The sequence below is a fragment of the Nyctibius grandis genome, chromosome 1, assembly GCF_013368605.1.
Source record: "Nyctibius grandis isolate bNycGra1 chromosome 1, bNycGra1.pri, whole genome shotgun sequence".
In the NCBI taxonomy this organism is placed as follows: Eukaryota; Metazoa; Chordata; class Aves; order Nyctibiiformes; family Nyctibiidae; genus Nyctibius; species Nyctibius grandis.
The window spans coordinates 40,596,630-40,668,718 of NC_090658.1; the positions used below are offsets into that span (position 1 = coordinate 40,596,630).

Genomic DNA, 72,089 nt, shown 5'->3' on the forward strand with positions numbered 1-72,089 from the left:
TAGCTTCACTGATGGCCTACGTAGGATAAAATTTTACAGATCACAAAACTTGTGACAAATACCTTTGCTACTCATAACTCCTGGAATGTTCACATCACTACTATTTACCTGTTTGTTCTATTTTCTCATGAGCTCACAATCAAATAAAAACAAATAAAAATTTTTCTCACTGCTGACCTGTTGTGCTTTCATGGCACACTGCAAAATATGGTGAATACTACATACTCTTAGAAACAAAAAGAAGTAATTGCCCTAAAATGCATTAAGCAGTGATAAAAGTAGAGCAATTGACAGTGTAAGAGGCCTTATAAGAGTCTTTATATTAGTTCCAATATTTATTGGTCCAAAATACTAGAAATAACAGTGCAGAAGAGTTTCATCAGGGGCTCCAGCACAGAAAAAATAGGAATTGAAGGGGATGGCACTGCCTCAGGAAGCTCTTCAAATGTCAGGTTTGTCTCGGTACATTAATTGCCTTTTTGTGACTGTCCAGACTAACCAGAATCTTACCATGATTCCTTTATTTATTTCTAAGAAAACTGACAATAGTTGCTTGTGAAAAGAAACAAACTCATTCATCCTTTGGAATCCTATGATGTTCCTAAGAAAAACGCTCCTACAAATGTCACCTGATGGTGGATGCTGTAACATGAGGAGGCTCCAGGATCCCTTTTGCTTTTCCCTCACCTTCCAACCACTTCCTTGCTACCCTATTTCCTATACAGAACATGCAAACCCCCAGTCAAAGCATGACTGTAATATAAGCAAGCATTAAAAGAACTAATACTTTGGGTATTATTTTATCACATATGTTTAGAACCATATTACTACTGCCACTGCCGTACTACTGCTCATCAAGGGTATAGTTAACTGTTGATTCACAGAAAATGCTGAATTCTGCCAATGTCTAAAAAGTGGTGCTTTGCACAAATACCTAAACTTTATCCTAAACAAGCTAGCAGAGACACTGGAAGCAGTTGAACCTGAATGATATTCTGCCTGAGCTACCTTACTTCTTTTTTTGAAATTGTGCCTGAAATATCAACACATAAAGTAAAAATGTGCAACCCCCACTTAGAAGTCTAAAGAAGGGTGAAGAAGAGTGTCTGTCCAAGATTTTTTCCTAAATGAGAATGAGGTGTTTGACACACCACCTCACACAGGTCCTGAACTTCCAGGAAAGGCATATCTGAATTAGGGAGTATGTTGAACTTCAAGCTGATACCTACACCTTGACAATTAACACTCAAAGACCATTCATTACAGTAAAACTTCTAGGTGGTTTTTGATCTTGCTTTCTACTCCATTAGCTTCTATACCTATGAAGTAGAACAATTACATGCAGTGAGTTTTTTAGGACTGATAGGCCTACGTAAGTTTAAGTACATGAATGAATGAATGAAACAAAGGTGAATGAAACAAAGGGCAGCTAAACATGTAGATGACAAGCTGTCTTCAAACAAAAGGAAAAATGGCAAAATTATTACCAAAGCACAAATTTATCTCAAAGTAGAAAAAAGAGGCCCAGGCATGTGCCTCTCATCAACAGCTCTCAACAACAGCTCTCATCATGGCCCTACTCATCAATGGCCCTACTCATCAACAGCTGTTTGTAGAGTCCCAAGTGTAACGATTTTAAATAGCACTCCACAAAAAAACCCCACAAACCCCAACCAACCCGCCCCACAACCATACCTTAACTTTGGATGCTCCTGAGAATAGTACTTTCTTTTTTCAGATAGGTATGAACAACAGGTTCCTGTCCCAAATTCCAAAACAGCCTGCTGAGTATCTGAGAACTCTGTTTAAGTAAAATAAAGTTTATTATTAATTATATTTTTGTCCAGCTAGTGTAAGGCTGTTTATTACAACATTTTTCTTTTGAAATTCTGAAGTTGGAATAAGCTTTGATATTATAAAATACATTTTCAAACAATGACATACCATTAAAATCATATTTACTCAATCTATTAATTTCAGAATACACAACACCCAGAGCCAAGTTCAGTTTTCTCTGCATTTTTTCCATAGCAGCAGGCAGAAAACAAAAACACTTTCCCAACATCTAGTTATCTAACAACAAAAATGCCTTCACAATAAAGTTAATATTGCTATCTTTTGCTTCTGATTCATTTCAGTCTTGAAGATAATAACAAATGTTAAAATAATTAAAAGATACAATTATGGCAACTTAAAATAATAATTTAAAAAATTAAAATAAATTGTGGTGCCATGCATGCATACCTCGTGTCAGATACTACACCAAAGGGTAATTACTTTCTGCCATTTGTTTAGGTCAGAAATCCATTCCTAACAAAATTCATTGTACATATTAATCCCTACAACTAATCCATGTGGGATAATCTCTTAAATGAATCTCCATTCAGTCTGGAGATCTATCTGTATAGATCAGCTTGTACAATAGGTTGTCACATTCTAGGTCTAAATTAAACCAGTAAATTGACATCCCTCTTTATCACATATCATGACTTCCACAATGCTTTAGCTTAAACCTTTTTCCAACAGTTTGCTATGCAGGTGCACAAGGAAATCTGAAAAGAGACTTCTGCTTAACTGTCACACGTTACTGCTAGTTACAATTTCTGAATATAATTTTCACAAAGACTAAAATTTGACTGAATCACTAAAACTTGCTAATTATTCTGTCTCTATGAAATAGACAATAGATTTCACCTCACTCATTATACCTGTGTTACTGCTGCGGTATTAACAGGAGAGAGAGAAAACCTTGCTAAATTATTTTTCATAGCACAGTAAAAGGAAATAAGTAAAGATGTATTCAGGCAGTATATTTCAATAAGACATTTCCACTTTCAACTGGTAAATTTTCACAAGACATGCATTTTAACTTTTTTTCTTAAGTGGCATCATTTCAACGTACTTGTGATGGAATAATTTCAGTGTGGTTCAGTTCAGAAGCGTCTGCACTTTCAGGGTCATATATACACAAAATTAACTTCTAACAAGTAAAAAAGAGACACAAGCTGATAGTTTTTTAACAAACACTAATATTCTGTCACTGCGATAGCTTTTCTTCTTGTGACAACACATAAGGTAACGTATCAATATTAATTTAGGCAACGCATATGCTGCAAGCTAGTCTTATACTCTCTGTTTCTTTTTGATGTGAACAGGCAACAATAATGGAGGGAAGCAGCACCTCCTTTCTTAGAAATAAAGGGGGAAAGAGTAAGAATTTATGCAGAAGAATTTTTTGTCCTCTGATGTGGTCATACTTCCCTCAGAAGCCCTTCCTCAGACTCTCTCCATTCTTGTGGGCTATGCAGCTATATACAGCCTGTTCTGCTGCAGCAAAGGAAGAGGGGTTACTCACTGCTGAAACAAAACAGAACTTGTTTTGTGTCAAGGAAATGTTACAAAGCTGTTATTTAAATGTGCATCATGTATGCTTCCACAACTGGCACATTGCTGACATACTGCTCTTTCAGTCAGGAAGAAGGCAAACACCTGGTATTTCCATCTCATGGTACATGCAAGGGGAATAATCATTCAGTGAGGCAGACACACCACCTTTACCCCAAAGTATAGCGGTGTAAGGATGTGCAAAGAGGCAGTTACCATGAAACAGCTGACGTGCTGCAAGTTTACATCCTACAGTTCACATCCTGCAGTTTCCTATTCATCTACTCAAACTGAAATGCCAAGTCTTGCAATCCATCCTTAGAATAGGGTAAGCTGAGTAATCACACAGCTGCTTGCTCAGAGGTGGCTGAGTAGAAGAACTTGCACAGGGAGAATATAAGCTTGGTTCCACAGCTGTGAAGTTCAGTCATTTTTAGCAGACTGCAAACTACTTATGAATTCCGTTTTTTAGCAAGGACACTTTCTTTATTATTTAAAGTTTTCATATTTCCCCACATGATCACAATCTCTTTCACAGTCAAAGAGGGGGTGAGGTAGGAAATAATTTATGTTATCATCTCTTTATATTAAATTTGGCAGATGCTATGAAATAAGGAATTTTATAAACAAGATGATACTAGTTTACTGTACCAATGGAATGAATGTTTAATCAGATTCATTGTATGCCACACACATTTTTAAAATCTCAAACAAGTACACAAATTCAAAGAAATGAATAATAGGTTGGCCTGACAAAGTCTGCCATTAATCAGCCTGAATTTGTGTCAAAATTTTTTCCACAGAAATGAGAAAAAAAAATGGAGAAGAGCTAAATTAAGCTATAAGGCCAAAGAACACATTCAAACTTAAATTTACCTGGCTTTCACTTATGGAGAGTGAAACTGTTCTACAAAACCAATAAAATACATATTACTTTAAATTATCATTTAAAGGCTTGCTATTGAATAAAATTATTTTACATGATTTAAATCAATCTGCTTATATGAGATGTGTATACAGTGTCTAAAATAAATGTTTTTAACACACTGGCTTTGGTTGTTCCCCTGTATAAATATTTCAGTATTTAAAGATATATCCATATTTGCTGATGTTTGCTCATTTAAAAACATATTCTAAGCATCTTTCATAGGCTTTTTTTATAACGTAGCTTCTCTCTTACCAAAAACATGTACTATTTTAAGAAAACACGTCTTCTGAAAATTTCACCTTATTTGAAGTTACCAGATTAAAAAGATCTGTTCGCAAGGAAGTACACCTGCTGCATCAGAGTGCACAATGGAGACCCTGTGTTGTGCCCTATATGAGGAGAAGATTCTCCTCTCCAATAAGGGAGACATGCCCCTCTCTGTAACGACATGACAGGGAGCCAAGTGCTGCTTGTGTTCGAATTAGACCCTCTGAGTCGTCTGCGCTCTTGCTGCAACTGGAATGGGTAAGGTCCAAGGGCAAGGGAAAGGCAGGGAAACTGCTGTATCTTGGATGTCAGAAATACAATAGAATTAGGATTGCATGGAATCAAACCCCATTAAACATCCTGGATGAAATGTTAATTCTGATTAAGTCAATGCTAAAACATCCACTGCCTTCAAATGAGGTCAAGAATTCATCTATCAGTTTAAACAGAAAAACGAAGCTGTAGACAAGGATCAGAGTTTATAATCCAGAAGCATGTTTTAATCGCCACTCAAGTAAAATGTTAAAAATCAAATGATTACCTTCAAATTTGCTGAAAAAATTCCGTATGACTACAAAACTAAATTTGCAGTTTTCAAGCAAAGACACAAGTAATTCTAACTAGTGTGACTGAAGTAGAAGAAAAAAGTCTGAGCTATGGTTCTTCTAGGAAGAGAGAGATTGCTGCTATTCTACTTTGGCTTCTCGTTGATCATGTTTTCTTTAAGTTTGGTAACTGTACTTGATGCATTCCTTCCAGCAAAACAAAACGAAAAAAAGCAATGAAGTTCTCCTTTCTGCAGTAATATGTGGGAAATGAGGGAAGATATTCTTAGGCAATATTAACACTAATCAAAACAGAAAACATGCAAGAAAGTTTACCCTGGGGTTAATGGAAAAAAATCCGAGTAAGGCACTTACTAGCCTACTATACAAATAAACAGACAGAACGGTTGCATGGCTTTGAGGACAGGCACATGATGCTTTGCATTACATAGGAGTTCTCAGAGGGGTTCAAAAACCGTGAAAAAGAAAGCTACTGCTATTTATCTCTACTATGTTTAGAGAAACAGGACTTTGTATACATATTTCGTAAGTAAAAGTATGCCATTAAAAATATTCCTGACTAGCATTATAGATGTTTTCCTCCTAAATAAATAAAGCAAGCCAAATACTGGCAAACTCTGTGGGTGATAGGAGCAGAATACAAGTTACTGTTTTCACCTAAAAATTACTGGTTTTATTCAGGAAATCTACAGAACTTTTTCAGTAGTCTCACGACCATCAGACTTTTTCTTTCCTTTTTCCTAGTGCTTCCAGGTATAAGCTGATCATAACTCTGGTAGGACTTCACAGACTGACAACCACCAGGGTTCCTGTCTGGTCTTTCTGTGTCAAAATACGTACACAAGTGGCACCCTCTGTTCAATTATTTTTAATTCCTGTTTGTTTGAGCAGATGTTTTTTAGCTGTAGCTTCACTCTGATATAGCCTTCTTCAGAGATGTTAGAGTGTGCAGGAAGACACGCTTACGTTCTAAGTTTAAAAATCATTACTTTAGTGAGCAGGATAAATACACATACACAGACAAAAGAATAAAGTCTCTGCCTCATTTTTCTCCCTTCTTATGAGCATTCTTTGGAATCCTGCAACAGCATTCAAGATATTTTTATTCCTACAGTTGACTCCTTTCAAGAAACACATACTTTTTTCTGTCACCTGTAATCAAAATCTCCCTGGGTTCTACAGTAGATAGGAGGTTCTTCAATAACCTTCAGACCTCTTAGACATACATTCTCCCAAGTTTGTCTCTTTTCTTTGTAATCTATTGCTCATGAGCTGCTTTCTGTAATTCTGTCTTTGTTGTAGAAATTTTCACATAAATTGTTATAGAAGTTGTCATGAATTAAGAATAGAAATAAAGTTCTAAATAGACTTTGGCTATTTTAGGTTAATACTTAGGAGATGCTGGCAGTGGAAACCAGACTCTGGTCAACCTGGATCAAGACGGGACACTGATTACAGCAAGAACATTAAGGATGGGGTGTCGACCAGGCCGGAGTGGAACCAGAACAAAGATCAGCTAACCAATGGAAAAGAATGGACTTTTGTGGACTCCTGACAGTGGACTTCTGTGGACTCCTGATGAAGGAAGAAAGAGGAATTGAAATAGGGGATTTTTAACAGAAGCTCGTGAGAAGTTTGTGATGTAACTACTTATTAGTTTCTATATAAAGTGATAGTGAATTTGAGTCAGGTACCATTCACTGCGATGGTGGTCCACCTCTGAGTTGCTTCAATAAAGAACCAGCAAACCTAGAGACCCAGACTCTGCCAATGTTCTTTAACAGCCTTGAAACACTGATTTACCTTGGGCAATGGCTGTCTGCGTTTTTGTTCAGTGCTACATCTGAATCCACATGTCAATACCCTTCATTTTTAGACCTGTACTAAGTACAAAAACTTGTCTTTTCACCTTCTATGGATTTTAATTCAATATGCAAACAAAGGAGTTGTTAGTTTGACCCAGACATATATATAGACACACAATATCCAACATTATCCAAAAAACATAAATTCCAAACTGTTAGGTTTTTAATTTACTCAAATAGATCATTACAAATATTGTCCCTGTTAGAAAATGTTACTATTATATATTTCCAAAAATATTTACATAGAAAAAACCCCTTACCTGTCTGTTTGTGAAAGCTGCTGTCCCATACCACATGAAACAATTAGAATGATCAGAAACAGGCAAATACCTCTTTTTATCCTCAAATGTCTAGAAATGTTTTGCTTTGATACACTGTTCCTCCTAGTGCTATTGGTTTATGTTTTACTTGTATCAATATATACATCTATATAATGCTTTATTACTTACAGAAAATCTTTGATTTGTGAATAGTCCAATTGAATTCAGTGAGACTATGAACACACAAGCATGCTTGGAAACTCAAGGTCCTAAAGCCTTGGTCAATAATGATGTATGTAGGTTAGGACTCATCACAGCACTTGCTACCTCTTGTTCAACCAGTAGTTGAAAACTTGAACAGCAGAAGCTATTCTGGAATGGCTCAAGAGATAGTGGTAAGAAATGGAAGTACTAAAGGTGACAAGACAGCTTGAACACGTGGGTAGGATTTAGGATTATTTAGATAGAAAGGGTGAGGTGAAATATAAAAGGGAGAGAACTAAGGTTTTGCACTGGGAAAGGGTCATAGGAGAAGAAGAGAGAAAACACAAACAAATGGGCGACAACTAGTTTTGACGTTCATGAATAAATTGCAGCAATCCCATCTGGTAAGAGAAAATATGAAATTAAGAGAGGTTTCTTACATGATTTTTTTTTAAATGTCTGTATATTAGATCCTTTCTGAATAGAATGCACTGCATTTATGCAGTTTACATATGTTTCTGTGCCACCTTAAATGGAGGTGTAAATGGGGACACAGGCCAAATACTATTCACTTCTTTATAACAGTCTTATCTAATGAACAGGGATTCAGCATGGTATTGCAAACTTCCTTAATCCCTTTAAAAGATACTATAGTTACTTCTGGTCAGTGATCACAATAAGGATTCAGCATGAGCTTCTTCAGATCCAAACCAAATTAAAATTCAGATACCAAAACACCAATTACATTATTAACAAAATACTGAAAAAATCCTAATTAGTCAAATCCCAAGTTTTTTGTGGTAAACATGGTGGAAATCTGACACAATATGCATGTAATCTGTGCTGTTCCAGTGTAACAGGCAGGAAATACTATTATTACAAATCCATTTAAGAAGCAAGAGTTCTGATGAATGTAAGAAAATTAATAACATCTGCACAATGGTTTCTTATCTCTCATTTAATGTAAGATTAAAATCCATTAACATTATCCCATACTTTTTTAGGCTTTAATCATACTACAGAATTTGGTATAAACACACTTAATGGTCATTACAAAAACTACTGAGAGCTTGTTTGCAGCCATATATGATAAGCAGCTGCCTTTTGTTCCCAGGGAGGATATGGGATGCAGATAGGTCTGTAGAGCAAGCAGAGTATCTGGATGTTAAAGGGATAAGTGTAAAATATTTAGTATTTCAATAAAATAAAAGAGGCTATCAGAAATCTCAGATTTCATTGATTCATCTTGCAAGCAAATGAACCATCTCTACACTAGTTAAACTGTTCTTGGATGTTTTCCTTCACCACCTTTAGAGATAAAGATGGGTTATTTTGTAAATAGCATATTCAATTCTGGAGCTCCATTGCACAACAGACTGTGGATGCTATGAGAGACATCTGCATCCAGACCATCACCGAGTACACAATGATCAAACCACAATTAATCTTCCCACAATTTATTTTCACAGCTTACCTCAGCCTTTACTTTTGGTTTTACTCTGTAAGTCCCAGCAAATGGGCAGTTCAGTATTGGTTTTGGTGAACTGAATTTATTTAAAATATAAACACCACACATAACACAAATGTTTAACACTAGTTACCATGAGATGTGTGCATCTGAGAATCTATTTAGATTAAATCTTGAAAATCTGGGATTTCAGGGTCCTCTTCATAAGTTTGTGCAAGAGAAAAACCCCACATTTCTATTAAACAGAGAATACAATCTAGCAGTTCAGCACTCCAATGACAGACAATCTACATCTCTAAGACTGAATGATTACAGTTTTAGGGCTTTATTTATAAGCACATTGGATCAAATTAAAAAACAAAAGAAGAATGTGAGAGAAACTTGAGCCTAAAAGCATGTAAAATATTAATTAAGCTTTTGGCTCAAGTTTTTCCTACATGTATGTGAGACAACCTAGCTACTGTACAGTATCAGTGACACTGGGGAACTACAAGATGACTGTTTCTCAACAGCTATATAAACAAGCCCCTTAATGACAGACAACTGGCAGGGCACATTTCCCAGCCCCTGAGCTCTCTAAGAATGTGGTACGGGTCATTCTAGAGGCCTGCACATCCTGATCACCTGTCTTTAAGGTCACACTTCACCCCATTCACCAGTTTATTCTCATCCTATCTTGTCCTAAAACATCAGATAGGATTAGTAGCAGAAGAAATTAAGGATTTATCAGGACTCAGGTATTATGGGTTACAGGTTAACACAGACAAAAATCTTTATTCTAAGGTATATTTAACAACCAAATACAATCTTGTTTGATGCAGCAGCTCTCACCCACAGCCCTTGTGGCAATTCCAAGAGATGGTGAACTCATGGTGCTGTTTTCAAACAGATAAAGCTGATGTAAACTGGGGCTACTGTGCTCCCCTCCCTTGAGCTGATGCTTTTGCAATGACCCAGATAAGGGAACTATTCTAACCGAAACCGAGACCTAGGAAAAAGGAAAAGCTTTCAGCCAGTTCAAGGTCTTTCTTAGTCAAATATTCTGCTATATTTGGCATCCTGTTTTAATGAATAAAAACAACAAAAAGGATTCATGCATTCATTAGGGGTTTTTTTTGGTTCTGTTTCCCTTACATAGTGCTTCATTCTTCCTGACTTGGACATATTCTGAGAAACTTATAAATCTATAAAGTCCCGCAAAAATTAACCACCCAATATCTATCCCACATGCATTCTATTAAACTCTTAATGGCTGATGCTGTCAAAGGCTAAGACAGAGACAGAACACACTTCATACACACTTAACATATGGTAACACTAAGGAACAGGAACTTATTTACACCTGCCTAGGAGGATAATCTCATTTCCAGTCAAGGATTTAGCTTTACAACTTTTCAACGACAGTATATTATTTTCCTGTATATCTCCAGTCTTGTCAGCTGCTACCTCATTTACAGTTGCATGTAAAAAACACACTTCTGTAAACTGCCAATAAAATTTCAGAAGTATCCCATATTATCTTAACTATTCTCCCACTGAATTAAAAATATTGCTATTGTGGTGATGTTTATGATTTTTTAAGTTCTTACCTTTTATCTTCTGCAGTACATACATCAGGAAATTCCCACTCAATAAATGAAGTTCCTTGATATTCTAGATATATCCAATCAAAGAGTTGAAAACACTTGCTACTGTGTGCAAATACATCAATCGTGACAACATATACAAATATTACTTTATAATGTTCTTAATCTCATTTTTATCATGATAAAAAGATTAATGAATGTAACAAAAGTAATTAAGGGAAATTTTAACTGGAAAAACTAATTTAAAAACAGTAATAACAAGCAACAAGCAGGCATCAATTACATTAGCACACTGTTCAAATAAAATGATGTAAGTCCTAATTGTATAATGATTTCTCTTCCTCCTTAGCTAAGCTGACAGCATTCTGGAGAGTCTGAAGTGCTACAGATGCCAACTGTGTCTGGCACAGTGATCCTTAGACTTTTTTTGACTATGGCACTATCAACACCCAAACCTTTTTGTGAGACACTGGACATCTTAACATCAAATTAAAATGGGAAAATGCTCTAAAGAAGCTGTAAATCATCAGGAAGTAAAATTAACTTACCTTTTATTGAATGTTTTAATAACATTAATGTGACAAATTTCAACATTTTATTGTTTAACACAGTTCTCTAGGACTCCTGCATATTAGCTAACCATGGCCCACAGACCACTTTTCTGCAACCACTGTTCTAGTGTAGATAAGACCTCACTGTAAAATATCTGAGTATTACATTTTGTCACAGACAGAACGAATTTTAACAGAAAATTCGTACCACAGACCACATGCCCTGACATTTTCATTGCCAAGGGCTATTTCTTCAATCTATACTTTTCCTGAAACTCAGAAATTGCTTACAGTAGGGAAAACAGTATCAGAAAAATATTAACGTCATTCAGTGGTCCTTCAACACAATTAAGAAGTATTAATAAGGAGAAAGAAATAGCACTCTATGACCCATGGGCCATGCTGAGCATTAGCTATAGTCCAGTTGGCGTACTTGCTTGTTACAGCATTTTCCTTTCATTCATGCTCACCCTTGATTTTCTGACTACTGAAGTTCTTACCTAAATTCTTCTCTAAAGTACTTTGTGTGTCAATTTTTTAAAAATACGTAATCAGAATATGTGCGATACTTCATCAGAATAATTGAAAACATACAGGTTTAACAATTCCACATATCTCTTCAACACATCAGAATGAAATGTAGATCTCACACTGCTTACATTCAGTGTTTATCTATTAAAAATTCCTGAGTCTCTTACAATTTATTGGGAGGTAGGAAATGCAGTCACATGAAAACCCTGAATGTACCCGAATTAGAGTGACATTTGTGATAAATGTAACTGCCTCAGTTCGTCATACGTAGTCAATAACATTGAACAATTCAGAAGACAATACAACCTAAACTTTGTCAGTGTACACTTCTACTATGGGTTCAGTTTTACAAACTCAATCCCATATACCAGCTTGCTAATACCAGAAAAGGCAGTCACATTCCTTCATTTCATGAACATAAACTCTTGGCACTTTGTGCCACCTCTAAATGCCCACCTGACCTCTCACAGAGGAGATTCAGCTTGCTCAAATAGCAAAAAAAGTTAATATAGTCCATACATGTTAGAGGGAAAAAACAGCACTGTAATATTGCATGCCCTTGCTGGTTTTCTTGCTTATAGTAATTGAACCAAAATAAGTGCAACTGGGAGTTTCTGCACAGTTTTATTCTAAACTCATACTACAGCAAATGCCTGGTTTTGACAAGTGGCATTAGATAACAGTCGTGTTTGTACTTTGGTCAAGAGTTACTATGTTTTAGAACTATACTATAAATACAGTTAGTGAATCATGTCAATAAAGAGTATTTATTATCTTTTACGGTATTAGAATGAAAGCCTCCATTTTGTTTGCAAAGAAAATGGGTTGGAGGAATGATGGACCCATAATACCATATATTAAATAAAAATTCTAAACCTTGCAGTACCAATCAGTATTGATTAGCTTGATCTTCATTAAATACTTACAGGTTTTCTGGAAGTGAAGAGTTCACAGTTTTCTTCACTGTTTCTATACCTACCAAGAAAACACACCGAAACATATATCTCAAAACTCTTCTACACCAAATAAAAATAGCAGAATAATGGATTTGTGTGCTTGAGACCTCTTTGGAAAGTGGCATTACACTAATATCACATTTCTAGGACACTAGCACAAGAGGCTCAAATTTAATTTGACATTTGAGGGAATATTTGTGTTGGCAATGGTGAGGTGTTAATATGATTCAGTTATACTGGAAAATCATATCCTGAAACATTAATCTAGACCATTGCTTGGGGAGTCATGAGATGATCTACAGCCTCAGAAGTGACTGCACTAAAACAAAGTTTGCCATTATGTCAGCAAGACTGGAGAAACTGACTTCAGCAGCTCCTTGTGGCTTTTACTGAGTTCCCACAAGCTCTGTACAGCAATACAGAAATCATGACTATGTTTTCTTTAGCACATGCAGGAAAAATTATTAATACTATGGACTATACTGAATGTTTAAGGAACTATTTGCTCTTTGAAGTATATACACACAATTGCCTCATATCATTTGCAATTGCTCAACATCTTTGTACTGAACTGACTACTTTGTTATAGCATCTCTTTGCACGGACCTTCAGGATTTAGATATTTTCAGTTGTTTTTTTAAAAAATGTTCTCTGTCAACTTTGTATTTAATTTTCTGTTATGTATCTTCCTAGCTTTACAAGGCACAGTTAAACTTTTCCTCAGTGACTTTTATAGATCCTCAAATTCTTGGTTAGAGTAAATCTGAAGGAGCGAAGCGGCAACTAAAATCAAACTCTACAACAGGCCAGACAGCTGCAGATTGTGACTGCTCAGTGACTCAGAGGTTTTTGAATAGCTGTCTTAGCAATAATTACATCATTCAGGTTTATGTCTTTTTAATAGCTACTTTACAAAAAAAAAAAAATCTTCCCCCAGGGTTGTTGATTCTGTGAACCAGGAAAGAATGAAGACAGCCACTGAGACACCAGTTCCACTTCTAAACCCTCAAGTATGCATGATGAAGGCATTTCTCTGCTATGGGTTTTTTCCATTATTTTTTTTTTCCTCATGAATAATCTCGGGCCATGTTCGGGTGTCTGTGGAGAAAATGGCCTCTTACATTTAGCCCCTGCTTCTACAAACACTAATTTACATTCTTATCATTAAGTCAGCAAAACTAACCATATAGGCAGAGCTGTGATATACTGCAAACACGTTTGCAGGTTTGACATCCGTGACAGATGTAACGTGAGGGGAAACGGGCAGCCACAGCAGTACCCACACCCCCCATGCTGGCAAGGGCCCAGAGGCACCCGCTCTGCTTCAGGAGGGCTGCGGGGACACCTGTAGCACGTCAGCCCGCGGGCTGCAGCGTCCCAGAGAGCCAGCTGTGGGGAACGGACACAGGAGAGGTGGCCACCAAACCCAAGGCCGCAGCCTGAGCATACACTGAGCCGAGGCCGGACCCGGCGCACGAAGGCCTCACCCCACGGCTCCCCGTGGCGCCCCTCGCTCCCTCCTTCCACCTCCACAAGGCGCAGCCGCCATCCCGCCACCGCAGGGTCCGCAGTGCCCGGTGAGGCGCCGGGGCCGCTCCTCCGCAGCCTCCCCGTGCCCGCTCCCCGACCACCAGGGCCTCCCGCCGCCGCGGGGGCGCACGGGGCAAGCGGCAGGGACCCATTGTGCCACAGGTGTGGCCCCCGAGGACTACCCGCCCCAGCATGCACCGCGCCCGGCTCCGCGTAGCGCGCTGCGCGGGGGAGGCCGCGCAGCGCGCTGGGTAATGTAGTCCGGGCTGCGAAGCGTGGGGGAGCGGCGCAAGGGCGAGGGAGGAAAAAAGCCGCCGGGAGCGGCGGCTCCGGTTTTCGGCGGGGGAGCGAGGCGGGGCTCCGCCTGGCGGGGACCGGCGGGGGAGGCCGTGCTGGCGGGGCCGGTAGGCGGCGGCACCTGGACGCGGCAGCGGCACTACCGCCCGCCAGCCCGCCCGGCAGGAGGAGGCGGGGGGAGCGGAGCCGCCGCGCGCTGCCGCATGTGCCTGGAGCGGAGCCGGAGCGGGCAGCGCGAGCCATGGCGGAGCATGGCGCCCCGGCGCCCGCCATCCCCAACGGCGAGTGCGCCGCCCGCCTCCCCGGCAACAAGGTGACCGTCGTGCTGGGGGCCCAGTGGGGCGACGAGGGCAAAGGCAAGGTGGTGGATCTGCTGGCGCAGGACGCCGACATCGTCTGCAGGTGCCAGGTGAGGAGGCAGCCGGGGCGCGGGGGAGGCCGCGGGTGTCACCTTGAGGCGGCCGTCCCCGCCAGCGGCCCCACCGGCCGCCAGCCCCGCCGCCCGGCTCCGCCGCCCGGCTCCGCGTGGGCACTTGTTCTCGCCCCTGTTCTCCCCTGAGCGTCCGCCTCAGCGCAGGGCCGGGCGGCCGGTGCCCGGTGAGGCGGCGGGGTTCCCGCCGCGCAGGGCGGGCTCTGGCGGCTGCGGGGCAGCGAAGCCATCCCCGGCGGGGCAGGAGCCCCCAGGGAGAGCCCCGCCGCCGGGCTCTACAGCCCTCCCGCTCCTCCTTTGTCCCCGTCCCGGCGCCGGAGGGAGGAGGAAGAGGAGGCAGAGGAGGAAGGCGCCCTCCGAGAGCTGGCCTCCGGCAGCAGGAATCGTGCGGGGTCGCGTCCTCCCCTCAGGCCCGCCGCCGCCGCCGCGTTCTTTGTCTGGGGGGCGCCGGGAAGGGGTCGCGCTCGGCGGTTCCCGCAGCATCGCTGCTGCGAGCGGGCGCTGCGGGGCCCGGAGCCTTCCCCGCCGGCGGCGTGGCCTAAGCCGCACCGCCGGGGAGCGTGCTCGCCGTCCCCTCCCGGAGGGGTAGTGCTGGCCCCGGCGCGAAACCGACAGTCGGTTACCGGATGCACGTGAGGGTGTACATGAGGTCCCCAACAATTTCAGATAAAACCAGCTTTTAAAAGACTCGCCTGCCCTTGCTTCAAGTTCGCTGTTGTGTCAATGAAATCCCGTCTTTCTCTGTTGATTTTTTAAAAATTTTTCTTCTCTCTATGGAGGCCTTATTCCAGGAAAAGAGAAAAAAAGTGAGTCTAGCCTGCAAGCACAGTACTCTTAAATGCCTACGTTAAAACAACACAGATCTGAGGAGAAGTTTTTCTTAACGTTTCTAGTGTAGTAATTCTGTAGAGCACAACACAATGAACTAAAGCTATGTAGGTTTTTTTTTTCCTTGAAGTTGAGATACAGCAGCATAAAATGCCTACAGCATGCGCAGACTTCATAAAAGTGCCATTATCTGTATGCTCGTTGAATGCACAAATTAAATTTGCTGTTAAATAAATATATTTTGGAAATGCGTACCATTTCCCGAAGAGTGCGAACGCTGAAGCATTGTATTATCTAATGAGAACTGCACGTAAAACTGGTGTTTTCAAAACTGAGTCAGTACCAAAGATGACAAATCAAAAACTTGGAACTTCAGAGACTTTAATTTTGAAGTAAATAAACATATTCTTAAATAGCTATTTTTGCAAATGAATTACTTGTTCCCATGTATCTTGTTTTTTTTTTAAAAAAATAATAAAATCTGATGTGGTGCTGTGGCGTGGTTGCCTGGCTTTGTGGGTTATAGAACACAGTGACTCAGTCCTTTACAACTTTGTTCTTGAAACTTGAAGGGCATCTAGGTGAGCGTGTATGTTTAATGTTAAGTTTTGGTGGAGAGAGAGGCAGACAGTGAATTTTTGTGTGCACGTATTTTAATGTATTTGTTACGTCTTTTGAATCAGTTGGGTAAAGGATCAAGAAAAGGGAAAAATTACTACGTTACCTCAGGCTTGAATTTCATGGCCAGTTCTACCGTTTCTAACAGCTTGTTGCTCCTGCTGAAGGAAGGAGTTTTTCTTCCTCCTTTCTTCCCTTTCCTGTTGATGACTGTGTTGTCTGGGTCTCCTCCCATGCACTTGCTGGCACTTGAACACTTCTGTAGGTTGATTTAACTCACCAAAATGGCAGGAAGCTATTTTTCGTTGGGTTTACTTTCTACTGTTTTAGTAAATAAAACTGAATTTAATTGGCTCAGAGGACCTTGATGAAAAGAGGAGCCCAGGACAGGGTTAGCACAAAGAACAATTTCTCTGAACAAGAGGGGGAAAATAAGAATATTCTCTTCCGGTGGCACTGAACTATTAAATCATATTGCTACATATGCAAGCATATTCTTGATGGTTTTGTTACTGCTGGTAAATTAGAGCGTGGCCCTTGTGCTTTTCCTAGTGGTACAACTCCAGAAAGAAAGATTGTAACACAGTTAATCTGCCCCTCGCTAGTATCAGCTTTCTGTAATTGTAGCTTCTCATTCTTATTTCACCGTTATACTCTTGTTCATTCTAGGATGCTTCTTTCTGTTCATGATGCCAGAGAATTGCTAGAATGCCTGTGGATGAGATCAAATATTTCTAGAGTGTTCTTGTGAAAAATTTATTAGTACAACTGTTTTCTTGGAGGACTTGGGAAGTTGTTGTACCGGGTCTAAGATGTCTTGGAAACTTGCACTATATTTGCAGTGAAACACTCTAATGTGGCTTTTGTATCACTGTCCCTGGTTCTGTGCAGATTCAGAGCATAAAAATGGTCCTGTCCCAGAAGCGAGGACCATCACCTACTTTTACAATGCCTGTAAAGGCACTGCAAGAAGTTGCACTCTGAAATTTATGGCCATACCTTCTTGTCTCCTAGGTAGCAGCTGTGCTACTGACTTCAGTCACTTGTTTGGCTAGCTGTGACATCTGGAACGAGGTGCTTGCTTAGGTACAGATTAGCTGAACGAGTGTGGCAGGAAATAAGTGGTATTATGGTTCTACTTCTTCTAAATACCACCCTCCAAAGTATTTTATCTTAGATTTAGAGGTTGTTGAAAGGAGTCTTGTGTTCAGAGCAAGAGAAAGTTCCTTTTTTTTCAGGAGACAGATTCACATTTATCAGTAGTAGTATTATGGTTTCAAAAACAACTGTTTGAAGAGACTAAACTAAAATTAAAATACATCCAGGGGCTGCATGTATGTGGTTGCTAATGCAACTGCACTGGTAACTATGATAGTTTTGTGAGGACACTGCTAGTACAGAGGGTTCAGAGGTAGTTAGTACAAATATATCTACATGACAAGCAAAGTATGTACTTGTTCTTCCACTGTTAAATTTGAATTGGCCTTCATTTACCTCTAGGAGGTATCTGGTAAAATGTTACTATTGATAAAACAAATGCATTGGTGAGACTTTTGCATGTAAACCTACATCTGGTCTTCAGTGGCTTACAGAGCAAAGTCTGTTTACCTGCTATCACATAAATCATATTCCAAACAGTAAAATAGAGCAAGAACTGGTTTGAAATTCAGGAGCAACTGCCAGAAAAAATGTGCTTTTGTGTTTGTTGATTGACAGTTTCCTCTTAGTAAGCAGCTAGCCTTGCTGCCATCACACTTGGCAATTTTAAAAAGTATACATTGTATTTTTGTCAATTCCACAGGTAATGGAAAGTTAAAGGAAAACGTTTCTTGTTCTGATTAAGGGACTTCCTACCATTGCAGAATGCAACCAAATTGGGGAATTTAATTATCAGTTTCATTTGCTAGTGGATATGGGAATGGCAAATTAATGCAAGCAAATCATTTTAGGTAATCATTTTATCAAAACAAATACAGTACCAAAATACGCTGTGTCTCTTAAATGAACACCACCCCCTCCACCCAATCTACCGGTGTATGCAGTACAGCAAAAAACTGTAATGTCTGCACTGCGTGCTTCTGTTCTCATTTACTCAATTAATCACCAGATTTTTGGTCACTTCCTGTTCTTACTATTGGTAGCCAGTTTATTCAGAGTATATAATTCACACAGATGAGTAAGATTTCTAAGTCCTAAAATTATTCTTAAGCCATGCTCCCTATGCTAAAGAATCCTATTTTCCTGCTTCTTCAGTTCTGTTGTACATCTTGTTACTACTTCAAAACAGAATTACAGCTTCTTACCAAATCTTCTCAACTGATTTCAATATGGTTTGCCTGTGACTTACCGCGACTGCTCTGCCTGCTGCGGGGTCACACGATTCCTACTCCTGAACTGCTTAATGCATGGTAATTGCAATGTGTGGATTCTTCACGCTCCCTTCTCCTCTTCCTCCCCCCAAACAACAGTGCGTATAGTGACGCAACCGCTAATCACTGAATATGTGGCAATTACAGTGCAACAATTAGTAGAGAAGTTTTCAGTGTGCAGATTCTTGGGGTTAAGCAGTTACCATTGATCAGCTGGTAACTGCCAATTGAAGTCCTCAGGCCAATGCTGCCTAATACCTCCATATCACTAGTCTGTATGTACATAGCCACTTTTTTAAAAAAATCGGGAATTTTCTTATCTTCCATTCACCAAGCCCACTTTTTTTCTTTTTCTAAATATTCTCGTTTGAAAAGGTGTTTTAGTATAGAGCCTTTGCAGGCCATGCAGAATTAGGAATAGCAGAATCGGTAGCTATAGCTATTGCCACTTTTTTAGCTGCTCAGGCATTCGATACGTGACGTCATTTATTTTTTTTTTTTTTTTTTTAAGAGCTGGGTGCACTTTTGGACCTTGTAGTGGTTGGCATCATGCCAATATCGTGCTCTGGTGAGGAAAGAGAGGTCAGTAAAATGAGTTATTTGGCCTGGCCCATCAGTGAGTCATGTGTTTTACAGACCTGCTTTAGAGCATCACTGACAGGTGATCTCTTGTTATTCTAAACAATCACACAATGTCTAAATTATTTCAAACAGAAGGACAGTTGAAATCTGATTTTCCAGTTCATAAAGTTTGTACCATTAACAAAGGAGATCTTAATAGCACTAAAGAGCAAATTACACATTGATCTACTGGTTCCTTATTGTTCTTTCAATCTTACTATTGTTTCCAAAAGCTTACTGTGTGTATTTGGTTGGTTAAAATACAGTAGTCTATAGCAGCTTATCAAGATTTCAAATACATTTTTTATTTCTACTGTACCACCTCACACATTTGGAAGATGTTCTCTGTAAATATTCCCAAAGTCACTTTTTGGTTAGCTACATTTCACAAGAATGTTTAAGAAAGGATATGAAAACACCAATGGGATTTTGTGCACTGAAGCAACATAGTGCTGGACCAATCTGTGCTTTCAACCTTTTTCTTGTTCCTTATCTGCCTGCCTCACTTGATCTCATTTATCTCTTAGGGATAGATTGGTCTTTATTCTGGACTTGGATAATGAATCTGGTTCCCTACCTAACATATGTAGGCATTGCAACAGTATAAGGTTTTGCAGATCAGGCGAAACTAAGTCAAAACCAGCTCTAAAGAGTCGTTCTGAATATTGTCCTTCAATGGCAATTCCTCAGAGCAAGTTCTGTCAGTATAGAGAAATGTATAGAGTTTTTTGAGATTAATAGACTTAAGTTAATGTTTTCTTTTATTTGTTAGGAGAAAACAGGTGACTCTGTAAAACAACAATGTGCTTATTCTGTCATTCTGTCTCAAACCATGCTCTTCATTTTGTTCTGATGCAACAATTCTTGTGCTACACATTCAAAAATTTCTGAAGTCTAGCCAAAGTTTTAGAAACTTAATAATAAGTGTGTAACATGATGGCTTCTTGAACTAGGTTTAGATCTTACAAACATGACTGGATTGACAAGGAAGGAAATTGCCAGCTGCTGCATGTTGTTTATACTGAAATCCAGGAGTAGGTTATACAGTAGAGTTTGTTAGCTGCTAATTCATTGGGGGCGAAGGCAAGAAGTGAGTCACAAAATCTGGGATGTGAGAGAATGAGTTAGTTATCAAAACCTTGATTTTAAATTTTTTTTTAAAGGCATCTAGATTGCAATCTGAAGTTCAAAATAGATTTTTGGCAATATATATTGAAATGAGAAGCAAATAGCCTAGTAATTGCAAAGCTCTAGTTATGGTGCATCATAGGGGTTTAGATATGACTCTTCGCTAGACTGATTGACTTTTTAAAGGTATGTTCAGCATTCCCAAAATGTGATTGTGGCAAGAAGGAGCCTTTCTTACGTTTCTTGCAAGTAATGGTAGATCCATCTTTTTTGATGTATTTTTGACTTTTCATCTAAGAGTTAAATGAAAATGTTTACAATCATATGATGCCAAAGCAACACTGACTTGCTTCTTGCCGAACTTGGCAGTCACTTGTATAGCTAGCTTGGAAACAACAGTGGTTGCCCTGAGCTAAAAAATGAATGCTGGAATGTGGTAGCAATAAAAGTAAACTGTAGAAAAAATTATGCACACACACATCTGATGGGGAGAGTTGAAGGGAGAGTATGGCTTCTTCCTTAACGTAGCATGAGATAACATCTCTTTAAACTAGACAACTAATTTCTATTCTAGAGGAGATAACTTGAAAGACTTCTTTGCTCTACCCTGAGGCATCATGTTTTTGAGATAGACAACTTGGCATGATCACGTCATAAGAAAAGGCAGTGATTGTCATCATAGACTTTTTGGGTAGATGGTTCTCTTAAATGCATATGTCAGTATTTCAGAGCTGCTTTAAATACTTCTGTATTTAGTATCAGTATAGAGAGCCATTCACAATATGCTTTTAATAGCCATTTCAGTCTGCTTTTCTAATAAATCTTTATTTCCCTATGCACTTCCAGTGTTAGGTAAAGTTGCAGTAATGTAGACCAGTCTTAGCAGTTATGAGAGTACTGCTGTAAATGAGGCTTCAGGGTTTGAACTGCTCTCTTGTCTTGATGTGTTCAAAACAGATTTAACAGTTCTGGTTATTAGACTAATGTCTAGTCTGCCCTTGACTAATGAAGATATGCTCTGAAAATAAAATGCATACTTTCAACTTATGTAGATCTAAAATGGAGAAAGATATGTTGTTGGTCCCCCATCTTAGTTTCAAATGCGTTATATTTTTTATGTGTTCCTGCAGTGATTTCTCTTGCATGTTTTACTTATGTATGTACACATGCCGCATACTTAAGCATATGTTTCCTTGGCTACACACAGGACACACATTTACTCTTGCTTTTTGTGCTCTACACAAAGCTTTTAAAAAGCAGAGGATGTCTTATTGTTGTCATTTTTTTTTAAGAGGAGTAGTATTTTTGCTTTCAGTTTATGAACTAGTAACTCTGCTTTCCTTTTTGGTTTTGCTGATTATCCAAGTTGGTACATTAAGGTTTCCTATTAGACTGTTCGCACGTTTTTCAAAAAAAGGAAGCGAAAAACCCAAAGTTTGAAGCTAGAATGAATTTAAGATTAAGAGTGAGGGTCTTTCAGTGAGTGATGGATGTATTAAGTGTGTACATTTTTCCTGGAAGAGTCCCATATGCCAGAAAAATGGAAGAACTGCAAATCCTTCTCCCTTAAACTGGAAGGACAAGCAGTCAAGTCCTTTGCGTACTTTTCAGGTAAATCAGTGAGACTGGCTGCAAACCCAGGAGCATGGAATTTTTCTGAGCAAACTCACCAGAGGAAAAAGTTCTGGTTCAAGATTTCTCTACAAGCACTTGAGTGTGGCTTTGTATTATTTTCAGTCTTTTTGGAAAATGAGATTCCATGCTTCCTCAATCATTGCCTTCGCTTAGCTTCAGATGAGCTCTTAAGTTAGCAGCCATTGCACATTAATATTGTTGCAATGTATTTATGGAAAGCCAAATACATTATTGTTGAATAAATGATTTCTTATGAAACATTCTGGTTGTAACTTCATATTTAGCAAAACCCAAAACAAAACCCCAGGCAGTGGTTATTTGAACTTTAGTGTTCTGTTAGCTGAGTTTTAGTAGTGGCTGGTTAAGCACTGTAAACTTGGAGTCTTACCTGATAAACTTTCTTGCACTATTTTAATTCAGCAAGAAAATAATCTTTTTGTCCAAAAAGAGCATCTCTCTGTAATCCTGACAATAAAGGTCATGATGCAGAAAGGCTGGTGAAGTAGTCATCCGTTAGACTTTCTGAAGACAGGCGTAAGTCATTACTATTTTGTCAAATTAACTTCATTAAATTATCAAGACTCTGCCATAGTTCCAAAAAAGATTGGTTCTTATTTGTCTGGTGAATCAGCTCAATAGAAGAATGTTCCATGGGGGCTTTTGACTAGTACAGCAATGCAATTCCAGAAAAAAAAAATGCTGTTAAATATTATTATGAATGCTCCTTCTCCATGCTTTATACATGATTTGGAAGCTGTTCTGCATGGCCAGAGTGTAACAAGCTAAAGAGCTCTTGTGCTATGGGAAGTTCAAAGTGAGAAGACTTGTCTTGCTTCAAGGTCGTTCAGACGTTCTTTTGAGTTTACCAGTTTGGCTCCAGAATACACCTTTCTAAGAGTTACACTTCTAAAAATTGTTTCAGTCTTCAGAGCTATAATGAAAAAAAATCATAAAACTGTAGTCAGATACTTGCATTAATATTGTTGCTATGTCTGTTCAGTTCTTTACCCAAAATACTTTACCTGACAGTTAAGATATTTAAAAGCTATAGAATGCAAGAGAAAATCAGCCATTTCGCATAGACAGGGGAAGGGCTGAAATGATTTACCTTAAAATTGCTGTGGATGTCCCATTAGAAATACTGGTCGGTCAATATGTTTGAAATGTAGTCCTCTTTGATACTATTGATTAGTCTTCGATATGTTTTCCAGTGATACTGTCTGGGCCATGGTACGGTATTGCGGTAAGTGGTGTGTTTGTGTCGTGTGCATGAGTGTATTGTTTGTGGTAAGTATTGCCTTCCAGTGCTTTGCTAGTGGCTTTTGGCTAGCAGGAGTCACTTGTTTGATTTGTTGAAATTTCAAGCTTGTTTCCAGTAAAATGTCAACTAACAGATAATTACTTCTTTCCTTCCAAATTAGTATTTTCAGGCACTCAAAACTATTGCAAAAAGGGTGTTTTCTAAGAGTTTATCAAACGGCCCCCAGATGTGCAATACTTGCAGCTGCCTTTGCTATCTTGTGCCCCCTCTGTGCATGTGTAACTGATTCTGTTCACATTTGCCAGGATAGGTATGTTTTAGAATAGTATCTTGTTTGTGTGTGGTACTGACCAACTTATCTAAATTGAATATATGGATGCAGATTCTTGGGTGTGGTACTTAACACTGAGAAGGATTTTCAGGCTACTTAATCTTCTTTAGCAAGCTGAAGAAAAAACCCTTTTTTGTTTACTTAAAAAAAAATATTATCTCTGAGCAGTTTACCACTGTAAAAGAAATATTTCAAAATATTTCCCTATTTCATAGGGAATGTTTTTTTGGAATGAGGCTTTTAGTAAGTGGGTAAATACGGAGCTGTGTTACCAGGATTGCTAACAGTACTTGTGTGATAATTTGTCTATTAGTATGCACCTTTCTGTCAGACTCCTGTATACTTAGCTGTTCTGTATGTTGAATAGCTTGGATATTTTAAGATTACCAGCTAGTGGTCAGGGATCATACGCTTTTTCAAGGAAGTAATTTAAGCATACTGCACCAGTAAAATTGGAATAATGCCTTTTTAAAAAGCTTATGCATTTAGTTATCTTACAACAACAGGTTTTGCTTAAAATATTGTAGATTGGGTAATGATCTTGTGCCTGGTCTTACTTTTGCTATTCCACTTAATGACTTCAAATACTCTAAAATAATAGTATAATTTAATAGTGTCAGGATCATGGAAGGAGAAAAAAGGCTGCTGTGTCTCAATAGGATTTTAAATTGTTCATCCATCAGAGCATCAAACTAAAAAGTCCCTAAACTAAATCCATATACTGAAATGCATAGGTTCACACTTGTTGTTCATTATGACTTTCACACTGCATCTTCAAATAAATGGAAAGAAATCTTTTCATTCCAATCCAGCTGGCACCCTTTTGAGCTGGGTATGTTTATCAGTTTAAAAAAAAAAAACAAAACAAAAACCAAAACCACAACAAAACAATAACCAAACACACCCCCCAAAACCAAACCAACAACTCTGTAAATAAAGAGCACTAGGAAACTTTAATGGCTGAGGTAGTTGTTTGGTTTGGTTTATTTCTTTTTGCATCAAGGCTATGATTAAAACAGCTATTTCTAAGATGCCCAACTTCCTAATTCCATGAATCGTTTGAACTGATATTGTTGGAGAAAAAAATTAGGTGTTTGGTTCGCCCTTCACGTGGAGCAAGCTCATGTTTTCCCCTGTTATCAGCACAAATGTTCAGTGTCACCTGGTGGCAGTTACTCCTTCAGCAGTGCTGGCAGCAGTGTAGGCGGCAACTGGTAATCTGAAAACTGGAGACTGGGTCCAACCATGAAACCAAGCACCCTAACTTTGGTGTGTTGTTTCAAAGTCTTGAGCAACACCACTGGGCCTAGGTATTGACTGCAAGGCAAAGTCAAAAATTAAGGAAGGACAACATTGTATTTATATTACTTTGTATTACAAAGTTCATGCTCCAGGCAGTTGAAAAGTTGGGGAAATTCAATTAGCAACATGATGTAACATTGTAATTTGGTTAAGCTGTGGCATGCTGAAAGAGCTCATCCCTTGGTCACCAAAGAATCCTTAGGGAGAGGAGAGAGAACTGTTCCAAATACTGTGTTGAAAGATACAAGGAGAAAAAATAGTCCAAGGAAAGGAGAAAGGACAAACAAACTGAATACTTTTAACTTTTTTAAATCTACCTCAAAATACTGTGCTAAGAAGATTGCTGACTTCTGAAAATCCAATTTTGGAAACCTCAGAGTATGCTAAAACTGCAATGCTGTGCCTTGATAGATGTGCACAGATAAATGGTGCTGTATCTAAGCAAAGCATGCTTGGGACTTCAGGAGCAGTAAGCCTGTGTTAGCCTCTTCATAGGAGTATGGTGTGTTGTTACTGGTTCTTATTGCTCTTTGTTTTGGGTAGCTGCTTTGTTGCTAGATGGAGAATCTGTTTTATGCTCTGTTCTTTAGCAAGGCATGTGCCTACTTTTCCTATATACTCAGTTTTCTGTGCTGAAATGAGCCCAAGTCCAGAGGCTGTTTGCTAGTGTAAAGAAAACCTAAAGAGAAAAGGTTTGGCTCTTTTTTTCTTAAAGAGTGTGCTCTCTTCTGCGTGAGCTTTATTAGAACTTGAGGGAGAAGATAGTTTATATTCTTACCTAAATAGCCTAGTAATAACATAACCTAGAGAGAGATTTCAGGGTTAAATAAGCCAAAGTTACGCATTACATGTTAAAATTATGAAGTGTTTATTCCCTGGTGTAATATTAACAAGAACTGATTTTTTCTAGTAACTTCCAACAATATACTTCCAGTTCACAGTATTTGAATGGTAGGTGATGTAGCGTTTTGGGCAATAAATACCTGATTTTCTGTTGTGTTTGTTGTCTGACTTTGTGTCCTTGGTATGCTTCAGGGATGATGCTGTACTAGAAAATTTTCAGGTAACTAGCAGATACCTTTTGGCATGACTTCCAGAATGAAAAGACTTAAAATAAAAAACGTTGGGATATTCTAGATTGCGACTATTGAAATGAGAAGCTCACAGCCTGTAAGGATTCTGCTGTATGTATCCAAACACGAAGGCTGTGAGCAGCGGTGTACTTAAGTTCGCAAAAAGCAATTTGTCTTCTTTGTGGTAATTGTATGTTTAAGAAAATAAATACACACAGTTGTTCGTAGGATAAAAATCAGAATTAATTTTCAGTGAATAATTATTATAGTATTATGAATTATTTTTTAAAAAAAATATAATTTTTATCTAATAGTTGTTTAAACCGACAGACATGAGGTTTGGGGAGGAGAGAGGAAAAAGATTCCTAAATGACTTTTGAGAGAGACAGTCTTATTTAGGTTCAAAATTTTGATTCTGCTGTTCTGGAAGGTGATCTGAGGGTTTACAATACTGTATCTGATATTGTAACATCCTGTGAGATGCAGCAGTGAAAAAAGACATTTTCACAAAAAGGTTTTTAGGAAGCACTTAAAGAAACAAGTGGGGGGTTTTGTGTGTGTGGTTGGTTTGGGTTTTTCTTCCTTCTTAATTAAGGTGTTAGATGAGTGGGGTTAGACAACTCTTATAACAGCTGTATCAGAGCATGGAAACCCTGGAAGCAGAGGGAGAGAACACAAAACTTTATGAAGAAGATTCAGTGGGTTTGTGTTTAGCAGATACTTGGACCTTGAAAGCTCTCTTCTGGTGCCACCTATACGGCTTATCCTAAGCTGGTTTTTTCATATTCTGCAATTTTTAGGTAAGTTAAACTTGCTAAAGGATCTTTCTTTTTTACTTAAAAGGGCTTTCTTGCTTGTCATTTGCATTTGGTATTTGTGTCTTTGCTGTCTTTCAGAAAGCCTCTTTTGCATAATTTTGGAATAAAATTTGGAATACTTGCAATACCAAGCAAGTAAAGACTTGACTCTGTTCGACATTCCTGACTATGTCATGCTATTTTGTCTTATTGATTACCTTTCTTCTTAATTTTGAATTTTTTTTTTTAAAATCCACATGATATTATTTCTCTTACTCTGGCAAAGCCAGCTCTGCCTTGGCTGCCTGACCTCCTCAACAGCCTGTATTCTGACTTCTGGAGGGGCTTCCTCTGCTACCATTCTGCAGAATAGGAAAAAAGCATCCCAGTGAAGAAGTTCTTTGTTCAGAGTGCCACTGGTGCTGCCTTGTACCTCTCATGTATAAGAAGTCATCTTTTTCCCGCTGCTCAGTCCTTGTGTACAGTCCACCTATTTGTAGCTGAATCCGGTTACATTGCCCTAATGAGTGAGCATGTTGGCTATGGCACACTTCTTGGCCCAGCTGAAGGAAATCTTGCTGTTGTGCAGGGAGAAAGGGAAAAGGAGCCTTTGCTACATGCACGGAGTGTATTCCAGACTGAGCAAGAGCATCTTTTGGTCTTGCCATGCACTTGGCCTGTTTGTCTGTGTTGGCCCAAGGTAGGTGTTTCAGTTTTCACATGGCTGGGCGAGAACTCCTGTAGTTTGGGTACCTAGAATGCTACCGAGATATGGTAGACTGATTACTATATTTAGTTAACTAGGGAGTATCGCCAGCCTCAAGAAATGACTTGTATATCTTAATTTCCCTCTGGCAAAAGCTTTATACAATGTACGGAAGATCACTTGAGCATGAACTAATAGTGAAAATAAATTCCACAGTTAGTTCTCCATTAATAATGTTTAAACATTTGAATAAAAGGAATGTTAGCTTGAATGACCTAACTGGTCCCATTTGATTTAGCGTGATAAGGGAGGAGGAGCAAGAAATCCAGATGGAAAGCACAGAAGACAGGAGTGACTTCATCAGTTTATACCTTGAATTATGCCCAGAGGCAATAGTTGCCTACATTACAAGGACATTGGCATTATCATCAGTTTCTGGAGGAGGGGGAAAAAAACCCAAACCAAACCCCATAATCTAACAACAACCCACCCCACCACCACTAGAACTCTGAGTTCAGTTTTCTGCAATTAGAATTGTTTACCAAACCCATGTTGTGCAATGTCTGAGCACACAACACGTGTACACTTTACTGTAAGTGTACAGTGTGAACCATTCTTTTAATATATTACAATTCCTAACTGTGTAACTATACACTTGCACTTCTGCAGTTAGGATAGAGCGTACCTGTAAATCAACAGCAGAATCCTGAAAACTGAATTAATGAAATGCTGTTGTTTTAAAGCTCTCCTAAACTATGTTTTGAAATTAAAAATATTTTTCAAAATGATGCCTTTTGACAGAATGACATCCAAAGCAGGATGGGGACTGACTTAATGTTCTACCAGACAGCTGTATCAATAGCACTTCTGGGATTGAATCTTTTCATATTGGAGCATCATAATATTATAAACAACTAAATTATGAGATGCAAATTTGAGTCTAATCTGAAAACAAGCATTTGGAAACCTTGAGCTATTAGTATGGCCTAAGAGTGTGTTCAGATGGCAATTGGTCACACATAATGTCAGGTTTTCTACTTTAGTCTTTAGCAAAATCCCTTAAAGTATAACTGCTCACAGTAAACATGCAGAAGTATATATAACTAGCTTGCTTCTAGATGATGTATGAACTATGCTGTGCATGTAGTTCAAAGTTTAAAAGGTAAAATGCCATTTTTATTCTGTCAGCCATGGGATATTTTTCAGTGAGCACGGAACCAACATACCTTGGCATCACTCAGCAGTGCAATGGAGAAGTCTTAACACCACCAAAAACCAGCAGCTATGTTCTCATGATTAACAGAGCCTGAGTCTGCATGCTGTACACCTTACTCAAGCAGACGTGACCACTGAACTTTAAGTTACCACGTCTGAACGGCACCAGTAGCTTGGCAAACTTTAAGAGACTAAGAATTTATTGTTAATCATGATCTAATCTCCACAATGACCAATTTTTCTTTCTCTTTGACATTCATGATGCTAGAAAAGCTTTTTTTTTTTTTTTTAAATAAATTGAGAAGCAGAACATGAAATTAAATCATCCAGTTAGTAGGAGATTTCAAATGAGTAGTCATCTTAGTGTTGCTTATGGGTTAGTCCTGTTTATTTATACTGCAGTGGGAGAGTTTGGACTCGTATTCCCATTTGTAAATTACTACTACTTCAGTACTTCAGTGTTGTACTTAGACTTATTTATTGAATTTTCATATAAAGCACTTCAGTGCTCACGTTAAATTTGTATAGACTGGTATTAGCAGTGTATCTAATAGAAAGGAATAATTTGAAGGAGTCTGATGAGGAAGAAGATGACTACTGCTTTCAGCAGATGTACTTAACTGTAAATGCTACTTTAGTACTTAACTTTTCTTTCTTCCCCAAGAAAGGTTTTGCTTAGGTTCTCAAACACTGAGTAGAAAACCAATGTCTTTTCTTACTAAAAAAAGCTTGTATATGTTATGTATGTATATAACTTAATAGTTCGTAGAATATTACCTAGTTCTGGAGTAACTTGCAGAAGCTCAGGAGAATCAGCATTGCATTTCAAAAATAGTTGTAAATTATGTACCTGCTAACGTAGGTAGTTAACATCCTTTTAAATCAAAGATATAACTGTAGAGTTGGTAGACTGCTAAATAATCTTTCTTAATAGCTACTGTTGAGTAGAAAGGATGGGAGGAGGAGGAGGAAGGTTATTGCTGAACATTTATTATTTTCTTAAAAGAATAAGGTTGAAAGATTTGCTTTATTTGTGCATTCAGTATGTTTCACATATTGTGAATTGAAAATTTGGCATTCTCTGATTAAGTCAGATCATTTGCAGTGAAAACCATCTGCATCCGGTAATCTTTACAACTTCTTCAAGGTACTGTTCACTGCATGGAAAAACTCTATATTATATTACTGAATCATTTAAACTTTTCTTAAATTCAGACATTTCCTTTGTTGGGTGAAGGTTTGTAAGTCTTCCTTCTGTTTCCAAAGGAAGGGGAATGGCTGTAAGTCCTCAAATAAGTAATGCTGAAATTACGAGACTTTTCATTGCTAACTTTACTGAGATTAGGCTTTTACCTGTTGCATGTGTGTTTATGTGCTGGCACAAATGTTTGATAACTAAGAATATTCTTTATTTGTAATGTCAGATATATAGCTTTATGTATTGCATTCATGCTTTGTAAATGTTGTAGGAGGAGTGAGTAGCTGTTGAGTCCATTGCTTAGAAAAGATCTTCCGCGATACATTATTCTGAAATATTTCAGATTTGTAATTTAATAGATTAATGTTTCATATAGTTTCTTTTTTCTTCTTTTCATACAATGCTTTTCTTCAGTTTGTGTTGTGCTGAAAGAAGGCTTAGATTAAAAGTCTTTCCTTTAAGGCTTTCCTTCTATGAAGCACTTTGATTATTTCTGGTGCAAGGTGCCTATAAAGGATGTCCCTGTAGTTATGAAAAACAGAACCATTTTGTATGTAACCTTGACTTGCACGAATGACTCAGTCACAAGAGAGTGTAAGCTTATTTTCAAAAGTACAACGAACAAGAACTGGGGATGTTTGGTAACTATTTTGTAATCTTTTTAGTTTCATAAGGCTATCTTGACCCTCTTTAAGACTTGGTCACAGGCTTCTTTTTGTATTTTAGACGTATTTCACAGTTTAACAAATCTTTTAATACTCTCTGTGTGGTAATGAAAAAAGCTAGAACTGTTAAGTGTTAGTTTGATGTAAATGGTTTCCGGTAACTTATGAAACCACAATCATCTTAGTTGCCTCTCGGTTCACTCCTTAACAGCACGTTTCAGATATAAATGACTTGTCCTGTTACAGACCTCTCTTAGTGCTGAGGAGGTACAAGTTGACTTTGCTGGTTACTGTTTATAGAAAAAACACTCAAAAGACTGAACCCAAAATTCAGAACAACAAGCCTGCACGTTGCCAAACAGCTAGACTTATCTTTCCCAATAACTTTATGGTTTTATATACTCATTTTAACTGGCGATTTTTTTTTTTACTAAGGTTGCAATTCCACTTTTAATACTTACTCTCCATAGCTGTAATAGGAACCTACTAAAACTGATGATGGCTTTTAGAAATGCTTGCATGTTCTAGAATATTTATGCTTCTGTCCAATAATTTTTAGAAACATTTTAATCTTATTCCAAGCGTTTTTACCTTTGATGAACCAAAATACTCTCCAAAGTCTGTATGACAGATAATAGTGATGTTGAAATTGTTGTGTTTGACAAAACAAGTTTGTCTGGTTTCCTGGGAGAAGGAGATCTCTGAAAGATCTTTTGTCAGTAACAGAAATAAAAGCTGCAGAATTGGAGCTGGAACCAGTTTATCGCATCTCTATACTGTGTGTGCATTTGTCTTCAGTATCAAAAACTATTAACTATTCTTTTACTTTTTTTTTTTATCCACAGGGAGGCAATAATGCAGGCCATACAGTTGTTGTGGATTCTGTGGAGTATGACTTTCATCTTTTGCCAAGTGGGATCATCAATCCAAAAGTCACTGCATTCATTGGTAAGTGGGACATCTCTAAAAAATAGACAATACTGTAGTTACAGACTTATGACATATTAAAATAACAAAATATATCTGAGGACATACAGGATCAGGATTTTTCTTCCTCAAATTGTCATAGGCCTGAACTGCTCTACTATCTTCTTAATATTGTCTTAACTCAATATTGAAGTCTGGATTACGGAAAGTTTTTTTATTGTCTTGGATAGTTCATCTTTGTTTTTATCTGTCCTTTCAATGCAAACAGCTAGCTGCCCAGCTTGTCTTCATTCTCCAATTCCCTCTTATTTTCTCTACCAATTATTTATTTTATTCTCAGAATTTCTCCTCTCTGTTTTAATCTTCAGCCCTGCTAAGTAACCTTTTGAAACATAAATCTTTCCTGCCTTTTCCGTTGGATTGTGAAATGAATGCTGACTCCAAAAGACTTCTGCACTATATAGTTCTTACCAAGAAGCCCTCTCAGGAGAGTACGTTAGAATGGTTTAGGGCAGTGGCAGTACTATGGGATGTCAGGATCTATGATCTGTTTCCTTCCTGAAAGGGGGTAAGATTGTCCTGTCTGTCCCTACAAGCCTACTTAACCACCCTCCCTCTCCTAGAATATTGTTTTCAATCCTATGTGAGTTTCTTTCTGTGGATTGCCTGTATGACCAACCTACTTAATAATGCTGCGTAGCCCTTAAAGTTTCCTTCTAAAAATGAAGGTAAATATAAAACATGTCTACACAGCATTATAATTATGCATGTGCTTGTGTGCTGCTTCACAAATCAGGTGAGTCTCTGGGTTGCTAAAGGCTCTGACCTATCAACACTTCTATCCTGCTTTTTTGGTACCCAGAGCTCCTGTCCCTTACACAGTGTACTTCTCCAAATCAGGACTCTGTTGCCATGCTTTTCCTATCACTTCTTCCTGCATATCTCATTGCTTTGAACCTGTAGTCTTGCCTGTCAGCTTGGTCCATGTGCCAAGAGTAGGTGATCATTGATGGTTTGCTAAACAGCATAGCAACTAAAGAGCTTCTGTTGCTAGTTACTTGATTCATAAACAGTACTTGCTGAATTCTTGGGTCCAGATTGTAGTGACTGTATACTCACAGTCAGCATTAATTCTTTACTTGATGGGAGTTGGTGGTTAATTGCCTCTTTTCAGCTGTTATATTGTGACTCGATAGTGGGATAATTTGGGATCAACTTGCCCTGCCTAATACTTCTACAGAAATTGAGCCAATGGGCATGGAAATAGATTCCCTCTGATGAAGGGGAGATTGGGACTGCTTCTAGTTTTGAGGGCTGTAGCAGATCATACTACTTTTATTTTCTGATGTGTTACTATATTTTGTTTCTTTAAAAGGTTATTGCTTGAAAACAGTAAAAAAGGATGCCCATTTGCCATGTTGTGTTTGGTGGACTCAGGATTGAGTAGGAAAGACCCCATCCTTTAAAAATACAGTAGGCAAGAGAGAGCTTTTTACAAATCCTCATCTGTATCTGCTATTGTTTGGTTTCATCTGTTCTGAAGTTTCTTGTTCTAGCTTCTTTTAGGTCTGCCTTGTGTCTAAAATCTTTTTTGGAAAAAATTATCTGGCTTAGAATGCCACTGAAAGGACTTACAAGTTCAAAAAAAAAAAGGGCAAGGGCAAAATGATTGGATTATTATAATAGATTATTACTATTGATTAGAACTGTACCATGAAGGTTATAGTGAAGAAGTCTTAAATACTTTGTATTTTGGTGTTTAGAATGCTTGTATCTATGTGAAATTAGGTGATATGCAAATAGCTTCAAATGGCAGATCCCTTCATTCTTTAGCTAGTTGTTATCATACTGATAGCTTTGGATCTGCTGAGTTTGGTATGACCTTAATACCAAGTTCAGTTTTGCTACATGGAAATGCTCCTTCTTAGGCACTCAGTGATGCTGATTAATTGTATGAGCTAGTAGTCTTTTTCTGAGCAATGTGACAGCTGTAGGAAAGGAAGCTTAGTTTTGGTAGACCTTTTTCCTCTGTTATTTTTGCTAGTCTGTTAACAACGTCAACTCTATATTCAGAATATTCTGAGTCTATTTACAGCAGAAGAGTGCCTGAGGGGATGCTAGTGTTTACAATGATGATAGAAATGTGCTAAGCTTTTAAAAAACAATAGGGTTATTAAAACGAAGTACAAAGAGGGAAGTTAATTTTAGATATGAGGAAGAGGAAGTTGCATTCCAGACTGTCCCATGATGCTGTTAGTGTTTTTCCTGATCTAAATTGAAAGTTTGTTGAGTTTATTAAAAAGATTCAATGCATGTAGTTAGAAACACGGACTTTAGGTGTAAATCAGTCTTTTATGGACTAATTCCTAAGAATAAAAATTGCAATGTCTTAAAAGTTTAAAAACAAATAAAATACTCTGCATACAAAATGTTAAGTGTCTTTGAATTGTTTGGAATATTTTTTACCATGCTCAACATAATTCATTAAATTTTGTGTAATGGTTTTCTTCAGGAAATGGTGTTGTGATTCATTTGCCAGGACTCTTTGAAGAAGCTGAAAAAAACTTAAAGAAAGGAAAAGGTGAGAAAATTTTAAGATACTACTCTTAACATAGTTTGTGGGGCCATCCTCAAAAGATTTAGAGGATGCCTCCATAGAGGTTACATACGATGTGTTTCTCCAGGGTTCCGTTTAGCTGCTAGTTTCTGACAGGAGTCTCGCTAGAAGTCCCAGAGCCCTCATGGGAAGACAGACATAAAGGAGTCTCGGAAGGGAATATGTTCTAAATATGAATTATCTGCAGACATTTTTCTTTGCTTAAAGCAGTGAATTGAAGAAGTGAAACAACTTGGTAAAGTGTTTCATAGTCATTTTACCTCTTACAATATTAATGTACAGTTTGATGATACCTGTTGATGTAAACAAATGCTGTGGTAATCACTTCTTGATTCAGAACTCAGTTCTTGGATACTTTCTGTTATGTCTATGGCCATGCTTGGCGGCAGTCTACTGTAAGTGAGGTAAATCAATGGTCTAGATTATTCAAAACCAACAAGATACTGATTGCTGAAATTGAGGAACTAGTAGAATAGCTAGAATTTTTCCTCAGAATAAGCCTGACTTTCTCAGCTTTATAGGTTGATGCCAAGTTTTAATTATTGAAATCTACTTTTTTTTTCTCTGGAACTTGATTGCTCAATCTTTAAATAGATTGACTAAAGACTAAAGATGAAAAGTACTTATCCTTTATACATCAGAAGACAAAAATGCTATACAAAACGTAATTTGAACTATTTCATTTTGTCTTTTAAGGACTAGAAGGCTGGGAAAAAAGACTAATAATTTCTGACAGGGCTCATATTGGTAAGTTCCTGTTTGTGGTTTGGTTTTTTTTGTTGATTTTTTGTTAATCTTTGTTTCCTGTGACCTTTCCATGGCATGACAATTTTTAGCCATCTCTTTATATAGGTATGTACTTTTCTTTGGACGAAGTCTCCATATGCTGCTTTGGTTTATTGAAAATCCTAGAAAAAAATCGTTCACCACTCAAGATCCTCCCAGACTTATATTCTGGTGACCTCCCAGACTTATATTCTGGTGACTCTTTAATCCTATCTCATAAGCATAACCTAGTCAGGAAAGCAGATTCACTTCCCAAGCCAAAGATTAGAGGTGCAAAGCAGTCAAAAAGCAGTTCAGAAGTTAATTGACTGAAGGATTCATTTCCCCCTTTGGTGTAAAAGCAGTGTCGCTTATAGCAACTGTGCTGGGAAACCGCGTGACTTGCAAACTAACGGGCTCCCTACCAAGTAAACTGCCCCGTACTTCAGAAAGGAGACTTTTTGAGAGGGACTCTATAGGGATGGAGAGAATGGCTGCCCTCCTCGCAGGGAGCTCATCAGTCAAGCGTTGATTCCGGCCTATGTTCCAGACAACTCTGCAGTTCAGAGCCTGGAGTAAAATACTGTTTAGAGTTCAAACCATAAACGCAGAAATTCAGAGGCTCTTCCTGTATCACTCCTAGGACGTCTTTATTACATAAATTCATCCTTTAAATGAGATCTTTAGATATTGTAACATAATAGTTGTGTAACTGCATGTGTTTGGAAATGGGCTTATTGCTGCTCTGATAGTCATCTTAGAAAGATACAAAGTTTTTAGGTCTTTATCAGATAAAAGCTTATAACTGTGGAAAAAAGGTTTTGGTTTTGCTTTTTTTTTTTTTTTTTTTTTTTAAAATCAATCTGGAATAGCTTAGTGAGTGAACATGTTATTTCAGCATAAATATGTTTTTACTTTGGAGTAACTACTGAGTTTGAAATAATTGAGTAACCGTTCCTAAGTTACTAGAATCACTGTAGGTGAATCACTTGGAAATGACTAGATTATTGGAAAAAGGATTCTGCAATTATTATATTACAATGGCAATACTGTGAAGTTTTCATAGCTAAACAGGTCCTGAGTTTAAAAAGGACCAGTTATTGACTGTCACTCATAATCATTCAACCTCTTAACATAAATGAACTTTCAGAATGCTTCTGTTCAGAAATTTTTGATGATAATGTGGAGATCTGTTGCCAGGTAAATATGCCCTCTCTAAAATGAGTATTGGCAATCTGTGAATGATTAGGCTGTAACAAAAAATCAACCAAAAATAGGTTCAAGCTGCTGGGGAGAATGTTCTCCTTTAAATTATGGGAATGTGTGGAAAGAAACACAAAAATAAATTGATAAGGCAAACAAGGAAAACCACTCTTGTTCTAGAGAGACTAGAGTACTTATTAAATGAGTGTTTCTTGCAAGTTTTCAGTCTTTCCTGCATAATGTGTAGATTAGTTGTTTAACTTTTGGGAGATAGTACTTAAGAAAAATGAGCTGGCTTCTGTTGACCTGCAAACTGTTGCACCACTGTTTGTATTTTATGTGAGTCTTGTCAGCTTTTCTTTGTCATTAATAATATGTAATGCTTCAGAAAAAATAATCAGGGCTTGTGAAGATGACTTCTGTTTACAAAATAGACGTTGCTGGGAGCTTTTGTATTTCCTAATGTATTTTAATTGATGTTATCTAAAACATAAAAATAAAATGGTTTAAGAAATCTTTGGAATGAATGAGAATGTTTACTTAAAGTTCCTACCTTAAATTTCAGCAGTATGACCTTTTTTACCACAACCTGTTTTCCAGGATTTTTTTCAACTGTGTGTTTTCTTTGTTTGTTGTCCATACGTTCTCTTGGGCCACTACAAAGCTGAAATAGCTTAGTTGTTCAGTGGGAGGTATATACACAGTCTGCAAGTATTCTACAAAATAAACACTTTAAAAAAAAAAAAAAGTAGTATCTGAAAAACCTCAGAACTCTTCCCAGTGCAAAAAATGTAACTTGTAAAAGAGGAGAAAAAACTTGTGATTGTATTTGCCTCTCTTCAGTGTGTATATTTTTGTTTTCCACACTGATAAACAGGGCTAGAGTTGGTTTGAAGAAATTGTTACTGATATGGTAATTTGTTTCACACAAATTTTCTACTTAAGTTATTTTTATTTTCTTAGTGTTCGATTTCCACCAAGCTGCTGATGGCATCCAAGAACAACAGAGGCAAGAACAAGCAGGAAAGAAGTAGGTAGCTTTATTTTGTCAAACATAGGATGACTTAGTACAAACATATGTACATTGGATTAATACATTGGATTTCTCTTATTGTCTGTCATCGAGTTTAAAAAGTATTAATTATCCTTGGAAGTCTTCAATGTGGAGTATGGAGGGATAGTTTCTTACACTTTTGTCCTCCAGTGGCTAGCAAAATACTATATTCTTAATGAAAGGGTTGTATCTTGATATTTGGCCTTATGAAAAAGTTCCTAGTTCCTAAACTGCTTTATAAAAAGACCCCCTGCTTCCTAATGTTTTAATTGTTTACTGGAGGTATTTGTCTCTATAAAAATATATTTCTGTTTGTGAAGATTGAAGATTTGTCATCTCCAAATAACTGAGAGGTCTGATAATTTGGTATGTCATGATGCTTCATTGTCAGAAGTGCATGTAAATGCTCACATTGTCTACTACATGCTGCTACTGACTCTCTGAAGCTTTTGAAACTTTTAGAAATTATCTGCTGTGTTTCTAACTTGTGATTTCCAAGTAGCTTGCTGGTTCTTGGGGATAGGGAAAAAGCTGGCAGAATTAACTGTGACATGTCTACAGCTGGAAAGTAATGCAGCACTATAGACTTCTGAGATACCAGTAAATTTAATCTCTCTTCATGGAAGTTTGTCTATGTGGATGAAAAGTAATTCAGTCTTCCTTACTGAGACCTGTAAAAGGTATAATCCATGACAATAACCTTTAAGAGAGTGTCTGATTTGAGCATAGCTTGCTTCACACGGGTTGCTATTGAGAGATAACTTGTCAATTATTCTTACACTGGGTCATTTTCACACTTGACTGTGCTGTACCAGATGTCTCATTACCTGTTATTTTAGGAATTAAAAAATGAACAGGAAGAACATACATATAGATATGTAAGAATGTACTTTTTTTTTTAATGAGCCAGTATGTGTATATCAGCTGTTCTTGAATGTTTATGGAGCTCAAGCTAAAATTGCTATATGACAATATTTGCAATTAAAAACACTGTCAGTCACTCAGCTACTTGAGAGAAGGAAACACTTCATTAATTAGTGTTAAAGATTGTAAGGAAAAGCCCAATGAAGAAATAACCACTTTTCTCCAATTCGTTTTAAAGAAACCCAGGAAAAAAAGTTAGATTCAAAGCTAAAAAACTCAAGTCACTCTTAAAAGTGCTCAATTTCTTCTTTTCGCTGGGGTTCTTGAAATTCTGCATCAGTCATATGGTTTTCAAGCTTGTTAAAATTGCTGATGGATTGAAAGTACTAAGCTATATATTTCCTCCTAAATTTTAAGGCTAGCTAAGTGACTGTAGAGGGGGAAGTACTACTACAGGCTGGGTAAGAACAGGCTATCATAAACTGATTATCAAAAGACTCTCCTGTTTGTTGGGGGTGGGGAACTGAAATAGCCGGCTAGCATGTCTAAGTGTAGATTTGACTGCATAGCGTATTTGGTATTAAAATTCTTGTGAGTCTAACACTTCAAAGTTGATAGTTATAAATAGTAAGTTTATTTTTTATTTTAACTGAATGCTTTTATCTGTTCAAATGTAGCTCAAAAACAGTCACAAGTAAGGCTCATGTAGCTTCCCTTGCAGAAAGGTTATAGAAAAGGTAATCTAATATAGTATATTATGCTTATACAATTGTTTTAACTTATATGAATACAGTCTTCTGACAGCTTAACTCTTTTGTGAATCAGCGTGTGTTAATGAAACAAAATAAATGGAAACCAGCTCCTCCTTAAAAATTCTCGGTGGAGGATATGAATTGGGGTGGAGGCTAGAGTCAATTATTTAAGCCCCAATGTCCTGATCTGGTTAAACGATACTGTGTGATGCAAAGTTGATTACAATGTCTCTCTTCTCAGACTGGAAGCAAGCACGTCACTCCCTGAGATTACTCAGTATTGAGTCTAATTGGAAGAATTAGTTTTATTTTGGAAGATTACTGTTTTGAATCTACTCCAAACTATAATGACCTAACTAAAATGAATTATGTGCTGACTATGAACTGTATTTCAATTCACCCACATATCAACTGATACCTTTTGAAATAAAGTTTAGATATGACGTGTACCTTCTACTTGAAATGGAGTCCCTCTTTAACTGAATTGTGGTATGGCACCTTCAAGGCAGTTTGAAGAAATCTGGGCCACTCTACATATGCAGAATTTATAATTGAAGAAGATAAGGCTTTGTGTGTCTGCATGCGACAGGGACAGGGAACCAAAACGGTTAAAACTAAGTGCAAAATTAAGCTTGGCAATGTACAGCACACTTCTGAAAATGCTGCACACCTGTTCACTTCTCCTTAAAAAGTTACTTAATCTTTAGAGAGCAATGGGGAAGATGTTTGATAATGTGCCTGTCATGAGTGCAGTTTGGCTCCATTTTGATAGCTATTTAGCAAGACTCTGGCAGAAGATGCTTTCTGAAGTAGCTGTACTTCTCTGACAGTAAAGTCAATGCAAGCAGGTTGTATCTTATGATATCACTGACTGAAGCTGAAAAAGGCTTTTCAGGCATAATGGGTAGGTAAGGGTAAGAAAAAGAATTCAGAATCAACTACAGTGGAAAATCTATATTCCTGGAACCCTTTCTAACGTACAGCATTTTGGGTATCATTGTCACTCATAGATGCTTGGCAGTGTTTTGTGTTTTCCTGGCTCCAACTAAGGCATTTAGAATTAAATGAAATAGTTCTTACATACAAACTTGAAATCCATACTGTTTGTGCTATTGCTTTATGGAGGACTTCCTTTAGGTCTTCAGGGCAGTTTTTTAGGAAGGTGTTTAGTTAGTTTCAGTTCATAGTACTGAAGGATGTTGTCTTGGCATTCAGTTCCTTAAGTATGAATTGTGGGAATTGTGGACAAATAAATACTTAAGAGTTCACTAAAGTATGAAAAATTATTGGTTTAAAAACAGATGTAGAAGATTAATATATTTATGTCTATAAACAGTGATATTCTGAAACTAAGTTGCATATTGAAAGTCACTCATGTTTTAAATGCTTAAAACAAGGTTCTGGATGCTTGCAATTAACAGCATTTTGTTTTATGCTAAGGATGTATGAGCTTTAAAGAAAAAACACCTTAGTTTTATATCAAGAATAATTCCTGTTATTATCTTTTGAAAGTTTGGGAACTACCAAAAAAGGAATTGGTCCAGTATATTCTTCAAAAGCAGCTCGAAGTGGACTCAGAATGTGTGATCTTGTTGCTGATTTTGATGAATTTTCTGAGAGGTAATTTCTGTATTTTATTGTAAGCATAGTTTTTGGTTTCTGAGTAGTACCCTGTGTAAGCAATTACATCTGGTTCTTGTTACTTTTTAAATTAAACATTATTTTTAAATATTAAAATAATTTTATTTATATTTTTATTAAAATATCTATTTATAATTATTAATATATTTTATTTAAAAAAATTGTTTAATCACCAAATAATTGCACATATGTAACCAGTAAAACCTAAAGTTGGTGGGGGCATGAGGAGGAAAACAAACAAACAAAAACCTTAGTGAGGCATTTTTGCCTTCCAGATTCAAGGTGTTAGCCAATCAGTACAAAGCGATATATCCTACCTTAGAGATAAATATTGAAGGGGAATTGAAAAAGCTCAAGGTAAGCCTGCTTCTGTCTGTTAAATGATATATCACTGTGTGCGATTACTGATATGTAAAACTCTTGGTGACTGACGCTTGTGCTTGTGTGAGGAGTTAAAACATAATACATATCATGGGAAACTGGTATGTATCAATTTTAAAGAGTCTACTAGCATCCTTAAAGACACTTTTAACCCTGCTTTGTGCAGCATTTCAAAACTTGCTTTCAAGAGAAATATTGTAAACTTCAAGAAGAATGCCTGTGTAGGGAGAATTATTTTTGACTTCCACTTGCTCAAACATAGTGGCTAGGAGAAAAAAAAAAAACAAAGGTTGTATTTGGGGAAGGTATGTTTCATTGTAAAGCAGAATATTAATTCTTTGTGTCAGAAACTTAAGAACTGAAGTTATTATGCTAAATAATAAGCCTTAAAGAGAAAAAATGCTGTCTAACAACATAGAAAAATGTAAGTTGGTAGCAGTAGAACTAATGAAGCCCAATTGCTGGCAGACTAGTCTTGTGGTTAATTATGAATTCTGATTTGATATTTTCCCTGCAATTGGGACAGTTGTGAGATTTATCACTAGTATTAATTCTCTTATGCCTAATAGTGCGATTTTTGTGGTGCACCCAAGTTCTTATTTGAAAAAAATTGACAGGTGTCTTACCTTTACCCAGCCTTTTTGTTCATGCATTTTATAGAAACTTAGCTGTATGAGATTTTTTTTACCCTTTAGAAAACTTCAACCAAGTTAGACAGATTGTTTAAAACTGTTGGGTTATGTGTGGAACAGGGAAGGACGTGCACAGTTACATGTTTCTTTCTTTCAGAAGATCAGACCAAAGAAATCGTCCTTCTTGTATTTTTAGTTGCCACTAAACTCAGTTTACCAGTTCTAGAATGGAGTATATGAGAGTTCTTAGAACTCCCATATCTATTACACATGTTGAGTTGTAGTATTTTTATGAATATGTAGACCTAAAAATCAGTTGCAGTTGAGTGTTTTATAATACTTCATAGTTTATTTAGGATTACAGAATACATTAGGATTACAGAATATCTGAAACTCCATATTAGGGTGGAAACATATGTATTTGTAGGTTGAGGAAAATGGCTTGTGCTTAATGTTTGTTTTATTCCAGTGCACTTGATTAAATTCTGAAAGACAAAGTGTTATATTTCATGTGAAGTGAATCATTAGAATGAGAACTTCCAAATGTTCTCAGGGGGAAAAAGGCTGTGTACTAAGTGTTAATCTGAACATTACTGGCTTCTTACATCCATCTACTCAGTGGCATTCAGGCACTTGACCCTTAATTCCAATAAATAGCTTTTTACCTTTACTTACAAACATACCTGAATTAATGCTGCTTTACAGTTGTGTGCATTTGTTGGCTTCACATGGCCAGAAGTGGAACTCCCCACGTGCTGGTTTTTGGGGGAGGAATTTTGAACACTTGGAAATGAAATACTGAATACAGTAAAGTATTGTGATTATACTCAAGCTTGAATATTTCTAAAGCATTTTTAAAGTTTTTATTTTATTTCTTTTTTCTTTTTGTCTTTTTTTCCTCTTTTTTTCTCGCTTTCCTCCTAGGAAGAGCATACATGTCTATTGTGTAAATCTGAGTCTAATGTTCTTCCTTCCCTTGCTCACATGTTATGGCATATTTAGCATTTCTTTGTTTGCTTTTCCTTTTCAAAAGGAATAAGAGCATTGTTATGAGGGAGCAACAGCACTTGTACTCTGTCTGGCTTTATCATAATGAAATTTTACTATACAATAGTCTTTTGTATTATTCAGGGCTACATGGAAAAAATAAAACCTATGGTAAGGGATGGTGTTTATTTCATGTATGAGGCTTTACATGGACCACCAAAGAAGATCTTAGTAGAAGGTGCAAATGCAGCACTGCTGGACATAGATTTTGGTAGGTATAACCTTTCTGAGACGCATGTTGCTATATACATATGTTGTGAAAGAGGAACAGTAAATGTAAACTCTTCTGTGCTTAGCTGTTTTTATGGCAGAAGTGTTTTGTATGTTGGAAGAACAGTACTCTCTGTGACTAGCAAATAATTAGAAGGGGGAAAAAAAGTTTTTATTTCAAAAAGCTTTAGAATCTCCCAAGGTTAATTATTTGAATGACAGTAATGATCAGGTGACTTTTCTTAAATACAGTGTAGCTATTAGTTCAGTGTCTATAAATTTCATATGAAATAACTCAGTTATATATGTCTATGGAAAACACTTGAGAAAAAAAATGTACTACATTAAGCCTTTGAGAGGCAAAGTATATATGCAAAATACTCGCTGACTTTAGAAGAATCAGTTTGCATTTTTTTTTTTTTAACAGTTTATGTAACATTTTTCCACTCTTTCACAATGTAAGGAAAGACATTGGGAATATGGATTGCTAATGAGGCAAGAACGAAAGGATTATCCCAATCAATTTGAAATTATAAATGGTGCAGTTTTTCTTAAAACACTAATTTTGCTAATAAAATTAGAAACTTATGGATAAAACCAGCTTTTTTTAATGAGATTATTGTGTTTGTTATCATTATATTGTAAGGACAGATAAATTATTATACCTTTGTATAGGCATAAGCAGCCTATATGATTGCCTCCTGCATTTTGTCACACTTTTCTTCAGTCTCACTAGCCTTGTAACTGCATGATTTTTATTGCTGGAAAGATGCTTAAGCCTGAAATTGAAGCCTGTAAGGACTACTGTCAAACAAATACAGAATTGGTACATGCTCTGCTTTCAACTGATGGGAGTTCTGATATTGGGCATTTTCAAACATATTGAGTTTGAAAGCCTCTTCTTTTACGAGGAACATATGTCTAAGACTAGTCACTATAAGTGTAAGCACCAAGTTTTCCCATGATAATCTGAATATTGGAAGAAACTTCCTTTTTTTAACAAGTCAAAAAAAAAAAGAAGGAAAGAAACAATCAAATATGCTTGTCACAGGGAAATGTTTGATGCACAACTGAGATATTTGCAGAAAACTTGGGGGGGGGTTGTTTTTTGTAAGTAGTGAGGATTTTAGTGCATTTCTTTGCAATTTCTTGTCCTTATAATGTGCTGACCAGTTTGTAGAGCTTGTATTTTATTTTTTTTCCCAAAATGAAAAATGCTAGACCTGTATTTTCTAACCTTTTAACACCATTTGCTTAAGAGTCTCGCTTCAAATTTCCACATTGTTCTATTAGTGAGTATATTCTAGATAATATAGCAAGACATGGTTTTCTGGTGTCTTGTTCCAGTTTTTGACTTGCATGATCATTCAGAATTGTTATGTAGTCAACTTTTGCTTCTGTACCAGTTGAAGTAAGTGGTAAGTTTTTGACCTTTTTCAATAAAGAATAATCAGACAATGTACATAACAAAGCTAAGAGCTCATTAAATGTTCTTTACAGCAGAATACATTTATTGTGTGTTTTGTTTTTTTAGTATTGTAAAACCTAGGTGAGTGCAATGCAAGTACTATTCCTCACAAGGTTAGATTTATTTTTTTTAACAGTTTAAAACCAGTGTTTTAATAAGTTTTTAAATCTCATTTTTTTTTAATAGGCACATATCCTTTTGTGACTTCATCAAACTGCACAGTTGGAGGTGTGTGTACAGGTCTGGGCATGCCACCACAGAATGTCGGGGAAGTGTACGGAGTTGTGAAAGCATATACAACAAGAGTTGGAATTGGTGCCTTTCCTACAGAACAAAATAATGTGAGTATTATCAGCCCTAAATGTGACCTGTAACTGAGTGAAATAACTTGGTGTGTCTGTCTTATGTTAAATCAGTGTTACTGGTTAAATGCAAGTAGATGATGGTGTGTTTGAATGTCTCATTCTTCTGATTCTAGACTGAGCTTACAGGACTGCCAAATCTGATTGACAATTTTTCAGACCTTCCTATGGAATAGAAGGCTAGAGCAGGGACAAATTTTGAGAGATCCACTCAAATAGCATTCTCTTGAATTAGAAATAGCATTTTGTATTTCTATTTTCATCCCAGTGGTCAGCTTTGTGAAAAATTGGGGGAAGAACTTTTAAGGTAATTTACAATATTGTGAAATGCTGTTCAGTATACACCTACATCATGTATTTATTGCAAATAAGAATAATAATAAAAAGGCTCATGTAATAGTATTACTCTTTGATAGGAAATTGGAGAATTGCTGCAAATGAGAGGTAAAGAGTTTGGTGTTACCACTGGTAGAAAGAGAAGATGTGGCTGGCTGGACCTTGTGTTACTCCGATATGCCTACATGATTAATGGATTTACTGCGTGAGTTATTTTGACAGCTTTGCTGGCAACTTGACATAAAATCATTATATGCTACAGATTATTGTAAATTGTACATATACTAGTTAGTAACATTCAGACTGTTAGTATTGATTTGTTGATTGTTTTGATATTTTGGTGAATTGACTGTCCCTCATTTTTCCTAGCATTAAATGATTCTATGTTTGACATTTTCATATTTGTAAATTCATCTTTCCTTTACTTGTAGCACGTCATTATTTCTCATTTAAAATGATCCAAGAAGCACTTACGTATCTTAGTACTTGATGTTTAAAGCTACCCTAACCCCTGCCATCCCACCAAACCCAAACCAAATCAAATGCATTACAAGGGCCTTAAAACCTGATATAGGTTGTGGGGTTTTGTTTTGTTCGTTAGTTTTCAAAATAAGACAGATGGGAATGCATCAGTATCTTCAGCAGTATGTTTAAATGTGGAAAATTTGGATATGACTTTGCAATTTTAATTAAAATGAAAAATAGGTGTCTGAAACAAAACTGATATAAAATTTCTAGTATACCAACCTGTGTAAATACATGCTTTACTTAAATTTTCCTGTTTTTCTTGTCCTTTGTGTTTTTTATTTAAAATAGGATGCAGCCAGGTATTTACAGAGCCAGTGTTTGATTATTTTGCTGCCTTCGCTGTAGGACAGGAACATTTGGCAGAGGACAGGAACAGACCACAACAGTCATCATGCTATGAAACCATCTCAAATGAATGGTCATAAAGTATCTTGGCAGCACCCTGACCACTTAAAATTCTAACACTTAAAGCGATAGACCAGTCACTTTAATTGGAGAATACCTGTTCTTTGAATTTTGCTGTTTTCTTAAAGTACTAGATCTAAGGACACAACAAAAAGGTTGTTGAAGTTCTTTTTGTTTTGTTTTGTTTTTTTATAAGTCGCATCAGATAAATAGATTTGTGCCATATGAGCTATTTTTCTAAGGAAAGACAATTAATTGCAATGTGCAGGAATTAATTTTTCTTTTGGTATTTTTACAATGTGATGAGAGTTGAGAATTGTTGAACTTGTTTAACCAGAGTAGTGTTTCTTTATAGATTGGCGCTTACCAAATTGGATATCTTGGATGTATTTCCAGAAATCAAAGTTGGTGTTGCATACAAACTAGATGGTGAAATCATACCTCATTTTCCTGGTAAGACTTCTTGTTTAACAATTTTAGATTTTGGTGAAATGTAATCTGATACTTAAATGCATTTGACTTTTACTTGTAAAATTTATGACAGGAATGTGTTACTTCAGAATCAAGCTATTCATGTCTTCCCAGATGCACCAGAGACACCCTGTACCACTCCTGTACCCACACCCTAAAGACACCTGTACCAAATACTGTCATTTGTCTGCTAGAAGGATGCAAAGTGCTATATAAAGCTTCTTAAACATAAATATTGTTAACTGCTTTATCCCTTTCCTTTAATACAGCCTGCATTACCCTCAAGGTAAATTGGAAGCTTCTTTCACACTAAACCCAGTGTCTTATTCCCACCACTGTATTCATCCCCTCTTCTAGGAGGACAAGGCTTCATTTAAGCACGCGGTGAACCACGTGAGAGAACTGCTCTGGTTGAAAAGCCAGGTTTTTCTCTCCCTGTATTGTTTTTCTAATAGTGCAGTTCCCTTTAACAGTTCACAGAGCAGCCAAAAACCTATCACACCTATGCAATGGAAAAGAGGGAAAGGGGTGGGGGAGGAAATGAGCACTTAGTTTAGCTGAAAGCAAGACTATTTTCTAACGCAGGCCCAACATACATCAGGTTAGCATGATAGAAACTCTATCTCCTGAGGAGGACAGTGGTCATTTTAGTGATCATTTTTACCTGAAAAAAATGTATCTGCATGTTAAAATATTCAAATATCACAAAACATTTTTTTAATGGATAATGCATCTTTTTCAGTTTGCTATAGTAGAGATACTCTAGGAAAAGGAAGAACATTAACCAGTACTAAAGAGTGGGCTTTTTGATTTTTCCGTGTATGCATAGATGCCCATTTCCATTCTAATTGCTACCTCAGGGTTTGAGACTGGTCACAGGTTACAATTTTTCATATGATATCATCAGCAGAGAACTTTTTGTGGGTGAGGAGATCAACTGTAGTAATTGGCTACAACTCACAGCAGGATTTATGTAGTATAAAGATGTAATTATGTATAAAGGAATAAGTGATGATCTGCCAGTCGTCCTTGAATAGCACATATCTGTTAGGGAAATTCATTAGAAATTAACAAAAAATCTTCTGTTTCTCCATGTGCTTGGGGGAGTTCTCTAACTGATTTGTCCTCCAGTATCTTCAAACAAAAGTGCCACTTACAATCTGAGTGCATACTGAATGACATGGCACGTGCTTTTATTCAGGAAATTTAGTACTCATCTTGCACTAAACCAGGGAATGCTTTTCCCTTTTTAAGACTTACATATTTCCTGATTGATACCCTTATCAAAATATTAAGGAAATTTGTGTGTACTTTAGATGGCCTTTGAACATAATGGAGATTGCACATTTGAATTGAGAACTACTCAGTAAATGCTTCATCTGTAGCCCTGTCATCTAACCTGGGGGCTATTTGGACTTTCTTGTGCTCAAGCCAGGATGACCTTTTCTGGCAGTCCATCATTAAAGGTGACATAAACAGGTGTTTTCCAGTACTAAGACTTAAGTGATTGCTTTTTTTTTTTGCCGTTCATTGTATCTCTCAGATGGGACCAGAATCTTGTTACAACTCCTGAGGGCAGACTTTGCTCCCTGTATATGCCCAGGTAACAGGTAGCTGACCTTAGGTCATAGCAGCACAACATGGCTCACCTGCCTAAGTGTATTTTTCTTTACTGTATGAACAATTAAGAATTCTGGTAGAAATTTAGTAGAAGCTGTTGTCTTTGCTGTTGCCATGCTGTCTTCCTTAAGTGTCAGGAAGGAGTTTGAGCTGAACTTCTGGTAAGCTGGAAGATGCTGTCTCTCCCAGTGCCTCTGTGTTCCACACCTCTCTTGTTGCTATACTCATCAACATTTGGCAGCACTTTCAGCACATATGCTGCAGGTTACTTATTACCCCTGCCCCTGGCATAAAAACCAAAAGGTAACTTTCTTCCCACTTTGTGTTTTGCAGACCATTAGATTATTTCTGATGTCTACATCTCTGCATGCTGTGCACTTGTATAATTTTTTTTTTAAACTTGCCACTTTGACATTTTGAATTTAATTTAGAAGAGATCTAGTCTGGGAATCTCTTGCTGGCACGGTTTTTCATTCTCTCTCCCCTTTTTACTCTTCCACTCTCTTGGAGATGTTAGTGATTTACCCTTCTTGTGAAATGACGGTCTCTAAATTAGAAGCACACCCAGTGCCCACTATCTCAGGAAAAACATGCCATATTTCATATATTGTTCCTTTTTCCAGCTGGATCAGAAAATCATACGAGTCTCACTCAGTTTATTTAGCTTAGATTTCTGTGGGCATTTCATAATCTTCTGTTAAGAAAGAACTGAAAATGTCTTGTAAATTTACAGCTGACTTCAGTTGGTATCACTGAGGCTGTAATCTTTTGCTATGGTGCTGCCCAATGTCTCCATTTCTGTTCAGTCATAGGAATTTATGAAAGAAAGATAGAACTCCCTGCTAGCTCTGAGCTGATCAGTTTAAAAGGAGTGTGAAACCCGTGGTCTAGTCCTGGTAGTGCCTCCTGTCCAAGGTCAGGCATTGGTTGATCTCAGCACAGAGAGGCGCAACCTGTAGCTCAGGAGACTTTGAAAACACAGATCCTTAGGAAATTGGGAGGTTATTTTGGAGTAGCTTTGCTTCGTGCTTGCTTTTTTTCCCTTGTGCTCTTTCCCTGGGCATCTACTGTAGATTAAAGAGCTAGGACACTGTGCTAGATGCACCTTTGGTCTGACCTGTATGACTGTTTTTATGTTCAGTTTCTGGAAATTGCTGGAGGATCTTGCTCTTACAATGGTGCCAAGATCCCAAATTTTAGCTATTCTTTTTGAGTTGTAAGTAACGTCACATCATTCCCTTTGCAAATTATAGTACCAGACTACCAGATATCTTTATGTCTGCTCTCTCTGTTACCTAATTCAGCTGTTAATAAGGAATATTCCAGAAAGCCTAAAAGAGAAATCCCATAAGGGAAGAGCTACAGAAATCAAGATGGTGACTACATCTCTTGCTACACTGAGCTCAGTTTATGGCTTATCTTTACCACACATCATCTTTTGTCACACCTGCTGGAGCAAAATGAGAGAATTATTTGAAACATCAAGAGATGTATCCCTTCTTTTTCTTCTTCTCTTTTGAGAAAGTAAGGAGTTGAACTGATACAGAGTAATGGAAGAATGTAGACAAGATTAGACCATTCAGTTCTAAGTGCTTTCAGCTTTCTCCTAGCAAGCCTCATCAGAGAGGCTTCAAAGTAAAAATGCCTGTGGACTTCCAAGAATAGATGTTCAGTCGCTTTCTCTCCTCAGAAAGAGGGAGGCTAGCATCTTATTCTAGACCATCTGCAATGCCCAGAGATTAGTCTGTGCTTTTGGGCTTTGAATATAGCTATTCTATTTTACAGATCACCTGGACAGCAGACACCACCTTAGTTGTTACTGCTGTTGACATTAAAGAAAGTGCTTATCCTTGACCTCTGCAACCCAGCATCCTTAATGAGCCTGTCTGTTTGTCCTGATTACAAGTGTTGATTCACAATCATTTGTCTTAATCTGTGAACACCTCAGTCCAGAAATTGTGCATTTCTTCAGTGTTGTGGGCTTTGAAGTCAGTAGAACATAGTCCTCTTTCACCCTTACTCAAAACGCCTAGTTCATAAAGGCTGTCCTTACAACATTGCTACTACTGAACTCCTACCCGCACCAGGATAAATTATTCAATATGCTGAGTTTGAGTTTGTTGGCCACACACATGCTGGAGGAGATTAGCTATGGTTTTGTATTTACACCTCTACTGTGCATCTTGCACCTAAAACCCTTTTCCAGGTTGACTGTCTTCGTAGGAGGAACTTGATCTGAGACATGGAGCCTACATAACATTAACTACAGCGCCTTTGGCAGAACCCTGTCTTTTTCAGGAAGGCAAGAATGCCTGATACCTCCCATTTTTTTATCAATGTATTTTGACCATTTTCAGGCTTAAGGCTTTTGTTTTGCTGCCCAGTGTCATTCCAAGACTAATGTTCAGATAGTTACTGGAATGATTCAATTCCAGAACAATGTACTTAGCATCTTTTCCAGTACTTGAAATCATCACAGGATTCAGAGTTAATGGACAACATTGTAGCAAGTTACTAAATGGAGAACAAAATGTAATATACTCATTGCTTCTGTTCTGAGAAGTAGATGGAACAGTTACTGTTTGTACATCATGTGGAACTCCACACTGGTTGACAAATTCGTTGCAGAGTTTTGGGGCAAAGGGTCTGCAGCCATCAGAAGTCTGTTATGTATGAACTACATCTTACGACTATGTTTAGTAAAAAGTACACTCCTATGTCATTTTAAAATGTTTTAACTGCCTGATACTTACAAGCTGTGCCTAATTTTGCTTTCACATCACCAAATTCCCTCATGAAGGGGGAGTTGGATCTTGGTATTTGTTCATTAAAAAAAAAATATCAACATTTTGGGGAATTACTTTTCCCGAGAAGTTGTTTTCTGAACTGAAAAGATTGTGGCTTAAGCGAAATATATGCATGTGACTGTGAGTACTGGAATTCCTGAAGTCTAAGTCCTGATAGTTACTGGATTTTTTTTTTCTCTGCTTATATTAATAAAAAAGGACACTTCAGCACCTTCAATGCTGGTATTACCTTATGAGTAAGCCCTTTGTATAAGAAAAGAATAAAAAGCTTTACAGTTATGTGTTTAGTGGTAGAGAATATATAATCTTTGTAGACATAATATTTTTGGTCCTGTTTGATTCTCAGCCAACCAGGAAGTCTTAAATAAAGTAGAGGTTCAGTATGAGACACTCCCAGGATGGGATACGGACATATCAAATGCAAGGACTTTTGATGAGCTGCCTGTAAATGCACAAAATTATGTTCGCTTTATAGAAATGGAGTTGGGTGTTCCTGGTAAGTAAAACAGAATTTGTTATTGTTGTTGTTTTGTTTTTTCCCTGCTACGTGAAACCTATCTTGTACTTTGCCTTGATTTGTAGCTGTGCTTATTCTGATGTACCTGGTGATACTTGTAATTGTTTTACTTCTTTTAATCTGCTTCTTTAGCTGTTGAATTGAAAATTTTCAAAAGTTTTAATATGCATTCTTTCTTTGGCTTATACTATAGTTCTTGTTCAACTGAGATTTTTATAACTTGCTTAAGTGTTTTTCAGATTGGTTATAATAGGGGTTTAGTTCTTGCTCTATATTATATATAGAGACCACTTTATAATTAAAGTCAGTGGAACTAAGGTATATTAATGTGATTAAATATATGTTACAGTAAGAGGTCCTAAACTAACAAATTTCTCTTATGCTTCCTAATAAAGATGATACTGTGGTTCTATCCAAAGCTGGGAATTAGGAGATTATGCAAATCTTTACTTTTCTGACAGTTTCTATGTATCTTTTTCCCATGATCTGGAAAACGGATTGATTTATTATGGCACCTTCAAGACTGTTCCTGCTTTTCTAGGTTACCAATGCATTTTTACTTCGAGAACAGTAGACATAGTTATAATTTCTTAACGTACTAATAGCATATGCTGTGTTTTTCTTCAGACTATGGTACTTAAGATCTTAAGCGCTTAAGAAGATAAGTTTGTATCTTATCTTAAGATACAAGCTCATCTTGCTTTGTATTGCTTATAATAAAAGTTTGCTTTTCTCTCCTGCAGTTAAATGGATTGGAGTAGGGAAATCCAGGGAATCAATGATCCAGCTGTTTTAAAGATTTCAGATGCATGGAAGAAAGCACACTCCTCAAAAGACTGCTCATTCTTAAATGCATTAGTAGCCTGCAAAGCAAAGATGTTGGAAAGATAGTTTTTTGCATGGAAAGAAATGCTAGAGTTGATACCCCCAAATCAATCGCTACTCCTGAAAGACTGTAACATGAACCTGTATCAGTTCTTGTTCAACTGCAATTTCCAGGACACTTGTCATTGTTGTTCAAGGTGCCATCAGATTTTTTTTTTCTTTATGTAATATTTACTTCATAATGTAATTCCTGTTTGAAAATCTAAGGTAGCGTTACTTTCATGACTGTTTGTCTGTGTCATCCTCTCTCTGCTTTTGGCGGTGTTACTTCCCTGAAATTTTAGACAGTAAAAATAATGCAGTTTTGCACAGATAGTTTTACATCCTCATTATTTGTATTCTTAAAGCTGTTGTATTCTTAATAGCTGCTCTTGTGAGTGATTAAAGAGGGGGATTCTGGTTTTATAATGCTATAAATGCTGTCTAAATTATTGTGTGATCTGTTTTTTTAAAAAAGATGTGATGCCAAGTTGTTAAGAATGTCCGGGTTTTTTTTAGCTGAATAACACAGAAAACTTACTCTTTGTAACTCACAGAGGACACTGAAGTGTTTACCAGGAAGTGTGCCCAGAAAGTCAGAAAATTGATATTGTAAAAAGTTCCTTTGCGATTATTAAAGAACCATTCTGATTTTGAGTTAAATGTTTTATAATGTTACTCATTTTTTTCTGGTATTTTAAAAACCCTGCACTTCTCTACTTCCATGGCGCGTATCAAACTGTTTCCCTAATTAAAATGAGGTTATATTTATATTTGGTGGGAAGTCTAACATTTTGATGCCCTTTTAAATTCCTTTCTACATAGCCAGTAGAAGATCTTTCTCTGGAGAACTGGCAAAGCATAGACACTTTTGTAATTATAAATTGAAGATGCTTTAGAAATAACATTTAAAGTATTCAACGTATTTGCTTTAGAGGCAGGGAAAATAACAAGTATTCACCTCATGACATCTGACATATTGTGGCTTATTAGTGTTGGGAAATGTTCTAGAATTATTTTAATCTATAACCATTATTATATATTCCAAAGAATCTGATTTCTTTTGGCAGCAACCCAATAATTACATATTCCCTTTCCAGATTTTTTGAGAATGACTTTGTTTTTACACACTGTACTATGGTATTCATGTGCTTCCTTTTCACTTCAAATAAAACTTACTTTGTTTCATAAAAACAAGTTTGTATAGGGGTGGGGCAGTGGCTTTAGATTTAGTTCGGCTATGCAGGTGAATATAGGAAACTTTTAATGCAAAATAAAAGATATGAGGCCTTCAAGATTATATTTTAGGTAATCAGATGTTGCCTGAAATGGAGTAGATTTGTTGGATTGATGCTGCTGTTGAGGTGTTCAGCACAATGTTTATGTTCTCAATTGACGTAAAATTGCTTGTCATAAGGGGAGGTACAGGAGGGTTGAGGGATAAAACTACTGATATTTAAGGAGCATTTTCTATTTAATTGTTTGCATGTGACAACAGTTAGCAGGGCGTGTATTTTACTTATGTCTTGTGGAAAGAGGAGGATACCACAGAAGGCTGGAAAATTGGCAAATATAGTGAGAGACCTTTGTATCAGCATTGCATGTAAAGATTGTTCTCCTCAGCATTAAAAAACAAGCAACTTCATACTCTTTTTTTTTTTTTTTTTTTCTAAAGGGGGATGAGGTTCTAGTTTTGCTGTCAGCCTCACAGTCCAGGAGAGAACCATACCATCCCTCCCTAGCTAAGGGACATCTTGAATTAAAAATCTCTTCCTAATTCCCTGATGAAGAGAAGGAGGTATGTAACTGTGTGAAGCATAAATTCCAGTGTTCATTTAGAAGGAAAAAAGCAATATTACTCTTTTCTAGGTGATGGAAGGAATTGACCTTGCAATGTGAACAATAGGTGATAATTACTAAGTATTCCTTTCTTCCTGTAGCTGTAGGAGGCAGCAAGGGAAGTTGTGCTGTCAGTGAAACTGCCAGGCAAGGACTGGGGGCCTGTTGGTTCAAGAAGTGAGTAAATAAACAAGTGAGGGCACGCTTTCCTTCTACGGTGAGTGAATAAATAATGGCTTACTACATAGTTGTGTTTCACTTCTGCCAAGCAGAGACCTCCAAGTTCAAGGCCCGTTTCAATTCTTCCACTGTTTGTAACTCCACAGTACCAACTAACCTCATTTTTCGGTTGAGGAATTCATATTCCCAAATGCAGCAGGATTTCTAAGCAATATAGATATAGCCTAAAATTATACAAAGTATTTGTGCAGTTAAAGAAAGAAAACAGAATTGCTTTGGATACAAGAGTGATTTATGTTCTTTTGCTTTCTTTTAAGTTCAGCTGAGATTTTTCTTTGATTCTTCCACTCAAGTGCAGGCCTGGAAAGTTGAAAACATCCTCCTCCAGATAGTATGTGGTTCAGGATCTGTTGGTGTATATTTACTCTCATGACCTGGCATGAAGATTTTTTCTCTTTAAGTTCAGGTGGTTAAACTTGGCATCTGTAAAGCTTATTATGTCGTCCCTGAATGCCAGTTTCGTGTACGTTTTCCTGGAGTGAATTCTTGCACTAGTGCTCAAACACTTTCCTGGTGTCAAAGAACAGTAATATCCTACCAAACTCTCCTCTCTCCAAATGCTACTTTTTCTACCCCTTATTTCATTTGTACTTAGGGGGAAATAGGCTGGGATGTTGTGGAAACAAATGTTAAAAGTTACAGAGATAGTTTAGTTTCAAGTGCTGTATGCTCTGCTGTTGAAACCATGCTATGATCAGCTATGGAAGCAAGGAGGAAGAAGAGAAGAACAGCCTAATACTATACCACCAGCAGCGTGTTTAGCAGAGGCAAAGTTAAATGTCTTTGAAGGCACTTGTAGTTTTTACTCTAGCCAAAATTAACTGTTCTGCTTTTTTCTGCCTTCATTAGTCAAGAGCCCTTTGGCCTCAAAGGAATTGCCACACTCATTGGCAAAAGGCTTTTGGTTGTCTATTGCAGGCTAGTAGTAAGCTGTAACAAAAGGAAGAACCTTTGTACTTCAATGACAAGCATGTATTTCTCAGGCCCTTCCTGTATACTCCCTTCCTCTCTGAAGTCTCTTCTGTTTCTACCGTGTAAGGGGACAGGATGGCAGCATAGGAGAGCAGTTGAAATTGCTTGTCCTCCAAGTGTCCCTTCCCACTAACGGGATGTTTTCAGGAGGCATGGCCTGACAAGGCTGATGACAGAAAAGGTATTTTGATCTCACGCCATTCTTGCTGCCACTGAAATATTTATGAGGTTGATTCTCCTAGGCTTGTGCTGTACTGCAATATTTAATAGCCCTCGTGTCCCTATGGTTTGGTGAGTCTCCTTTGCTAACTAATAGAAGGGGAAGTGATGGGTACTTCTGCTGCTTAGCCTTTCCATTTGTATTCCACGTGTAATTGGGTTTTGGCATGCAGCTAATGGACAAAGCCTTCAGATAAAGTGGCAGACAGATAATGTTGTAATGCATGACAGCTGCTTTCGTCTATCATCATCCTGGAAATCTACTTTCTAATAGAAGATTATAGTTTCCTTTTGCTGTCACAGCCAGCTCCCTTAACGAAACATCATCAAAGCTTTGGCTGGTTTAGAAAAAGTAAAAGGCAAAGTAGCTGGGAATGAAGATAAGGGACAACTCAGTCTGGTGATTTTTCTCCCACCCATACTGCTCCTAGTCTTTGCAACAGTGAAACTTAATAAACCTAGTGGTATAGTAATTAAGCACACTTTTGATGCATGACAGCTTTACCTACTTAAGGCAGACTGATGTGCGTACGGACATAGACGCCGATGATGCATTATTTGCAGACTTAAAATTTTATACTGTTCTGTGTTGGTCTGAGTGTTACAATTCATTTGACGTGTCATCTTTAAAATACCTTGCAATAAATATACATTCAAATGCCTTACATTCAACTTCAAACAGATAATGTTGAGTTCTTCACTGCCACTTCAGAACTATTAAATCAAATGTATCAAAACAATGTATTTTCTTACACTGTATTTTTTCAGTGATGAATCAATTTCTTCTTATATCCAGGTACTCAGTCTTTAGTGCTTTCTATATAGACCTCTGGCATTATCTACAGTGTGTTTCAGTAACTATTTTTAGATAACAATCTGCACAAGTACAAATAGTTTGCCTTATTCTTGTTTGTTGGTTGCCCTCTGCATCTTGCAGAAGGAACTGGGATACCTGAGTGTTGGTAGTGGAGAGAGTGTATGGTTTTGGGGGACAGGTGGCAGCTCTTTTTTTGTTTTGGAAACTGAAATGACTATTCACTCTTTCCTCCACGTAGTTTAAGACTAGTTAGTTTATGCAGAGCAGACCTCCCTAGTTTGTCTTTCATGGCCCTCTCACCAGGAAGAACAGCATGGATTACTTACTTGTGTTGGGATAGGGCAAGGCAAATGCTGCTCTGTGTGAAGTTTGACGGTACCAGTCGGTGGTGGGCTTTTTCATTATTTTTTGAAAATGTACATACTTCCTGAGAGCTGAATTGTCAAAGTCAGGTTGGAATGGAGTTTCAGCTTCGTAGTTTACTGGAGCCGGTTGCAGTTTACTGAAAAGTCTAGGCAAAAAGCATAAATCATTCTGTAATCTCATGCTGACATATGGTATGTAAATACCATGATCCACCCAAAGGGTAGCCAGCATTATAAATGTACTTTCTAATCTCCTGCTGAAATGAGCACTCAGTGTAATGCAGCTGTAATCTAATAGATATTAACAGCCTGAGAACGTACAGTAAGACCTTAATAATTCAGTGTTGTTTGATTGGCTCCATCTGACTTGTAATTAGCATGATAAGGGTTGTGCCTCTTGCAGTCAAGCAACTAACTGCATTAGTTTAATGTTATTAGAATTTTTAAAGCCTTGACTTCCCAACAGAAATAGCCTATGACATTTTATTTTTTGTTTTAAATTAAACATAGTTTGAAGTTGATGTGCAATACAACAAATTTTCACAGGGGGAAAAAGAAACAGCATTTTTTACAACAATTTCCATTCTAGATTCTCATATACATAACAAATTCAGGTCATGCAGCACTCCTGGTATGGCCAAAAACTTTTGGATGTAGTTTTGTTTTAGTCTGCCTGGATCCTCTTGTTGTTCCTCTTTTAGGCCAAAGTCATAGAAAATCATTAGGAGTTGTTGCAACATTGCCCACAATAGGCATAAAAGGGGAAGGCTTATTCCACAGTTCTTACAGGTTTACTTTGGCGCACAAGCTTACCCTGGAGCTCCTCTGGATGCATGTTCCTTGTGGACCCGTCCTAGTTGCCTGGGATAGAATCCACAGACATCCTTTCCAGGACGAACAACTGAGCTGATGAAGCAAGCAAATAGAAGATAGTGACGGCACAAGCAGGAGACTAGAGAGCAGGGATCCCACCCAAGCTGTGGAAAAGCGATTTTCTTATATGGCAGTTCTGAAAAAGGAAAGAAAGATTTTTGTCCTTGTACTGACCTTACTTGCGAGTAAGGCTATGACACTGATAACATAGCAAAATATTGCATCTTTTGAAAAAATGTGAGTTTGTGCAGATGAATGCACCTTTTTTTCTTTTAATTTAAGAAATAAAAGCTGGGCAAACTTCTAAGCAAAAAAAAAAAAAAGTACCCTTCTGAAATGCTGAGTCTTGAGCAGATTTCTTGTACATCTGACTGATAGCCTGGGCTGTGCACATAACGTGTGCTCTGTGCTTCAAGAGGCTTACCCTGGTGGCAAGGTGGGTGCAGGAGCTATAAAATCCCATAGTTTCTTTGCAGAGTACGACATGCCAAATTCCTACAAACGATGTAAAATGTTGTTTTTTTTTTTTCTTATGGACCTAAAATAACTTACTTACATGGCTTGAACGTATTAATCTCCATTTTGGTAGCAAAACCCTCTGTGGAATAGCATACCAATTAGGAATCACACAGAAAGAAAAGAACCAGTGTATATGTGTGAAAGTAAAGGTTCTACAAAGCAAAGTTTGCAGAGCTATGGGTGTTTCTAGTGTGAGTTGCACAATATTAGCGGCAGGTCTGAGAGTAGAAACAAATACTTGAACCAGTTAACTTATTTAAATAGTATTTTGTAATTCAGGACAACAGTGTGCTGTTCTCTGACTCAAGGCAGAATTTCTTTGCAGACTGGTTCATTATATCAGTGGGTCTGATGGTCTGCTCATTTGTCACAATTAAGTAATAATTTATTCTACCTCCCAAGGAATGAAATTTGGCTGCTGTGTATAAAACACTGACTCACCAGTATTTGGAAAACAAAGTAGATGTTTTCTGTCTTTTGTTGCCCATCAGAGTTGGTGAATTATGTTTTGGCCACTCCATGGCAACTACTTCACTGGAGTGTGAATTAATATTGCAGCTCCAGGAGTTTGATGTTAAAATCTGCTCTCACCAGAGGTCTTAGGCAGACTATTGTTTTGAATAGTGTCATGACACAGCTGTCTTAGAAACTCCTTGAATACATCCACAGTTTGATTTTTTTTTTTTTCCCTAAAACTAAGACCATTGCATCTTCCACTTAGTTGTAGAGCACGATGTAAAAACTCCTTATCCAATTCAGTCTACAAAAGAATGTATTTTCATGCTTTAGATAATTTCAGTCAATCTTGGAAAATGTAGCTATACAACATACAAAAGTGACAACTCCAACACTCACACACAATATGAGCTGTTGAGAATCACTGTTATATTTACCAACATTTCCATATCCCTGTCAGCCAGTTCTGCACAACTGTTGTCCTCATCATAGTCAGCAGCACCAACAGAGATTCCTCTCCTCTCCCCATCTCCTCCCCAGGGGTGATTCTTCTTCTCCAGTTTTACCCTTAGTGTGGCTTCAGTGGGAAGTGTTCCTCATCCCTCACCTTTGGGATGTGGGAGGCATTGCACCTTCCTTCCTCCCACAGGAATCATGTATTCAGGTTGCCAACCCAGCTACCTGAGACAGTGCCAGTAGTGACTGTGTCTACCACAGAACTGACAAGCTTTTTTCCAAACCTTGGGTTGCTTACCTGCTTCCTGGTGTACACTCCAAAGGCCCTCACCTCAGAATTCATCCTCCATCCTGGATACATCCAGGAATACTTTTAAAATTTGCTGTCTGAATGCCTGGGTTACAGCTTTCCATTGTAACTTTAGTTACAAGTCTCAGAAGCTGTTGAGACTGGATGTATTAAAAAACTCATCATACTGTGAACTCAAGTGGCTTTGGTCTTAACAGACAAGGGACATAAAGGCCGGTAGGAAGGAGGAAGCTTAAGATGGAGGTTAAATGGTTCATGTAGGGGCCAGCAGGAAGCCCGTGACAGATAAGGGAAAGTAGTACATCCAAGTGCTACAGCCATACGATTAAAATTGCAGGACCAGCTGTAATCTACCTGCTTGTGCTAAATAATAATCACCCATTCAAAAATATCCTAATCTTGTTTTTGAAGCTTGTCTAACCCAACACACTGAAAAAGGATTATTTTTCCAGGATTAAATCCCTTCTGCTTTCCAAAACAGAAGAAGCCCATACCAATAAAGTTTATTTAACTAAGTGGTATTTCTATTTACAGATTTGGGCAAAGACTGAGGCTGCAAGGTGAGCTTACCTTTCCCAGTTCACGTGCAGTGGGGTTACGGACTTAGATAAATCACAGAGAGAAGATCAGGAAAGGCAAAGCTTGCAGGCACAGTCGTGGGGCCGTCTGCCTGAGCTCCCTCTCCCTTGCTAAGCTGCTGCGAGCAAGTCCTTCTACCTCACTAAGCCTGGCTTTGCGATGGAAAGGAGGAACCATCAGTGGCATTGAACGGGGAGTGCCCCTCAGCCTTGTGGCTGCGTTTATGAGTGCTGTTCGAGCCAATTTACTAGCAGTGTTGTAGCTGACTGTATACACAATAAAATGAAGGAGTGGCGTCGTACTGAAGATGAGAGTCTTAAGAGCTACACAGGGGAGGGGAAAAGATAATCTATCATCAAATCACTTGGAAACTTGTGCCCCTGCGCACCTGAGCCACCATCGTGAGTGCTGCTGCACTTTGGTAAATTAGGCTGTAGTGTCTGCTAGTCCTCAGGTTGCACAGTCCTCGAGTTACTCCTAGATCTGAGTGTAGGAGCATTTCCTGACAGTGGTGAAGCTTAAAGAAAAAAGTCAAAGGGTGAGAAAACAAAAAAGAGCTGACACAGGAGCAAGGAGTGCAGGGTTGGATCTTTAAGGGTAAACCTCTTTCTGATGTTTTATTTGACGTGCTCTCCAGTGTATCTCACTTGCTGTAGGCAGAAGGTAAAGCTTTCTTTAACCTTTCTGGAATTAGAAACGTAGGCGTAATTTGAGTCTGGATTTTTTTATGCACCCTTCTGTCATATGAGCTACGACCTACATCTCAGCACTGAAATAGGGAGACTTCAGGAAAGACGAGGTCGGGTGGGGAAGAAGGAAGAGCTTGCTTTGCTTCTGAGACACAGACCTCTGAGGCAGGAAGGACCATGAGGTCAAGTCAGTGGGGCCTGGGATGGGAGGAGGGTCTCTACCTTGGCTGACCCAGACTGACACTTGCCTAACCTCCTACCCTGAGACTTCACAGCCTCCTCGATGATCTACTACAGTGTTTCACCCTTAGAAACTTTCTCCTAACACCCACCCAGATACCTCCTGCTGCAATTTTCCCTCAGGCTGATCAGTTCTCTGAAGCTCTGCTTGGAGGTCATTTTTAGAGATCTCCAAGGCTGTTTGTTTGGGGTTTTTTCTCTGTCACTGGGAAGTTGGGACCTGAAAATGGTCACAGTTCGTTCACTGATGTTTGCAGTGCTGAGTGGAAGGGATAGATGATATCATGTGTTTTGCATCAGGAAATCTAATTATGGACTCAAGTATGATATTTCCCATCTTTCCAATGGCATAGCTTTGCTGATTCGTATTTCGGCCCATTTTGCTTTTGCCCTATTGATATTTTTTTGGTTATGTGTAGAAACTTGCCCACAGCCTTACTGCATTGCAGCCTATTTTTCTCAGACCATTTCTCCAATTTGTTAAAATAATTTTGACCTCTCATCCTGTTTTCTAATGTACTTTCAGTTCCTCTCAGCTTTGCATCACCTGCACATTTACTAAGTACACTCTCTATCCCATTGCTGACTTCACCAATGAAAAATTTGAATTGTGCAGAAGCAAGACCCGTTCACTGAATACATTTTGTTGTTTTGATGAAGTACCACTTTCCAGGGTGTGATTTTTTTCCCCTGATCAATTCTGCCCCTACCCCAAAGCAGTTTTATCTAGACCACATTCCTTCGTTTGCTTGTGAAAACATTCTGCAAGGCTGAACATGCCACCATTTGAGCTGATACCAGCAGCTTGCTAATGCTGTCAAGAAAACATCCTGATCTTCACCTTGTGGTTGCTGAGCCTTGTGCCAAACCAGTTTGCCTTGCTAGATGATAGGCAGAAAACGAACCCATGAAAAATAAGCAAAGAGGTCCCTGCAGGTTCAGCATGTTGACTTGGCCCAGCGAACAGCCCAGGAGCAGTGGAGGTGCCACCAGGGAGGGGATGACACTCAACCACAATGCGTAACGTCACACTGAGCCAGCATCAGAGCCTTGCCGAAGCCTGGAGGTGGTGTTTGCTGCTTCCCATGAGAAGAAAGGTTGTTTGCCTGCTCGATAAAGAATTGAGAGGCAAATACAAACAATGTTTTCATTAATTTCCAGCTAATTGTAACTTAATCATAAATAATGATTAAGGTGATCTTAGGTAATGTTCTTTAATCAGATGATTTTTTTGTGCCACCTTTTTTGTGTGAGAACACCCTGAACATACTTGTTCAGTCAACCGTGATTCATTAATTAATATGGATGACAGCTCTGCATACTGAATCACTGAAAACCAATTCCAAAAAGGACATATATGTCTCACACATGTTCTCTCTCACTTGCCTCTGTATCAAGCTGCCTCCGCAGCAGGATGGAAAGATGAGTTTTCTTCACAGCAACCACCCCACTCACTCCAGGCTCTGGCCGTCCCTGCAGGACCCCAGTTCAGCTCTCATCCAGAGACAGGTGACGATGGACAGATTCAGTCCTGGCATTTTGCAACCCTTCTGTCTTCGCGTTTTCTCCCCTCAGACAAAAGTGTGTCAACCCGGTAATCTTGGCACAGGCAGAGACTTGTCCATGGAAGAGCAGGCTGCAAGCGGTGGGGCTGCTCAGGAGAAGAGAGGCAGAAAGTGACAGTGGCAGAGGACTGGTGCAGCCCCAGACTTCACTGGGTTGGTGGTTTAGAAGGGAAAGAGCAATTTACAATTTCAGCACAGGCAGTAAGGGAGAAAATTAGACACAGTAAATAAAGAAACCTGCAAAGTTATTTTTATAGTAATTCTTGAGGACAGCTGCATTTAAAAGCTCCTTGGTTGTGACACTGGTCCTGCTTACGGCCATGGACTGTGCCCGGTAGTAGGTGAGTGGGAGATTTCATTCCTTATTGTAAGAAATCCAACTCATTCCCATTATCTGTTCTTTTTTTTTTTTTTTAATAAAGAAAAGGAAGAAGTGAAAAGATTTGCCTCTTTCCAGTCGACTTATCCCCCCAGAAGTTTCCCAATGCCACTGTCCTGGTTTGGCCTAAACCAGGCCGATTTTCCTTTCAGTGATTTTTACTTTCAGCTAAGTCTCCTCTAAGTAACTGCACTTTCTGAAACTAACTTTATGTTTTGCAGACAGTGTCTGCTTCCAGGACTGATAACGCTCGAAGTTTGTAGTTATCGATGAGGCACCGGTAGGGATGTTGTGCAGTAAGGCTCTTGCTGTACTTAGTCTTAGAGAAACCAAGGTCACTGCTGAATTCCTCACTGCTTACGAGTGAAGAGCCGAAGGGGGGTCGCAGCTGCAGGGGGGAGCAGACAGGGCAGGTGACCCAAAATTGACCAACTAGCGTATTCCATCCCATACGCGTCACTCTCGGTATAAAGCGGGGGGATCACGAGGGTCTCGCTCTCTTTCTGCTATGGCCGGTGTCCAAGGAGGACTCCGTCTGTTTTCCTGCTGCCCCCGATCCCGATCCGTGCATCCCTGAATCCAGCTCTCGACCGTCACTAGGCCCAGCCTGGGCCTTCCCGGAGCCTGCCCTGCAGTGCCGGTGGTGACGTGGCTGATTTCAGGGGAGCTCGATCTTGGTTTTGTATATATATTTGTATATATTTGATTATTTCTATTATTATTATTATACTCTTTTCCATTATTATAGTTTATTAAAACTGTTTTAACTTTCCAACCCAGAAGTCTCTCTCCCTTTTCCCTTTCCCTTTCCCTTTGGGGGGAGGGGGGTGGATAACAGAGAGCATCTGCCACAGGTTTAATAGCCGGCCCAGATTTAAACCGTGACAGCCACTCTTGCATGGAAGCTCACGCTAAACATTCCCCGTCGGATGCTGCCCTCTGCAAAGGTGTTTTGGACGGAGGCAGCTGAGAGCTGAAGTTTGCCAAAAGCGAGCACCTTTGCCACCTGAGAGCCGCCGTCCCGGTGCAGCGCTGGGCAGCTTGCCCTGTGCCGGGAGACAAAGGGAGCCATGTCTGAGCCGCGCCGAGGCTGCACTTGCCGGAAGAAACCTAACAATTCTTATTTACCAAATTGACAAAATCCTATCATCGCAATTAAGGGGATATGTAATTAACTGTGTCTTAATTACAGCAGCTGCCACTTCATCTGAATGCAGCAATTTGCGGAGAAACCGGGGGAGACGCTTTAAATTTGTGTGCATAAACAGCGCGAGCACAAGCAGCGTGGCGTGTGTGGCTCCCGGGGCGCGGTGCCCTGCCCCGCAGAGCAGAGGCCGAAGGCTCGGGCTCGCTGGCCGCTGGCCTGCCTGGCCGGGGTGGCCTCTGGAAATCCCTCGGGGAGGCAGAGAGCTTTTGAAAACCCCGCTGCGAACCTATCGCCCAGGGGTTTGCAAGGGTTTCGCTCCACCTCAGCTTGCCGAGCTGCAGGGCTGAACATTGCCCAACGCTGCAAAGACCTCCTGACACAGAAACGCTTTTAGAGAGCTTTTTACCCGCGGCTCCCGGCCTCTGTAGGAGCACGAGCCCCCGTTGCGTGTGCTGAGATGTGCTGGGCGAGATAATTTGGCTTGGTGTCTCGCCGTGCACTTCCATGGCTTCGTCAGTCTCGCCGGGCAGGAGCAGACCGTGCACAGGGACGGCAGCAGCACACGCTCTGCCAGCCTCTTTCCTTCCCGTCCCCTCATGGCTGCGCTGCCGGGGAGCAGGCTGAGCCTGTCCAACCACCCCAGGTCCACATGACGCTTCCAAAGCGCTTGCACTCTTTGCTGCCGCATCCTTCCCTGGCTCACGTGGCTCATTTCCTGGGAGCTGCTGTGGGTGTCCGAGGCGGACGAGTTTTCCCTCCTGAGGTACCCAGAAGGTGGTGGTCTTTGTGGATCCACCTGGGTTTTGCCGCCTCTCCTGCCTGCCTCGGTGGTTGCCTGCTCCCACTTCGTGCCTGCAACCTGGACTGGGTGGCTGGCTGTGCTGGTTTAGGGTAGAGAGTTGGGACAATATGGATGTGGTTTTTCCATATCTGCAGAGACAGCGTGGGGTTCCCTGTTCTTCTGAGGCAAGAGCCATGGGTGCTTAGTAGGTCGGAAGAGGGTGCTGGTTCTCCAAGACCTCCTTCCAGCTCTGCTCCCCAACAGTGACTCCTCCTGGAGATCATGGTGAGGAGCCATGTTATCCCTCTGTGCCTCAGCTTACCCACCAGTAACGGGCTCAGAGAATTCACTTGACCCCAGCACGTAGCATCTGTGCCTCAGGTACAGATCACAAATGCTGAGCTAGGCCAGAAGATGCTTATTGCTGAGCTGCAGCTTGGAAGGAGCCGTGAACCCCCCTCGCCACTGCTACTAAATAGGATTGATGCTACAAAGGCTAAGGACTGCACCTGCTGAAGTTGGTAGATATCAGTTGGGCTCCATGATTCAGCTGCATTGATTTGTCCTGTATGTTTCACATGTGAAATAAAGCTGCTCTCTATCAAGCCAGCACAGGAAGGATATCCTGCTCGGTACCAGCAACGCTCCTCTGGTTTCCTAACTGAAACCTAAACTATTCTCTGAGTATTTCAGTACCATGTAGCATCCAAAAAAGACTGGCTTATTAATATGCACATCAAGAATCTGAAAAGATGGGATGACATTCCATCACTATTTAAATGATGGCACGAGCTCCCATGGATGCTGGTGCCACCAGGATTTCACCAAGCACTGCTACTCAGCTGTCACAAGCTATCTTCACATCATGCCGCGGGCCTTCGGATTGCAGTCAATGGTACTTTGAGGAAAAGAAAAACACAATTAAAACTTGTTAAAACTTGTCCATATTAATCTCTTAAAAAACAGTCCTAGTAGATTTACATGCTGAATGAGGCTTCATGGAAAACTTCTGAAGTACGTTTCTCTTTCTGTCTTCTTTGGGATGGAGCGCTACTCACATGGTGTTTTCAATACCAGTTATATTTGCATGAATACATGCACTTTGTTTCATTGACCTTCATATTTTGCTGCCCACATATTTAAAGGTAAAATAATAGAATATTCTGACTCGGTTCTTTCCACGGCACTTCTCAGCGGTGTTACTGGCTGTGTTTGGCTAGGGTCTTACAGGAGAAATTAAATTAAAAAATAGAAAAAAACAAAGCAGCCTTTCAATTTATTTCACCAAAGTGGAGCATCTATGCAGCAGTGATGTAATTTTCACAGCTGCCGAGCACTTCAGCTTTCACTGACATCACTTGTGGGCTCCAGTATGGGTGCCAGTCACCTAGCTTTTAGTAACAGGATTTGGAAGCGCCACTCAAAGGTTCCCATTGCCATCCAAGTACCCTTAGCAACGAGCACAAAAGAAATGCAGAAAATATGAGATACCAGAAGAGTGTTTTTTTCTCCAAGTTCCCCATTTGATAGGTGCAGGGTTTCGTCCCGCCCTACTGACACTACTGACTTCATAGGGTGCATAAAATGCTGTCAGCACAGTCATCTACTGAAGACCTCCCTCGGCCCTGCCATGGGCCAAGTGAATTAGGTTTGTTCTCCCACTCATAAACCCAGAGAGACAAATCCCCGGTTGGACACGCTTAGGCAGTTTCTATTTGAGCATCCGTTACACAGTTAAAAATGTTTTTTTTGACATCAAGGTGTTTGACAGCAGTGAATGTCCGACACCCAGGAGGCGGTGTGATCATGCTGTCGGACTGTAAAAGCCCTCCCTACCCTGCCCCTGCTGTTTCAGGGGCTGAGATCCCTTGTTTGGAGGGACTTGCTGGATTTTGCTAACACACCTCCCCTCTGACCCACACCACCTCTGTTACCCAAAAGCTGAGCCGTCTCTGCAGGAGGCAGGCGGGGGCCACCGGCTCTATCAAATCACAGGGTGTGAACAAAGGACCCTGAGGAACTGCAATGAGATCGCCAAATCCATTTGATTTATTCGGGATTTGAGCCTAGGTCTTCTGGGTGAAAGTGAGTGCGTTAACCCACTGTGGGGGTTAATTCCTTGCCTAGTCATTATTCAGGCATCATTAAAGTATGCATTGTGCTGGAGGTCAAATCAGATTACTCTGAAGAATTTGGAATGGGGAAAATGCTGGGGGTTTTTCATCAGCCTAAGTGTTTGGTTATCTCAGTGTTTAGCTATTTATATTGTGCCTGTCACTGTGGCATGTCACTGAAAAAACAAAGGGACGCTCTAAATCTCTTATTATTTTAATGGCATTAATGTTCTTCAGCTGGGGAAAAAAGAAAATAATTTCCCCCTGGAAGATACCAGAATAAGCGGTTTAACGTAAACAGCAGCTCTGGGAAAACTGCCCTTACAGGCTCACCCAGGCAGAACGGTCCCACAGCTCCGCATCGGCTGGCACCAGCAGCAACCCAGCTGCACCTGGAGATGCTGCTACCCACACCCTCTCCTAACGCCAGGGACAAGCCCCCGCTGCTGCAAGAAGGGCTACCCTGCAACAGCAAAAATGTGGAGGAGGATGAGAGCTCAGATCTATTTAACACTTAAAGAGAGAAAGGGGAGCAGCATGGCATGACTCTAAGCTCTCACACGGGAGTGTAACTTCGAGCAGAGCTCCCCTCTGCAGAGGTAAGCTGGGTGCCTCGTCTAAATCATACACTCTGGCACTGGGGGGAGAAGCAACACATGGGCTGGATCAAGGAGTATTCATTTCTTGGCGATTCCCAAAGACACAACTTGTAATTGCAGATCCAGACATATGCTGCCCTTATCACAGAAAAGCAAAATGCTGAGGTAATGGCATTGTGCTGGAGGGGGATCGGCAAGGCAAAAGCAGGAGCGAACAAGGGGTGCAAGGAGTCAGCTCCCACCCATGGAGAAACCGTCTGGCTTTCTGGTCGTGGCAGCAAGGGGAGAGGAACTGGAAACGGGAAGCAACTTGAAAACCAGATCAAATTGGTCTGCAACATGAGATGCAGGCCCCCCTTGGGAACACATGATGGCTGGGGGGGAAGTCTGAATACCGAGACTATTTTAGTTCTGAGAGATGGTGCTCAGTCTTGTGTCTGGCGTGCCCCTGTGAGGAAGAGAGAGGAAGGGTGAGAGCACCAACTGGATGTACTGGGATTGACAGGCAAAGGGACCTTCCTAAGGCTGAAAGAGGCCTCCACAAATTTTAACCTGTGGGGTTTTCTTTAGCCTTGTTTCATGTAGAAATAAGATCTAGACAATCACTCTGATAGCTCCCTCCAGATGACTCCCAAACTTTCTGACCAGCTTGATGAAGGTGATGTTTTCAAAGACGTTCAGTCCCTGCAGTTCAGTTCCTTTGTGCAAACACGCATCCCAGAAGGAAAGACACTGGAACAGGTTGCCCAGAGAGGTTGTGGATGCCCCCTCCCTGGAAGTGTTCAAGGCCAGGTTGGACGGGACTTTGAGCAATCTGGTCTAGTGGAAAGGTGTCCCTGCCTGTGGCAGGGGGGTTGGAACTAGATGATCTTTAAGGTCCCTTCCAACCCAAACCATTCTATGATATGATGACAAACCCAGAGACGCAGCAGCTCAGGTGCAGTGTTAGCTAGATGCCATGAACGAGAGGGGTTTTATGAGCACCACAGGTGCAAAAGGAGCAATGCAGAAGCAAAATGAAGAATTGCTAAAGGGAGCACATTAGCCAAGTGGTAATCCAGAGGTAGGACACACAGCCGTAGGGATCCAAGCTTCATACATTCCTCTGCCCAGCAGTAACTATTTGTAATTCAGTTCAAATTGAATCTGAAATTTCTATGAGTTTCTCCATCCGTGGACTGAAACACGTTCATGTACTTTGAGATCCACAAAGGGACATGTGTCCTGAGCACAGGACTCAATGCAAGCCCTGTACTTCAGGAGTTTAGGGGACATCAGAGATGTACTGAGCTGCACTGTACTAAGATGCACAGAGCTGCTGTGCCCAGTCAGCATGGGAGAACGGACTGAGAGATGCACAAACTCGAAACCCGGAGGAGCTCCTTCCTGTCATCTTTGCCACTCTTCACATGTGAGGGGGTGGAATGGACTGGAAGTCCTCTCGAGGCACTTCCAACCCCACTGTCTATGAAGTTAATGTAGAGCTGAAACAGTGTATAGCCAAAATGTCTGTGTTCCTGGCCAGTAATGTGGGGAGCAGAGACCACTAAACACCAGACAAGGATCCAAGCTACATCATTTGTGTTTCTACCTAGCACACAGGGAGCTGGCTCTGCGTGTTAAAGGAAAGATACAAATTGCTGCCCCTGTTTCTAAACATCCTGGTTTGTGTGTTACCTTCACCTTGCACCAAGGGAACCTGGAAGCACAGCATAAGATCAACTTCCCGAGGAGGAAACTATTTGGTGCATGGAATCTCAGTGGTGAAAACCACTTTGTTCTGTGTCAGGGATGGTCCTGCTCTTGTACGCATCTGGATTTCACCCAAGACTGATCTATGCCCTCAGCAGGAACAAGAACCACCTAGCAGCTGTGTGCTTTTATACACTGAAACATGCAAAACTCGGGGCAGTCACATATGGCAGTGCCAGATATTCAGGTACTGGGACAGCCCAGAAAAGTGTCTTTTGTTGCTGCTTTTGCCTTCTCAGATTCACCTGGACCGGCTCCTCGTTGCCTACCACTTCATAGACCTTGTGGCCTTATACCTCCAGTACAGCACTTTTGCAGGATATTGCTGTGAGTCTCCTAGTCTTCTTCCCCATGGTATGTGATGACATTCGGGGCTGGCCTCCCACAGGGGGAGGGATGGGAGGCTTGTGAGCCAATGCATCTTTTTGGGGCAGGACCCCTAACACGCAAATACCTGCTGATCGGCATGGCTTTGAGTTCCCAGTAGCATCGACTCATTTTACAAGGCAAACCAGGATGCTTGCACTCCTACAGCGTTCAGCCTGTCTGCTTTGCCTGTCTGCTCCGGCCTGGCAGGCTGCCAGGGGCGCGAATCTGGCAATAGTCAGCTTGTAGTGACTGTGGGAGGGCAGGAATGAGAGACCCTGCCCCGTTCTCCTGTAGGGGTGAGGCTGCCTGAGAGGGACCTAAATGGGCTTGATGCTGGCTGGGGGTACCTGTGGGTATGTGGGAGCCAGGATCCTGCTGAGAGGCTGCCCTGCACAACTGTTAGGCCATTCATTTTTGTTTTCAATGTTAAAGAAATATTACAAAAGAATTACACTGGGGCTTGCTAATTTAACCTCTGACAGCACCCACCTGTCGGGTGGAAGACTGTGATGCTTACCTCTTGCTCTCCAGCGGCAGCAGTATCCAGCGATATCTTTTAAAAGACAACTGGGGCAGAAGTGATGCTTATGCAGTGAAACAGGTCAAACGTGATGTGACACCTTATGAGTTTAGCTGTGAATCCCACCATTGCTACTCGGCCTCCGTATTGATTATCTGACGGTTTTAAAATGCTCCTGTAACCTTTGCCTGTTGCCTTGTATAATTGCATTAAGGAGTAAGCACTGGCCCTATGTCCTTTCAGCTTGGAGGATCCAATTATTGTTTCTCATTTCTGTAGCCCAGGAAAAGAGAGAGGGCCATCTTAACGCACAGATGGCCTGTGATTTACATCAGGAGCTGTGGGGTTAGGAACCGTCCCAGCAGAGAAAGCGCGCTAGCCTTTCTTTTATTGAACTGTCTGCGGATGACGTGTGGTCAAAATCCCGGCCACCTGTGGCCGTTAAAGACACAGGGGTGCTTTTTGCAGGACTAACACCCACATCCTGAGCACGTTCGGGTCGGGGGGCAGGGGCTGTGTGTGGAAATACACTCCAGCTTCCTAAATCCTGCTTCCTGATTAAATTGCGAGAAAGAGGCATTATCTCTTTCCTGCCTTGAGTTTTCCCGTAATGTTATGAAACCGTAGGCAATCAAATAGTTACTGTATATTACTCCAGAGCTGGGAGTGTTTCCGTTGTGAATTCAGGAGATCCAAACGTGTCGTTTCAGCTTGTGAAGTGCTTGGGAACGGCAGATACTGCCGGGAAAAGAGTTCTTCAAGTCCTACAGGCATTTTTATGAGGCTGTAAAATGTCCCCAAGTCTGCTAAAGACTGAAATATTAGCAAAATTTAAAAAGAAATGAAGGCACTTTTAAGCTTCACCTTAAATCGTTGGATTTGTATGAAAGATTAAAACTGTTGAGGAGGAGGCGAGTCGGCTCTGACAACAGCAATGATGCAGCCGTGTCACGAGTAGATGCTTCGTGGTGTTGGGCGGAAACGCCTGGAAGAGACACCAAACACATGTGGGCTTGTTCTTCCCCTAATTGCATGACTTTTATTGAGGAATACACAAAACGAGCACTTAAAATTAGATTCTGAGAGCTCTTGCTTAAACAAAGAGACTGTCAATATTTGCAGAGCGATGCTTGGGCTCACCCACACGGTATCCGAGTACATTGCACTTGAATGGCTGAATACATGGAGCACTCTCTTCCCTTTCTCTGCTTAATGAAAAACAAAATGGGGAGAGCCTGATTTTGCTTTTCAGATTCATTGTGTTCACGCTTTTTCCATATGCTTCCAAACTTGGTCTTGACTTTTCAGCAACTACTTCAAATAGCAGACTCAGCACAATGGTACATAAGACTATATGAAACACAAAACAAAAGGGGGAAAAAAAACCCTTTTTATTCCAAATGTTGGAGATTTCTGCTTCTCTAATCTCGCTTTCTCTCTGGGTTGTTAGATGAAATACCCAGAGCAGACACTGAGTGGTTCCAGAAGCAGAGCAGGAGTGCTTTGCCTGAAGGCTGAATTGAACTGTAACACAGTGTGATCTTGCCAGGATGGCTGGGTAAAGCATCCCATACAACACCCTCGTTTCTCACACTTCTATCACAAAGAAATAATATTTTTGAAGCTGACGGGCATTACCATCCCAGGTGGCTCGCTTTGTGAATTTTTTATTTTACTTTGCTGGAATAGCAGGACACAAGAGCCTGGTCTGAGGCAATTTCATGCTTCTCAGGTAGGGCCAAACTCTGTTGGATCCGTAGTGCTGCAAGCTCAAAGTAACCACAGTGAAGGGTTCTGCCCTCTAATCTTTCTGTGCTCAAAGCATTTCTTATCCACCCCTGACCCTGGATCCCCTTGGTATCTCCGGCTTTTGCGGGCTCAGCTGCCCTCCCTTGCAAATCCTCCCCTTTCTCTGTCTCCCCAGGTGACATGGAGGCTGATTCCCACCACAGGGGGTGGAAAGTCTTGCACTCCACAGCAAGCACGGCTGCTTCCCTTCCCCATTGCATCCATCACCCTGCATGCACCTTGTTGGGTACCTCTGCTAGAAACAGCAAGAGCATGGGCGCAGTTCACGCAACAGCACTTCCCACGATTTCCATCCAGATCTCCGTTTAAGCCTCCGAGTACTTTATAAAGCAGGCTGAGTATTACTATCTTCCCCATACAGCTGGGGAAACTACAGCTCAGATGCTTGCTAAAAGTCATATCACATGAGGGCCTTGTTTTCCATTTTCCTGAACCAATG

At 39.3% G+C, this 72,089-nt stretch overlaps 1 protein-coding gene across 2 annotated transcripts; it reads left to right on the top strand.

Moving 5' to 3' along the window:
* The first annotated feature begins 14,522 nt into the window (after positions 1-14,522).
* Positions 14,523-52,704, top strand: ADSS2 (adenylosuccinate synthase 2). 2 transcript variants are annotated; one of them, XM_068395204.1, is made up of 13 exons: positions 14,523-14,802; positions 31,416-31,518; positions 34,010-34,078; positions 34,811-34,861; positions 37,046-37,112; positions 40,265-40,372; positions 40,669-40,750; positions 42,538-42,664; positions 44,318-44,472; positions 44,910-45,034; positions 46,118-46,215; positions 51,007-51,156; positions 51,921-52,704. In XM_068395204.1, the coding sequence occupies exons 1-13, from the start codon at positions 14,635-14,637 to the stop codon at positions 51,971-51,973; spliced, it is 1,356 nt and encodes a 451-aa protein (XP_068251305.1). In that variant the 5' UTR covers positions 14,523-14,634; the 3' UTR covers positions 51,974-52,704. The 2 variants fall into 2 exon arrangements, with proteins under 2 accessions (XP_068251305.1, XP_068251312.1); XM_068395211.1 differs by lacking the exons at positions 14,523-14,802; positions 31,416-31,518 and adding an exon at positions 32,054-32,065.
* The last annotated feature ends 19,385 nt before the right edge of the window (positions 52,705-72,089 follow it).

Excerpts from the sequence above, each read along its gene's own strand:
- ADSS2 (XM_068395204.1), top strand. The coding sequence starts at position 14,635 with ATGGCGGAGCATGGCGCCCCGGCGCCCGCCATCCCCAACGGCGAGTGC. Across the intron at positions 40,751-42,537 it reads GGGAATTGAAAAAGCTCAAG|GGCTACATGGAAAAAATAAA; the intron begins GTAAGCCTGCTT and ends TGTATTATTCAG. Across the intron at positions 46,216-51,006 it reads AATCATACCTCATTTTCCTG|CCAACCAGGAAGTCTTAAAT; the intron begins GTAAGACTTCTT and ends TTTGATTCTCAG.